This window comes from Capricornis sumatraensis, chromosome 21, assembly GCF_032405125.1.
Source record: "Capricornis sumatraensis isolate serow.1 chromosome 21, serow.2, whole genome shotgun sequence".
In the NCBI taxonomy this organism is placed as follows: domain Eukaryota; kingdom Metazoa; phylum Chordata; class Mammalia; order Artiodactyla; family Bovidae; genus Capricornis; species Capricornis sumatraensis.
Genome location: NC_091089.1, coordinates 22,025,265 through 22,097,353, shown reverse-complemented (window position 1 = coordinate 22,097,353; position 72,089 = coordinate 22,025,265). Strand labels below are relative to the sequence as shown.

The following is a 72,089-nucleotide window of genomic DNA, read 5'->3' as shown; positions in this document are numbered from 1 at the left end:
GCTGGACAGTTTGGTTAGGTGACATTAGCCATGGTTAGCCTCCGGGTTGGGAGTAAACTAAAGGTCATCTACCACTGAGTGGCAATGCTGCAGGCTGGAGGTAGGGGTGCGGGGGTGTTGAAATAAGAAGATGTATTCATTGCCTCTGATGAGTCCACAGGCTGGGGGGGGGGCGGGTATAAGAAATCACATACCACTGAAACAATACATACCATTGAAACAATATGATCATAAAAAAAATTGATCATTATCTGTTAAGCATGGGCTTCCCAGGTTGCACTAGTGGTGAAGAATCTGCCTGCCAATGCAGGAGACACAGGAGATGTGGGTCTGATCCCTGGGTCAGGAAGATTCTCTGTAGTAGGAAATGGCAACCCACTCCAGTATTCTTGCTTGGGAAATTCCATGGACAGAGGAGCCTTGTGGGCTATAGTCCATGGGGTTGCAAAGAATGGGATGAAACAGAGCTCGTGTGCGTGCACACACACACACACACACGCGCACACACACACACACACACACACACACAGATTTATCAAGCACTTAATGTGTGTCAGGCTTTGTGGCGTGAGAGATTTCATTAAGGAGGCATGATTTGACCTGCACCTTGAAGGAAAGAAATGAGCATATGTGGAGAAAGAGATAATGGAGGATGAGGACACAGTGCCAGCCCTAGATCCGGAAGTAATGTTTCCCCAACTCAAGGGACTCTGGAAGAGGCTGCCCCTGCCACGCGATTCTCCCTAACACCCTGGGTGGGATGGGCTGCCGTGGGCTTGGACCTGGAGCATGGCTCCAGAGGGGAGCTTTCCTGGGGCACAGCTGCCTGCACTAAAGGCTCTTCACAACCCTTCCTCGGCTTATTCTTGTGTTGCCCTTGAGAATGTGGCCCTTGACCTCCTGCTTTGCCTTCCTTGTTGCTTCCTGTTGGTCTGATGAGAACATGTACTCTTGGGGCCAAACTCAGGATTCACCCATCTCTCCAGCCACCCATTTCTTTACTCACTCACTTACTCACTCAGATCAAAACATCTGTCCCTGTTATTCTTATCCTATCTAACTGTATATCCACACAAAGCCAGCCTGCAAATCCTCAGCTGTGGACCCAGTCATACAAGCTGAGGGGCACAGCTGGAGAAAACTTCACCACACCCAGGCCAACATTGGAACCACAAGCTCACTAGGTTCTCAGCATTTTCCAGCAACCACTTTGTAGGTCCATAATATCCTGTTATCCCTAAAGATTATCATTTCAGACCCTCGTCACTCCCACTTCCGACTCACTCACTTCCTCCACTCCTCAGATATCCTTCCTGCCTTCTCTACCTCCTTAACAGCCTCTTCAAGGCCTTGCTGCCTCATAAGCTCAATGTGAGAATAATTCATCTCTCTTCCTTGACGTCCCCTTTCACTGTGAGGATTGTCACCTCTTTCATCACTTTTCTTTCACCTAAGTCCCCACTGTTTCCCCATATCAGTTCATGGACTCACACATGAATTCTGCAATGATGTCCCGTGGTAAATCTGGACTTTTTCTGTTCTTATACTGCTTTCTGGCTTATGGTGTCAATGTCCTTCTTCCTGCAGGACCTTGGTAGACGTTTTTGTTTTGTGACCTCCGAGATTCCACTTCCTCTGTGGTCTCTTCCTCTCTCTTTCCACGCTTTGCCTCTCTTTCATTTCTTGTTCTTCCTCTTCTCCTGTCCTAACTCAACTTCTAAACTCATTGTTTTTCTCTGTCTCCATCTAGAAGCATGAACTCTAGACCCAGTTGATGTGAGTTTGAATCTTGAATCCATCACCTCCAAATTGGGCAGTTTTCATACCTTGCTGTGGCTCCATATTGCCTGGCTCATGGTTGACACTTGGCAAAGGCAATGGCAACCCACTCCAGTGTTCTTGACTGGAAAAATCCCAGGGACAGCGGAGCCTGGTGGGCTGCCATCTATGGGGTCGCACAGAGTCGGACACGACTGAGGTGACTTAGCAGCAGCAGCAGCAGCATAGTTGACACTTAATCAACATCAATCATTATTCCTCCAATTGTCCAAGCACAAACCTGGAAGTCATTCTCGACTTCCTCTCCAACCCCTCGTCTTATCCCAGCCACAAGGATCTTGATCTTCTGATGTTTCTTGGAGCTGTCCATTTTTCATTTCCTTCAGAACTGATCCAGTTCAGGGACTCATGTAGTGTCTGATTCTTAACTGTTCTATTTGTTTCCAGCTTTAGCTGCCTGATCCAATTTTTACTTTGAATCAAAGCAATCTTTCTAATAAATAATTATAGCCTCATCTATGCTTAAAATCCTATTAGGACTGCTACTGCTTTCAGGATGGAGTCCAAATGCCTTGGCATGCAATGGGAGGCCCTCACAGAACTGCTTCCTGCTCCTTTCAAGTCAGGCTTTCCACTATCCATGCCATGACCTAGCCATCTAATTTCCTACCTAAAGATGTTCATTAAACATGGATCCAGACTTACTGGATGAGACTCACTGGCATCAAATGTCCCAAGAGTCCATGTATTTGCCAAGTATCTCCTATCTCATGTGTCTGCTGTTTAGTTGGTAAGTCGTGTCTGACTCTTTTGCAACTTCATGGACTGTATCCCACCAGACTCCTCTGCCATGGGATTTTCCAGGCAAGAATATTAGAGTGGGTTGCCATTTACTTCTCCTGGGGATCTTCATGACCCAGGGATTGAAGCCACATTCCCTGCACTGGCAGGCGGATTCTTTACTGCTGAACCACTTGGGAAGCCCACACTTGTGTCTGAGCACTTCAAAAATTGGGAACCAGTGCTTTAGAAAATATAGCAAAAGCATGCACAGTTCTCAACCTCAATGAGAGGTCAAAATGAAATTAATCAACGGCTAGATGATTTAGTCCTGGCTATGAATGCCATAGGAACGAGGGTGGAGAAAGGTACTGTGAATTTCTGCCTCTTTGACTATTTTTTGCCCACAATTTCTTCATTCTATCATTCATCATGCCTATTTCTTCTTAGCTTTTGTGGAGGAAAATGTGAAATGTAAGAAAGACTTATTCCATCCACTATCCATGGACCCTCATATCTTCCTTCCTCACCATGTCTGAGACAAGACCCGTGTCCTCACAAAACAAACAAGTTTAATTTAAATCCTGGGTTTCTTTTGCATGCATCTCAACTGGATTATATAGCCTGTAGCTCAAATGGTAAAGAACCTGCCTATGATGCAGGAGACCAGGGTTTGATCCCTGGGTTGGGAAGTTTCTCTAGAGAAGGGAATGACAATCCACTCACAGTAATTTTGCCTGGAGAATTCCATGGACAGAGAAGCCTGGCGGGTTACAGTCCATGGGGTCGCAAACAGTCGGTCACGACTGAGTGACTTAACACACACACATCCAACCAGATCAGGGTGTGAGCTATATGGAATAAGACACAGGAACCCCACCTGAGGGGAAAATGAGATGAAACCATTATTAGTTTTAGAGTCAGAATTCCTAGGATTGAACTCAAGCAAATTTGTGTATTCCCTTGGACAAATCATAGATCCTCTGGGCATTGCCTCTGGCACCCCTAAATGGGCTGGGAAAGATGATTATCAAATTAGTAGCATTAGTATATCTTTTCCATGGGATCATTATGAGAATCCCATAGAATAAGAGCTGTGAAAACACCTTTAAATCTTAACATGCCATGATGCAAAAATAGATTTAAGAAGGCTAGAAAACGACACTGGATCCTCGGATTGTTAGTATAATTGATATTTTCTTCCAAATGTGAGGTGGATGTTGAGTGTGGGTGAGGGGCCTGTTGTCTGAGGAGGGATTACCGACGGTCTATTTTTTGAAGTGAATCTTAAGAGCAGGAGGAGTCTATTCCACGAACCAGTTTCTTTATGTTCTTCCTTCAAAAAGGCCCATGTCTTTGTCTGCTTTTTGCTCTTTTCTTTTGGAGCAAATTGAGCTTCTGAGAATCTTAGAATTAATCTTCTTGGAACACCAGGTTTAACATGTTAATACTTATGGAGAGGTCTCTGGTGGAGATGTCCCCCACCTTGGTCCCCATCTACCTCTCAAACTTAAGCTCCCAGTGGATCCTAAAATCCATCTCCATCACAGTCTAACTGGTTTGATCACTCTGGCAACCCAGAGAATTACCTCTTGTGTTTAAGGCAGGCTGACTTGGGATAGGAAAGATTCAGTAGGTATACATGTTTCTTTGGAGGTAAAGTATATCACTTTGCTAGGCTCAAAGAATTCCTTCTGAGAGGATCCTCAGTACCACTTGGGAGTGCTGAGTCCAAAGTGGTCAAGTGAGATACCAACTGGGAGGCAATCAGAGCTCCGCTCCCAGTCGACAAAATCCACACAAAGTCAGCCAGTTTTTACTGCTTATCTTTGGTAATCCTCTGCTCTCTCTCTCCTCTCCTTCCTCCTCCCTTTTGCCCCCCCCGCCCCCCTCACACACACACTGAGGAAGGCCAGGTTTTATTCTAGCAAACTTGGGTAACAATAGATATGATTGTCAGCCTCCCTGGGGCTGGCCGGGTTTTTATGAAATTAGACATATTTGTCTTGATGTTTAGGAGCGAGCATGAAATTCAAATCTCTGTGTTGGCATTCCGCGGGCTGGGCCTTTAATATTCAATGACATGACTTCATTGCGGTTTTGACAACACTATATAGAAGCTGTGCTTACCATTGAAAATTAAAGCCACTGAAAGCGTTGACAACAGCAAAATTGTGAATGCTTCCCAGCTCCTGAAGTGATTGCTATTCCAGTTTGTCTAGAAGTGCTTATTGTGTTTGTAATGCCGTCAGTTCCACTTAAAGACGACTTGAAGTCGATGCCATACAGGTAAGTACCAAAGAAATCTCCATCTTCCTGTCTCTCTCCACACTTCCATCGTTTCCCACACAATTTTTCCACTGAGGGCCCGTTTGCATTTGGTTACAGAGCCCCTGATTCCCTCCACTTGGGAGCAGGTTGATTGCACTTTTTTTCAAGTTCCCAGGTTAACCAGACTTTAATTTTTCCTTTTGCTCATTTGCCTTTTCTTTGTCTTCTTTTTCTTCCATGTGAGTATCGGGAACACTGGGCTTTAGTGTGTTTCTGTTCAAATCCCCAAGCGTGTGACTCCACTCCTCTTCTGTGTAAAACGAATCTTAGGTTGGGGGGTGAGGAGGATTTGGTATCTTAAGAAGGATTATAAAAGAAACTCTCTTTTGAAATGAATGCCAACTGTAAGAAGAGACGACTCTGTTAATCATGACTTCAGTTTGGATCTTTGTAATATTGAGAACGTTCAAAAGAAAACTTAAAGAGTAACTAATAGTGCTCAGCTTTTCTGTTGTTGTGGGTAGTGGTATTAAAGCAGATGAACCAGTAGAGAATTCTAATGGCCTCTTCCCTAGACTGGATGCTTGCTTCAGTCTTTGAAGGAGATTTCTTCCTCTGCCACAAGTGGACATACAATGACTTTATCAGAAAAACATTCTTGGTACAAGCCTTTCATCCTCAAGCAAGCTGAGACTCTTGGAATGTAAAACTAAGATGCAAATAAGAGAGCTGAGAGGAGGGCCTGGGGCACTGAAGGCAGTGATTTAAGAGGGACTTTGTGGCAGATGAAGGGGGCAGCGGCTGCAGGAAGGGTCGAGGGTGAAAAGTAGGCTGTATGGACATGCACAGCCTTGGTCCTAGGGAGCCAGTAAGGGGCAACTACCAGGCTTCACCCTCCTGCCTTCCTCAACACACTCCTCATTGTTATCCACTTTCCTGCTTTTCCAGACCCTGCTGGATAAAAAGAGGTTTTGGACAATGGATGATGAGCCTTCTTTTCTGTTTCTAAGCAACCTCCTTGGATTTTGGAAAATAAGAACTCCATCGCCAGAGCAGGGCTGCTGTGGGGCAATTTGAATGAGGCACCAGGATACAGACATCTGTACCCTGCACTCTTCCTGGACACATCATGATTCCTGAGAGTTGCCATCATCTATCCTTTCCCTGACTTTTCAGAAGGACCATGTCATTAAAGGGAGCCATAAACTCAGATGTCTTCCCAAGAGGCCTTGAAGCTTAAGAGACACTGTTTGTTGCTTTTCAGTAGCCCTTTTAACCTTAACAAGTTATTGGTGTTCCCTGGTGGTCCAGTGGTTAGGACTTGGCTGTTTCACTGCCAAGGCCTTGGTGCGACCCCTGGTTGGAGAACTAAGATCCCTCAAGCCAAGTGGCATGGCTGGGGAGAAAAACGTTTAGTAGAATTAAACAACATGGCCAGATTTTATAATTTTTAAAATATATTTAAACTAGGGGACTTAAAAAAAGTTGTTTGGTGTTTATTAGCTTTCCCTGCCTACCCAGACCCTGGCTTGTTGTTTCTCTCCTGCTATGGCCCGCACAGATTCTGGTCTCCTTTGCTATGGGTGCCATCCTTCTGTGACCATATCCAGGGCAGGGAACGTGGTCTCTTGAGTGGTTTGGAGGTTTAGGATGAGCCCGGGTGATCATCTCCTGACTTTTCACTACCAGATTCTCTCCTTGGTGCCTAACTGCTCTTCCTCTGGGGGCCACGTTTTTGTTCTCTCCCCTCTTTATTTATTTTGGCTGTGTCGGGTCTTAGTTGTGGCACATGGGATCACGAGGGACCCTTCACTGTGGCACGTGGACCCTCCAGCTGTGGTGCGAGGTCTCTAAAGTGTGAAGGGTCAGCAGTTGTAGCATGTGGGGTCTTAGTTCTCTGAGCAGGGATCGAACCCATGTCCCCTGCATTGCAAGGCAGATTCTTAACCATTGGATCACCAGGGAAGTCCTGGGGACCATGTTTTTAATTTAAAAAGTTAGACTTCTGTCTAGAACTTTGAAACATGGCATTGTTGCATGGTATTTTGAATATGAGTGATTTAGACACCACCAATATGCAACTTCATTTTTGATTTTTTTGGCATTGTTTTACACTTCATTAGAATAATTTTCCCCAATGCTCGACAAGAACTGTGACAGATAGCATGGCTTTTCCCCTCAGTTTTAGATGCTATTGTTGTTGTAGGCCATAAACACAGGTTGGTCCAATAAATAATGTATGGAGTCTCATGCATACGTGCTAAGTTGGTTCAGTCATGAACGACTCTTACCGACCTCATGGACTGTAGCCTCCTAGACTCCTCTGTCCATGGGATTCTCCAGGCAAGGGTACTGGAGTGGGTTGCCACTTTCTTTTCCAATGGAGCCTCATGTGATGGTCAAAACAGAACCAAACCTGGAATTGCATATACTTCCTTGGCGTCATTTGAACTGCTTCGGGCTGGAAGCCTGGGTGGGACAGAAGACATGGCTCTTTGACTGTCTGCTGCTCCTTGGTTTCTTGCTCTATACTCCCTGCCTTGGTCATGAGGTCTCATAGTGAATCTCACAAGGCTGGAGGCATGGGAGGGAGTGGTGAGTGGAGGAGACAGTATCTGCTCGGCTGGGGACCTCACAGTCTCTGGTATGGGCTGAGGGACCGAGCTGATTCTTCCTCTTGAGGGCACTTTCTTGGGATCTTCAGAGATTCCCTTCTGGTTCCCTTTGTTCTGAAGTTTCCCTGACCTGTGAGTGATCCCCATCCAATTCAGCTGGACACTATGACATCTTCCTTCGCCATGGACATCCAGTGGTAAACCTCAAATCTCTTTCTGCTGAAGACACTCCTTCTTCTAGTCAGCTCCACTGACTTGGACACAAAAAGGCCCTAGGTCTGCCTTGTCCACATCTGTCTGTGAGAAATACTCATGCATCTCTTGTTCTCTTAGAGTGAAGGCCAATCACAGCAAAGTGGCCGTCCCCGCTGGAGTCATTGGCCCTCCCCGCTGGAGTCATCTGCCCTCACCAAGCAGATTTCCAGGTGGGAGTCAAACTCCTGCTTCCAGTCCCCTTAATATTCTCAAGCGTGAGTCAGGTGGCAGTCCTCTATGCAGAAATACATTTCAAATTCCTGCACCTGGTCCTGCTGAAGAACCCTCCGGTAAGTCTGGGAAGAGCACATAGCATTTTCTACTCTCTAAGTCCTGATTGAGCTGAGGGGTCCAAAAGTTGCAAGACCACGTTTGATTTCTCTCTTGTAAATTCTGCATAAAGGGGTAGGGCTGAAAAGCAAAGCAGGACATGTCCTATTCTATCTTGTCACACTTTCTTGCTTCTCCAAGGGCTTTACAGTCTGGATGAGGGGCCAAAACAAAATGAGAAACAGCTTAAAAAGTGAGAAAAGAAATGTTACAAGTCAAGTAGCCTGAAGCCTCAATCGCACAGGACAGACGATCAGCACTATCAGGTTGGGGTTTGGGTGGGTGGAGGAAACCAGGACACAGGGTAGAGTCACAAGTGTATGTTTGTTCAGAGCATTCAATTTTAGCCTTATCTTACTGCTTTTCTACTTGAAATTCAAGATCTAAGCACTCTGAGGTGATGAGCCAAGCTTCAAGGGTTCTCCTGGCTGGAAATGACTGGCTGAGAAAATGCTCTGGGTCCAGGCGGCTCCTGCAGAGAGGCACTGAGAATGATGAAATACACACTTATATTAAGCACCGTATGCATGGAAACCTTGTCTTTTTAACCTACATGTGTTTTTGACCAATTCTAGAAATCTCCTGAGAAGCTCAGCACATGGGAGAAGGGATAAACTTGGATCAACAACAGTCACTGTGCAGAAACATTTAGACACCCATTTCCTTCGATACATGTGGACACAATGCACTCTGTTGCTTAAGACTCTATTTCAGACACTGTGAGATACAGTCAAGTCTCTCAGGTAGCTATGCGATGAGAGTCACATACCCCCCCCTCTCCCCCCCCCCCCCCCCAGCTAGACCCACTATGGGGCACAGTGTAATGACACATTTGAGTGTGAGGACAGTGAGGACCTGGTCAGCTCAGCAGGAAAGATGAGCTGTTGCCGTAGTCCAGGAAAACATCAGACCATGGGAATTGACTGTGTCTTACTGGACTTCATCTCACCAAGTGCAGGCTGTGGTCAGTCATGGCCTCTTGGATTCCCAAATGCACAGGTATTAACTGTATTTGATGTTGACAAAGACTTTGGCAGGGTCTCTGACTCACCACTCCCTAGACCTGATGAGTCCCCCAGAATTTTTAGGCAGTGCTTCGTAAGTACCCAGTACCTTTCCTGGCACATAGTTGGTCTTCCCTGAGTATTTGTGGGTTGACTGAGTGAAAACTTGAGGGGGAATGTCTGGGGTCCTGTGATGCAAAGCATCTCTGGCTTTGACTCTGACTGGGATGGGGCCCCGGAAGCAGTGTTGGGAAAGACAGTCAAGTCTTCCCCGGGTTGGGGTGGGGTCCCCATGGCCTCAAAAGTCTTTGTCCTCTGGGCATTTCTCTCCACCTTCCTAGTTCTTGGCCTGGCATCTCTCTCTGTAGGTTTGCTACAAGGACTTTCTCCTTCTGAAGGAAAATGACTATATTTGTTATAAAACTCTCACCAAGGTTCCACTAGGGTCACTTTAAATTGAGGTGGTTTGGGGGATAGAGCGGCAGAGAGCTCCCATAACCTCAGTTCTTTATTGCCAGAAGGTTCCACTTTACGAGCATACTAACTTTCTATTCCTGGAACCGAGGGTCATTTTCTCCATTTCTAGTCCTGCTGGGAAAGCTTCCCACAGATCTGTTTTCCTGGCGTGGCTCACCTCCCCAGAGGCAAGTCGGGGCTGAATGGGGGAGTTCATCAGCTTTGCACCTCCCCTTCCTGCACCTTCCTCAGGAGGGCGCTCGCGAGCTCCCTCCCCGTGAAATCGCGTTTAAGAGAATATTTTCCAAGGGGCACTGGCTCACCAGTGTTTGTATAAAAAATCCGAATTGTCACCGTCGAAGGCTGTGAGCCCCAGGCGAGCAGCTGGAGGACGGCCAGGTCCCTGAACTCAGGCCACCAAGTGACTTCCCGGGGCACCCAAGTCGGAGAGCAGCAGAGAAGAGAACCTCCCCACGGGTGGACTTGGCTTCCCCTCCTCCCTCCGGCAGGCTGGAGGTTTCTGAGGTTACAGACTGAACCCACTGTTTAATTTCTAACCTCCCATGGCTCCCAATTTAGGGCTCGCCTATGGGGTCCAACCACTCAATTAGGGCAGGCACTCAAGGCGGTGGTTGCTTTGATAGTGTGTGGTCGGAGGTGGCATCACAGCCACCCATCCAGCACCCCTTCCTTCCTCCAACGACAGCCTCCTTCGGGCTTCTTTATCTGGTAGCATCTCGGTTGCGGGTTAATGTCGTGGCAAACATCAAGTACTATTGACCTGAGAGCCACACTGGAACACGTTTAGGCCTTGAAAAACTGGGGCAGCCCAGGGAGAAAGGCCCCAGGATGGAGAAAATGGAAGCAAATGGTAGAACTGAAAACTGTACAAAGAAAAGCCTTCCCTAGTTTGGACATTTGCCAAAAGTGACCTCTGTGGTGCCTCACTCCCCTCCCTGCAGGGTTGTAAACCACTTGCTCTAATTTTCTAATAATATGAATAGCTACTCTTTGTGGAGCACCTCCCTTTTAAGACAGGATCTTTTTCCTTCCTCCTTTACAGAGGAATGAATGGAGACTCAGAGAGGTTAATCTTCCCAAGGTGCCACAGTCAGTTGGTGGTGAAGCTGGTACCAAGTCCAAGTGTGTTCCAAAGCTGGTCTGCCCCACAGTCGCTCTGTCCCTGCTGAACTCTCACCCTTGCTCTCTCCACCTCTCTGTCCCTGTTTCTGTCTGTCTCTCATTGTGGTCTGAATTGGATACTGACCCAAATTTTAAGGTAGCTGGAGAATACCGACTTCCCTGGATCATTCATTTGCTTTCGTTAACAGTCATGGAGGAAGAGATGGACCGGGCTGGGACACGGTTTAGCTGGGACATCTTGTGAAAGGCCCACAGGTTTGTACACTCTGATTCTGTTCACTCTTTCCTCTCCCTCCTGTTCTTGGCAACTGTCCCTTAAACCCGTCTGTTCTCTGCCTCTAATATATTATGCTGATATTTTATTACCAAACAATTACATCCACTAATTTGAAAAGGAAACGAGCAGGAAATTGCAATTATAAGAGTAAAAGCAATGCTCTTTTATTTCTCCCCTTTATGCATATGAAATATGGTTTGTCATTGCGGCACAACAGACTTTCCTCCTCTTCCAGGGCTCTTCACTGCCTTGTCTTTAATAATTGAGCAGAAACAAGAGTCATAATTAGATTCCTGATAACAGAGGAGCTATCCATGGGTTTGCAGATGTGGAGGCTGAGCTTGGAGCCAGGGAGCTGCCACCATGCTGTTATAGGAGAAAACACGCTTCATGTTGTTTCACTTGAGTACCTTCCAAAGCATTCTGTACATCCACAGTCGTCTGTGTAGATTATTTGTTCGCCGCTATTGTTTCTCTCTGTCTTGGTCATGCTTTCCCACCCCATTGCCACTGGGCTTGGTCAAGACTTGCTTTGGTCAATGGAATATGAATAGATGAGATGTACACCTCATTTAACTGAGCAGAAGCTTTCCATGAGCTTGTGTGATTTGACCCTGTTTCCCTTGAGCGACACTCGGGAGGGCAGCTGCTCCGTCTAGGTCCCTGAGTGACTACGGTTTGCAGAAATGCCCTGCTGACTCCTGATGGATGTGTGGCTAAAGCAAGAAATAAACATTTGCTATTTTAAGCCACTGAGATCTGGAGCTGTTTTTTAAATCACAGAATAGCCCATCCAACCTGACTGATATATCTGTGATCTCATTTGGTTCTCATTATATCCGTGGGATTGAGAAAAGGGCTGACCACCCTGGGTAGTATGTGGGAAAGAGCCTGTGATGTGAAATCAAAGGGACCTTCAGGCTTAGACAAGCAATACAGTGTCTCTGAAATCCTGTCCCTTTTTAATATTACTTACCTTGAAGGTTCCTGAGAATCAGAGTCAGTGTATGCTAGAGGTCCTGGCATAGTGCCCATCACAGAATAAACACCCAATAAAAGATAATTTAAAATATTATCTTTAGAATCCTCTTTTGATTATGTCCATTGAATAGATACGAATGTGGAGGCTAAACTGGCTGCAAAGACCTGCTGGAACTAATTTCATAACAACTTAAGTGTGAGCTTCAGAGCTGTGTCCAGAGTTGTCTCCCTGGACTAAATGTGTTCCCTGAGTGGTATGCCCAGAACTGTGCTAAGGGGTCTAGGGTGGGGATTGGTGGCAGCGGACACGTCCAGAGATGACAACACTGATCCCTGTGAGATAAGCTAGATTACAGAGGCAGCCCCAAAGAAGCAACTTGTTTATCTGAAGCATACGCTATTCTAAAATTCCAGCTTTGGGTGCATAAGAATCCCCCAAGTGGCATCTTAATGTGTGGATTCCCTGGTTCTGCTCCTAGAATTTCTAGCTTAATGCTATCCTATCTGATCAGCACATGACAGAATCTAGCATCGGGGTCCCTGGGTTCAAGTCCCTCCTCTGCATCTCCAGATTAATGACACAACCTTGGGCAACCACTCTGTACCTCAGTTTCTTCATCTGTGAGATGGCACTACGTGAGCAGTTATGTATTACAGTGTGAGTTAACTTGGGTAACACATGCAGAGCTTATGGCCCTGAGCAAGCACTCAGTAAGTGTTACCCACTAGTATTCTGACGCAGGGGTTCTGAGAACCACTTGTCCAGAAATTTCTCTAAGGAATAGCCCAGGGCCTTCCTCTGGTCTCCTACCTGGGAACACCTCCATGGGAATTTTAGGGGCAATGGCCTCCACCATGGTGGGGTCTGTTGGAGGGGGTTTCAAGTCATGGAGGCTTTGAGTGTGGAACCTATTTAGGTCAAACAGTTCTTCTGTTGTTCAATAGCTAAGTCGTGTCCAACTCTTTGCAACTCCATGGACTACAGCAAACCAGGGTTCCCTGTCTTTCAACATCTCCTGGATTTTGCTCAAACTCATGTCCATTGAGTTGGTGATGCCATCCAACTATCTCATTCTCTGTCGCTCCCTTCTCCTGCATTCAGTCTTTCCCAGCATCAGGGTCTTTTCCAATGAGTCAGTTCTTCACCTCAGGTGACCAAATTATTGGAGCTTCAGCTACAGCATCAGTCCTTCCAATGAATATTCAGGATTGATTTCCTTTAGGATCGACTAGTTTGATCTCCTGGCTGTCCAAGGGACTCTCAAAAGTCTCCAACACCACAGTTCAAAAGCATCAATTCTTCAGCACTTGGCCTTCTTTATAGTTCAACTCTCACATCCATACATGACTACTGGAAAAACCATAGCTTTGACTATATGGACCTTTGTCAACAAAATGATGTTTCTGCTTTTTAATACACTGTCTAGGTTTGTTATAACTTTTCTTACAAGGAGCAAGCATCTTAATTTCATGGCAGTTCTTCTTGTTGGCTATTAAACTGCAAATAGGCCATCTCCTTCTGCTCACTTTTGCAGAGGTTTGCTCCTGGGAGAAGACCCTTGTTAGCAGACTTTATTTGTGAACAATCTCTGGCTGGCAGGTGGGCAGAAATCTGGAGAAGTTCCTGGCACTTGGTGGCCTGAGGCTGGAGTCAGGGCTGGATTTGCCTCAAATGAATTGTTCCACTTATTGCTCATGCCCGGTGCCAAATGCCTCATTTTGCCCCTTGCTAATCATCAGATAAGAGTCAATTTACTACAAGAGTGGTTTTCTTCTTTAATTTCTTTGAATAATTCATGTCCAGTTCAGGAAGATTGAACATGTTCTGATCTCCTCCCCATATGCCTGTCCTGGCTCCCCAGTTTCTCTTACTCTTCTAAGTCCACCCCTCAGCAAGCCAACCTCCTAGGGTGACATGCCTAGGCTGTGAGAAGGCAGAGAGGGTCTTCTCTGGAGAGAGCTTGGCCCTGAGCTGGGAAGGGCTGCAGGAGGCACTGCCATGGATGTTCCGCCCTGAGGCAAGAAGGAGCCAGAGGGTGTGCAGAGCATGGCTATTTACCATATCGGCTGTCAGTATGCAAATTCCAGCTCTTCCAGGGGTTCAGGTGGAGACTGCAGGCAACACCTCATCTCCTTATTGCTTCAGTGTTCTGACTTGCAGGAAGGATGAGAACAGTGCCTCCTCATCCTGCTGTCCTGAGGATAAAAGCAAAAACATAGAAAATACAGAAACATGCAAGAAGAGAAAACGTAAGTAGAAACCACTTTGAAGGAGGTTGGTGTGTGATAATCTCTCAGTTAACATTGGCTGTTATCATTATGTGTCTCTTAGATTAGTCTTTGAAGTTTATGATGAGATATAGGTTCTGTTGTATTTTATTTGTTCAATTAAAACTTAATTTTAATTACAGAAGGAATTCATGAATACATTCTCCTTGTAAAATTTAAAACATTTCAGTGAGAATTATTTCCATGTGCCTGTTCTCATTCTTAGCTCCTCTCCAGGGTTTATCACTTCTAAGTTTAGTAAGTAGCCTGATTAAACACTTTAGAAGGCATCTATGTACATACATGTGATTGTGGAAAGTAATAGAATATATCCAAGTTTGCCTGCAATGCAGGAGACACAGGAGATGTGGGTTTGATCCCTGGGTCCGGAAGATCCCCTGGAGGAGAAAATGGGAACCCACTCCAGCATTCTTGCCTGAAAAACCCATGGACAGAGAAGCCTGGTGGGCTACAGTCCATGGAGTCCCAAACAGTCAGACACGACTGAGCAACTGAGCACACACAAGTATTATCCATCATCTATCTAATCTAGGGTAAATGGTGTATACTTAGATGTCACTTTCACTCAGCACATGTGTTAGAGATTATTTCATTTCAGAACATACAGGTATACCTTATTTATTTTAATAACTTCATACTATTCCATACTATGGGGATATCACATTTAATTTAGCCATTGTTTAACATTTTTCTTTAATGTAGACAGTGCTGTGCTATATATTATTGTAGGTGTCTTATTGTATGTATACATCTTAAAATTTTCTCAAGGGTTGCAAAATGAGCTCTCCGCTTTCAGTTGTGAAAATGTATACTCCCCTCAATTGTGTATAAATTATATGCTTTCATACTAACTCATCGTCCTTTCATATTGCCTAATTTAATTTTGCCAACCTAAGATGTATGAAAGGATATAGAATTTTATTGGTGTTTTAAATAAAAGTTTTCTTCCTCCTAGTGAAGTGGAGCCACTCTATACGTGTATTGGCTGTTTGTATTTTCTCTTTTGTGGCTGATCAGTTGTGATTATTGCCTATCATTTTATTGAGTTAGGTTTCTTTTTCTTATTTATTTGCTTTTTCATTTATTTGACTACACTTTACTTACAATATCACATTAGTTTCAGGTATAAAACATATTGATTTAATATTTTTATAGCTTATGCACCATACAAAGTTATAAATTATTCACTATGTTCCCTGTGTGATTTATTTATTTTATAACTGCTAGTTTTAACCTCTTAATCCTCTTCATCTATTTTGCCCCCCTCTCACTTTGTGATAACTACTGGTTTGCTCTCTGAATCTGTGAATTTGTTTCTGTTTTGTTTTATAGATTCTGCATATAAGTGAAAACATTTTTCTCTGTCCAACTTATTTCACTAACTTATTTCACCAACTTATTTCACTATACCCTCTAGGTTCATCCATGTTGTTGCAAGTGGCAAGGTTTCATCCTTTTTTATAGATAAGTAATATGCAGCATACATTATGAGAAACGCTGGGCTGGAAGAACCACAAGCTGGAATCAAGATTGCCAGGAGAAATATCAATTACCTCAGATATGCAGATTGTCATTATGGCAGAAAGTAAAGAGGAACTAAAGAGCCTCTTGATGAAAGTGAAAGAGGAGAGTGAAAAAGTTGGCTGAAAGCTCAACATTCAGAAAACGAAGATCATGGCATCTAGTCCCATCACTTCATGGCAGATAGATGGGGAAACAGTGGAAACAGTGTCAGACTTTATTTTTTTGGGCTCCAAAATCACTGCAGATGTGATTGCAGCCATGAAATTAAAAGACACTTACTCCTTGGAAGGAAAGTTATGACCAACCTAGATAGCATATTGAAGAGCAGAGACATTACTTTGCCAAGAAAGGTCCATCTAGTCAAGGCTATGGTTTTTCCTGTGGTCATGTATGAATGTGAGAGTTGGACTGTGAAGAAAGCTGAACGCCGAAGAATTGATGCTTTTGAACTGTGGTGCTGGAGAAGACTCTTGAGAGTCCTATGGACTGCAAGGAGATCCAACCAGTCCATTCTGAAGGAGATCAGCCCTGGGATTTCTTTGGAAGGAATGATGCTAAAGCTGAAACTCCAGTACTTTGGTCACCTCATGCGAAGAGTTGACTCATTGGAAAAGACTCTGATGCTGGGAGGGATTGGGGGCAGGAGGAAAAGGGGGCAACAGAGGATGAGATGGCTGGATGCCATCGCTGACTTGATGGATGTTGAGTTTGAGTGAACTCCAGGAGATGGTGACAGACAGGGAGGCCTGGCGTGCTGCAATTCATGGGGTCGCAAGGAGTCAGACACGACTGAGAGACTGAACTGAACTGAACTGAATACTCTATTGTGTATATATCCGTAAATATGTAACATTTTCTTTATCCATTTGGATAAAGTCAAAATGGATTAAAAACTTAAGTGTCAGACCTGTAATCATGAAAACGCCTAGAAGAAAATAGGTACTATACTCTTTGACATCGTTCTTAGCTATATTTTTATGAATTTGTCTCTTCAGGCAATGGTAACAGAAGCAAAAATAAACAACTGAAGTCTAATCAAACTAAATGGCTTTGCACAGCAGAGGAAACCATCAAGAAAATGAAAAAGCAACCTGCAGAATGGGAGACAATATTTGCAAACAATAGGTCTAATAAGGGATTAAATCCAAAATATATGAAGAACTCCTATGATACAATTCAATATCAAAGAAAAAATCCAATTGAAAAATGGGCAGAGGACCCAAATAGGCATTTTTCTAAAGAAGACGTTCAGGTGGTCAATAGGCATAAGAAAAGATCTTAAGACTGCTAACCATCAGGGAAAAACAAATGAAAACTACCATAAGATGTCACCTCACACTTGTCAGATTGGCTATGATCAAAAAGACAGCAAATAAGAAACGCTGAGGATGTGGAGCGAAGGGAACAGTAATGTGGGTAGGAATGTGAATTGGTGTAGCCACTGTGGAACACAGTATGGAGGTATCTTAAACATATAAAAATAAAAATAGAACTACCTGCGATCCAGCAAATCACTCCTGAGTATTATCTGAAGAAAATGGAAACACTAATTTGAAAAGAAGTGTGTGCCCTAATGTTCGTAGCAATATTATTCACAATAGTCAAGATACGGAATCAACCTAAGTGCCCACGGACAGAGGAACAGGTGCATACAGTTTTAATTACTTTTGCAGATCTTTTAAAAACATACTTTGGAGAGTCACCCTTTCTGTGTTACAGTGTTGCTAGTCTCTCGTGTCTGACTCTTTGTGACCCCATGGACTGTAGCTGCCAGGCTCCTCTGTCCATGGGTTTTCCCAGGCAAGGATACTGGAGTGGGTTGCCTTTTCCTTCTCCAGGGGATCTTCCTGACCCAGGGATAGAACCCAGGTCTCCTGGATTCAGGGAAATTCTTCAGCCCCCGAGCCACCAGGGTTATACTTGTAACACCACTGTGTTAGATTTGGTGACGATATCTTCTCCCGTCCATTATTCGTTTTTTGTTTTCTATGTATGCTTAATTTAGATTCAGTCCATTTGTATTACCATGTTCTTTAATGACTTGCTTTTGTGTCCTATTTTTAAGTATACTTTCTCTATCCTCAACATCATAAACACATTTTCCAAAATTTTCTTCTATTTATAAAATGTATTAAGTTTTTCATCCATCTGGGCTTTCTTTTGTAAATGATGTAAGATCTAATTTTTTGTACTAGGTGTTGAGCTAAGAGCTTTATCTGTGTGATCCCAGTCATTCAAACTATCTGAAACATTAGGCATTCTGACAGTCGTCTTACAGATGAGGAAAGAAACTGAGAAAGATGCTATAATTTGCCCAAAGGTCCCAAAGGCCAGTGCAGAGCAGCCGTCTGAAATGATGTCTATCTGTGGGATGACACAGGTCGTCTTTGCATGTCCAAATGCCTCTCTGAGAGCTCCCTGCAGGCTGAGCACTGGCTGATGACACTAAAAGGAGGAATTTGGATCAGGCTGGGAAGACCCTCTTCCTTTTAGGACCTGAAATCACCGAGCATCACTGAAGGCCAAGAAGACAGGCACTAAAGGGGCAATGGACTTAAAAAGGGTGAAGAATGCCACAGTCTCGGCAACGCTGCTGATGTGAAGCATCTTTGGAGTGCTGTCCTCTAGGATACGGGAGGGTCTCGATGGGCATCCTGCCTGGGCAGGTCCTGTCCCCTGTTACCAGGATGCTGGTCCAGGCTTTATTCCTTTCTCCTTACAGCAGAGGGTCTAGGAGGCTTGGGGCACAACCTCTTCTTTGTTACCCATTTCTGTTGTGCCCCTCAAGAGGAAGGGTGAGTATGGGGTGGGGGGCCTCGAGAGGGGCAACGGAAGGAGGAGGGGAAATGCTCTTTCTGGTTTTAGCCTGCGAATCTCACTGTCACCATTCACTCACCTGTGTGGGCTGGAAGCCGGGCTCAACCGCTCCATCTCTCCCCAAAGAGCTGTGAACCACACACTTAGCAATGCAGAGAGATGGCTCCAGGCACCCTCAGCATTTATTATAAATCACTGAGACAGGAAAGATATGAGTCCCCACCTGCAGAATCACTGAAGCAGCGTCTGTGGGCATATCTTACCTGAAAACGATTTCCCTGCTTTCTTCACAGCACAGGGGGCTTCAGGGGCCAGACCCAGAGGAGCTGTTCCCTGGAGCAGCATTCTCAAGTCTTGGGACAGTTTTCTCGATCTTATCCTTACAGCAAGACCCTCTTAAATGCTGATATTTCCTGACTTGCTTCAAACTGTCTTCCCTTAAAATACAGCCTCAGAGACCCTCCTCCGGTCCCGTGCTGTCACCTTCAGGCCTGAATTAGGATACATTGTTGTTATCTTCTACCTACTGATAGCTTTTAAACCCCTTAAGGGAAGGAGTGGTCTTTGTGGAAGATCAATGAAGGGTATTTAATTTCTTTGTTAAAAAGTACAGGGGGAAAACCCCCCAATCTTCTTTTTTCTAATGAAAAAGCAGCTGATATTCAAATCAGCTGATTTCTTCTTGGTCCCTAGAACACAATGCAATCATTCGCCCCTCAAAATCTTTGTCAAAATAGTTGACAAAGCAATGCCTTTTCTATGCATGCATGCCAGAATTTTCTGTCCCTGGGATTCTCCAGGTAAAAATACTAGAGTGGATTGCATGCCTATCCTCCAGGGGATCTTCCTGACCCAGTGATTGAACTCCCATCTCCTGTGTCTCCTGCATTGGCAAATGGATTCTTTGCCACCAGAGGCACCTGGGAAGCAGGCTCGCTTCTATGTCTGAGCTCAGTTGTGTTGACCCAGCTGCCCTTGATTTATTCCAACCCTAAAGCACATCCTGTAACACGGGCGGTGGGGAGAACTGACCCTCTCTGTGTGGTGTGCCCTGGCACCTCTTCCTTGGCCCTGGAGCTGACCCCGTGCATCCCAGCTGCAGGCGAGGCTGTGCAGAGCCCTTCACTGGGCAGGTTTGGCCTGTGGTTTGGACCAGCCGGTGCTGCCCTCTGCTCTTCAGATCAAGTCCCATCATCATCAGGCGAGGACGCCCTCCAGATGGCCCCACGCGTGCACAGATGCTGCCGCGAAGGAGTGCATCAGCCCGTTAGCGCATCAGCCCAGATCAGTTCACCAGACTAACCAGTGCATCCTGTTGGCTCTGTCACCTCTTGATGGGCACTTTCCTACCCTGTTCCCTTAGCCTCTCTTTCTCAATCCCAGACTCCTGCAACAGAGCGGGTCCCCCAGTACTTTGGATTTAGCAAAACTTCTTTTAAAAAAATATTTATTTATTTTGATTGGAGGATAATTACTTTACAATATTATGATTTTTGTTTTTGCCATACATCAATATGTATCAGCCATAGGTATACAAGTATCTCCTCTGTCCTGGACCCCCTTCCCATCTCCCTCCCCACCCTAGCCTTCCAGGTTGTCTCAGAGCACCAGCTTTGGGTGCCCTGCTGTATGCATCAAATTCACACTGGCCATTTATTTTACATACGGAAATGTCTATGTTTCCGTGCTATTCTCTCAAACCATCCCACCCTCTCCTTCTCCCACCGAGACCAAAAGTCTGTTCTTTATGTCTGTCTCCTTTGCTGCCTTGTGTGGAGGATCCTCAGTACTGTTCTGGATTGCATATACATGTGTTAATATATGGTATTCGTCTTTCTCTTGTACAGAGTGAAGTAAGTCAGAAAGAGAGCCTTCCCTCTTGATGGAGGAGTGGGAGAGAGAGCAATTTTCCCTGTACTGAAAATGATGGAATGAAGGAAAAATTATCATATGATATCCCCCACCTGCCTCAGAGAAGGCAGCTTCCTCTCAGAAAAATGGATGGCTTGTGGACTATTGTATTGTTTATGGTGGTCCCTTGAGGTCACAGGTCAAGGTCATACCCTGGATCCCCTTTGCATTCATGGCACAATAATTTCCCTAGTTGACTACAGAGAAGTGGAGCCTCAGCAAGAAATGGGAACCTTGGTGGGAGTCCAGTGGGCAGAGTCTTTGTCTTGGCCACAGAGCATGTGAGGGTCTCACTGAACTTGACTTTGCCGCTGTGAGTGGGGAGTTGTGGGCAGCCTCCCAGTCGTGGTCTCAGCTGCGGCTCCCATCAACATCCAGACAGTCCAGGTGCACCACAGCTTATTTCCTTCAAGTGATCTCTGACTCACGGAGTGTTCCCACCTGGGCAGGATGCAGACAAGCCTTGTGCTTGCCCCCCAGGCTGTGGAGATGGTGGGGACGTGAGTGCCTGGAGGACCAGCTGTCTCAGTGGTGGGTGATGGTGCACAAGAGCCTCTTCTCCCTGTGCCCTGGGGGAGAGTTACCGACTTTGCCAACCCTGGTGGGTGTGTTTCTTGTCAGAGAGGAAGGTGGTCTCCCTATCAGTTCCATAGAGGGTGCTTCCGGTGTGGTCTCCCTCGCTACAATTAGACTCCAATTATTCCTCAAACCTGAACGAATGATCCTATGGGAAAGCACGGCGGAGACCTTGTTTTGGGAACAGAGTTGGCCAAGGTAATCAAAGGAGCCTTTAGGAGACTTCAGGTTTGATTGTGAGTTAGAATTTGCTAATGAGAGAACAGAAAGAGCACTTGGCCTTGACTTTGGAGAGTGGAGAGCCCACAGGCTGTGCATAGAAAAGAGCCCAACAAGGCCAAGGGTGGGCAGTGGGAGAGGGCTGGGCTGTCTAGGGAACAGGTGGGAGTTGAGGGAAGTGAGGGGCCAGCAGGCTCCAGTGGCATGCGAAGCCTTGAGTATGACTGGTCAGTGTGCTGAGTCATGTCCGACTCTTTTGTGACCTCATGGACTGTAGTCCGCCAGGCTCCTCTCTGCATGGGATTCTCCAGGCAAGAATACTGGAGTGTGTTGCCATTTCCTCTTCCAAGGGATCTTCCTGACCCAGGGATCGAACCCGCATCCCCTGTATTGTTGGCAGATTATTTACAGCTGAGCCACTGGAGAAGTCTTGAGTGTGACTAGGAATCCAGATATTGTCTGTCTGTAAAGGAAGAACACTTCTGAAGATACTGCAGGCTGGCTTGATTTAGAAAAGGCATGTTGCGTGCGGCTTTGGGGAACAAAGTTACGCCATACAAACAAACCCAACTGCACAACCAGAGGGTTGCTGCATGTACCTTTAGTTCAGACTGAGCTCGTCCCTGAGGGAGGGTCTATGGGCGCTGAGGGCCAAGGGCCACTGCTGTCAGATTTCAGAATTGACCCTCATAAAAAGGTCCCTGGGAAGTGAATTACAGCTATGCTTCAAGTCAGGCCAAGCAGAACTTCCAGAGTTCACGGTGAGCCCAGCATGCCTTCCTTCCAAGGGTTCAGAAGAGGCAGCAGAGACTGTGAGCCTGCCTGGAATCTCTCCTCTGTGCAGGGGAAATAGCCCCAAATCTCTGGCTCTTTAACAATCAGGATGGCAGTGTGTGGTTGCCTCAGACTAGCAGGCAGTGCTGGGGGTGGGCAAAATCAAGGGTCAGAAGGAGGTTTGACTTCCTAGAGTGTGGAAAATGGGCTGGAACAGGGAAGGGTGAGGTACTGAATGATGGGGAGGACAAAATGCAGTCATCCCTCAAGAGGAAAACATCCAAATCACTTTTGTGAGTGCATCAGCATGAGTGAACATCTTTATGTGCAAAACCATGCTGGGGGCAGGTCAACAACCAAAGTGAAATAAAACAGCCCTACTCTTTTGAGACCTACCTGCCATGAAAGACACCAATCATTCATTAATTCATCCATAAACACTGAACTTCCGGCGTGTACCAGCCCTGTGCTGGTGCTGAGAACATGGCCCCAGTGGGAAGGACACACAGTGAGTCCACTCGAGAAAGGGCCAAACAATCTCAAGAATGCCTACAAGATTCTAGAGGGCAGGGATGATGAGGCTGAATTGCGTTGGGCTGAGAAGAAGGCCTCCTCAAGAAGAAGACTGATTGAAAGAAACAAGCAATCAACGTTTATTGGCTCATAGGGTTGGAGGTGGTCTGCATGGGGTGCCGAGCCAGTAAACATATACTTGTGCCATGATGTGGGTGACAGTCAAGTATGCAAGAGTGCTGAGAACAAGGGATGAGGGAGGGAGATGAAGGCAGGAAGGATCCCACGGGGTCATGGGGAGGGGTCAGTGGTGTGTGTACTGGGGGAGCCTCAGGCACCCCGAAGCAGTCCTGTGGCCCCTGTGCTGGGCTCTGTGTTGCTGGTGCTGTGCAGACACACAGACCACAGAGACGAGAAAGAAGAGCTTTGGCTCTCATTCCTGTGACTTCCTCTGTGTCTCCGAAAAGGCAGTTTTCTGAGGCTGATGCTGCAGAAATGGGCTTCCTGGGGACAGACGTGCTTTCACGCCCTGTTCACAGAGGAAGGGGTGTGAGCTGAAGCTCTGAAGAGTTCTCCAGCCCTCTGCTGAGACCCAAACCCCATCCTGCAGGAGTGGACCCAGGTGGGGAACCCTCCCGTGCATCCCCCGACGGCAGAGGGCCAGGTGGGTGGGGACGGAGACGAGGAGGGGAGATTCTGAGGCCTGGGAATCCGCCTCCCTGGGGGGCCCTGGCTCCCAGGTCCTGCTTTTTCATGTGGTTTACACAGCCCGCTCACAGGGCCATCTTAAATATCCTCAGAGCACATTGTCGCCTGGCAGCAGGGCTCCCCATCTTTCTTTGCGGCTGTCTGCAAGTCTGCCTCAGGTGCTTTTCTCGTTTGGCTTAAACATTATATCATTTGGGTTAAACATTGCCCTCTTTGGGACCCTCTTTGGGTCTAATATGCCCATTTATTTTCCCTGGAAAGTTTCTGGCGCTTCCCTGCACTGTGCCTGGGGGCTTCTGGCCGCCTTCTGGGGAGCATGAATATTGCACTGAATAGACTGTTCAGGGTCTGCAGACTGGGATGCAGCAACCCTGTGCCTCCCACCTCCATATGTGGTTCCCCTCCCAAGGCACCCAGTGTGCGAGCACTCTGAAGGCTGGCTGCTTCTCATACCAGTACTGCCGGCAGGCCTCGGCTGGAGCTGGCTGAAGGCCCCAGGACAGGGAACACATTCAGGTCCAGCTCCATGGACGGGCTAAGCTTTTTGCCACACTTATTTCCTGATAGGAAGATAAGCATGAACACCTGCGAACACGCTGGATTCTTAAGGACTGGACTGAGTGGGACAGTGATTATATAGTGTTAGTCGCTCAGTCGTGTCTGACTGTATGCAATCCCGTGGACGACAGGCCTCCAAGCTCCTCTGTCCCTGCAGTTTTTCAGGCAAGAGTACTGAGTGGGTGGCCCATTTCCTTCTCCAGTGGATCTTCCCTACCTGGGGACTGAACCCAGGTCTCCCACACTGCAGGCAGATTCTTTACCAACTGAGCCCCCAGGCCCTGGCCCATTTGGGCTGCTCTGGTGAAATACCACAGACTGGGTGGCTTATGAGCAGCAGAAGCTTATAGTTCACAGTTCCAGAGGCTGGAAGTTGAAGATCAAGGCACTGACAGATTGAGTGGCTGGTGAAGGCCTGCTTCCTCGTTCGTAGATGGCTGTCTTTGCTGTGTCCTCGTAGGGTGGAAGGGACTGGGGAATCTCTGGTTCTCTCTATCATTGCACTCATCCCATCTATGAGGGCCCACCCTTGTGACCTAGTCACCTGCAAAGGCCTCACCTCTAAATACCAACACAGCAAGAATCAGGGAGAGGGGACGCAAACATAAGAGTGGTGCTGGAATGAATCAGAGAAGAAGCAAGGACCACCAGTTTCACTAGTTCTTTAATTTTGTAACAAGATTCTGTCTCCCAGTAGAGCCGCCATAGTCTCTTGCTGGCAATAAGGGGTTTATATGTAGGAAATGGAGAAATGCCAAAAGGATTTCTCTCCAGGGTCCTTCCCTGTAGATCCATTTGCCCTCTGACACAGAGGAGGTCAGCCTTCAAATGGGGTGCTGGCATAGGTGACCCAATTCTCCCCATCCTGATCAATCAGAGATCAACCTTGGAAACTGCAGACATCCAACCTTGGGGAGAATAGAATATAAATACATACAGTGGTCTTCTTTCAGGGGGAAGCAAGACTCCTTTGTGCTATAAACTTCCGCTATGATTTTTGACACATTCGATGAGTGTATTAACTCCAAGCTCTTTGAGAAGAAAAGACAATATAAGTTCTTCTTTATGAATCCTCACATCCACTGTAGTGCTTAGCACATGATCCATTCTCAGTCAGCAATTTTTGGATGACATGTTTTGTATTCAGTTTTGTTTAATCTACAGTGACTTAGGTGAGGCCGTGGCTAGGCCCTGAAAGGGAGAAGCCCTGGCATTAGATTGGCCCAGTTGCAAGAGGCAGACCTGGAGGGATGGGGAGGGGATCTAGTGCAGTAGACAGAAAGCTCGGTGCTCAGCGGACGTGGCTGATGAGCAACAGGAATGTCCCGGAGGGCAAGCAGCCCAAGGTGAGGAGCCGGGTACAGGAAGCAGATAGCAGCCAAACCTCCGTGTGTCAGGCACCCTTCTTTACACGCCAGCCTGTGAGGCAGGTAACACGGCTCTTCCTCTTATAGATGAGGCAGTAGAGGCAGATACACCTGTAACCTTCTAGAGGAGCTCAACTGATAAACCATCCAGGCTAGCTCACTGCAGCCTTCATGCTCTTTTCCACCTTCCTCTGTGATTCTCTGCAGAGTGGGGGATTCAGAGTGGGCAGTGCCAAACTGAGGAACCCAGCAGTCAGCTGACTTAGGGAAACTCGGGGATCAAGCATGGCGCTAGTGATCAGCAGGCTCTCCTGTGGGGTCTAGCGTGAGTTGAACCACAGCCTAGAGTGGCCGGATGTTGGGCTGATGCTGGAGATGGGGATTCATACACAAGAACCAGGCAAGAAGACAGTGGCCAGAATCAGGTAAGGAAGTTCCCTGGCTCAAGAGCTAGTCTGCCTTCACCAAAGCCAACAGCACTGAGTCCCAGGATCTTGTGAAAGACCTCTGAAACACTCCTTTTCCAGGCTTGTTGTTGGCCAAATGCTAGGGCTGATCCATCGTAGAGCGTTTTCTTAAAGTGGGAATTACCTGTATAGGGGAGGAGGAGAAAGCAGAAGCCACCCAACCTCATCTGATGCACCGACTCGCTCGATTACTTTTCAGTGAATACATTACTTTAGGCCCATCCTGTTTTTTTCAGGCCATACAACTGGAGCTGGTGTTTATTTCCAAGGTTGTGTTATATGATGGGGAAAAGTTCTCTGGAGTAAAATTCTGGGGCTCATTAAACAGTGGGTAGAAGAGGAGGAGAGAATGAAGGAAGGAAGTAAAGAGAAAATTATGGCAGGGTTATGTTTTCTTTTCCTGTAGGAAAGGACCTAAAATAATTGCATCTCCTGTTTGGAACATTTTTATTTTTCCACACTTCATTCCTGTTTATGCAAAGCAGTGGGTAAGGAGAGTACATTCTTCAGGGAAATTCTCCCCGGGAAATGTAGTACTGTGTTCACAGGACTTTCAGGTCATTGTGGGAATTGTTTAGAAACCAGAATTTACTTACAGAGGAAAATTGACCAGAAGTTCCTTCTACCCCCATGCCCCTCCTTGTGATTTAAACACTTTGTTCTAATGCTTTTTATTTGGACAAATCAATTGGCCTCCTTTGGAGTGTAACTGGAGAAACTTGGGAATGCTTGTCCAAGTTGGTTTAGTACAAGCCCACGCTGGGAAGGTTCCCTGTTTATTTGTTGGGGTGCTTTCTGAGAAATAAGAATGGAAATGGTGCTTTCTTTAGAGCAGCAGCCTTTATGGGCAGTAGGCCTTCTGCAAGTTCATCTTTCTTTTCTGTGGCCAATGCCTTAATTTTTTCCCCGAACAACGATTAATCAAACCAGCTCATAGGATACAACTTTATAGCAAATTGACCCTAAAATATAAACAGCATATACTTTGTCTTTCCATCCCTTTGGCACTGACATTAAAGCAAAGGCCTTGACTAATACTCAAGGAAGTTGTGGATGGTTGAATTTCAGACACTGGCCACAGGCTGGCTTTCCTCAAGCTCTTTGAAGAGCACCATCACTCCACATAAAAAATAGCTTTCTCTATAAATGCCCTCTTACTCATCTCCCTCCATGAGTTTACTAAGAATGAGCCCAAGGGGATGGCTGTTTTAGAAGGACTTTGACCAACTCTGTCTTCATTCATGGACTGGAAAGAAAGGGTAGGAAGATGTCAGGGAACACATCTGCAGAGATGTCAACAATTTTTCACAGGGATGGAAGTTTCCTAAGTTCTGTCCTGTGATAAAAGCATTTAAGCCTGGAGGGAAAGACAACCTTTGAGAGTGTTTACGAACTCTGATCTTGGAGGAAATGGAGAAATAAATTGGAGAAAGAAATTGAGAGAAGGCAGGAGGATTTGGGGTTGAAGTGTGGCTTAAACAACAGAGATTTATCTCCTCCTGGTTCTGGAGGTGGAAAGTCTGAGATCAGGTTGCCCATCGGGTTGTTTTCTTTCAAGGCCTCTTTCCTTGGCTTGTAAATGGCTATCGTCTCCTGTGTCATCACATGTCTATGTCCTAATTTTCTCTAATAAGGGCACCAGTGGTTGAGATGGTTGGATGGCATCACCGACTCAATGGACAGTTAGAGCACACTTTGGGAGATAGTGAAGGACAGGGAAGCCTGGTGTGCGGCAGTCCACGGAGTCACAAAGAGTCAGACTTTACTTAGTGACTGAACAACAACATATTGGATTAAGGGTCCATTTTAATGATCTCATTGTAACTTAGGCTTCCTCATAGCTCAGTTGGTAAAGAATCTGCCTGCAATGCAGGAGACCCAGGTTCGATTCCTGGGTTGGGAAGATCCCCTGGAGAAGGAAATGGCAACCCACTCCAGTATTCTTGCCTGGAGAATCCCATAGACAGAGGAGCCTGGCAGGCTACAGTTCATGGGGTTGCAAGAGTCAGACACGACTTAGCGACTAAACCACCAACCACCACCATTGTAGCTTAATTGCCTCTTTAAAAGCCTTATCTGCAAATACATTCTGGTACTTGTTAGACTTTAACAAATAATTTTGAGGGAACGCAATGCAGCACATAAAAGGGATAAATTTGGAGGAGTTTGTGCAGCTAAAAGTCAATTTGGTTCTTCTGCACATAGGGGCCAGATCTTGGCTACAGAGCATAGGCAGTGGAAATTAGTACATGGATATTAGAAGTCAATCCAGAAGGGGCCCCAAGGACCATGCATTAGCCTTTGGTTCTCCAACTCAACTGCCTATTAAAATCACAAGGAAGTGTTTAAAAAAAAACAAAACTCTGATGCCCGGGCTCTTACTTTGGTATGTTTGTTCAGTTGATATGAAGTAGGGACTAGAATCGGGTAATTTTGAGAAACATCTCAGGAGATTTTAGTGTGTAGGCAGTAGTCATGACCACTGATGTAATCCACATCCATGATTTTTACAAATAAAGGGAGTAATAGCTAGAAAGATTTGATGACTTATCCAAGATCAGAAAACATGTGTGAACAAGCACATGGGGATCCTAACGTGGGTCCCATGAAACTTCTGCTAGTACATTTCTTTCTGTTCCCTAAATGCCAAACCCCCTTGAGGTTTCTGAGGCTGTAGATCCCCTGTCCAATGCTGAAGGACTCCTCCCCCAGCCGCTGGCAGTGTTCGTAGCCTGGGCTAGCCCTCCTGCAGAGACTGGGGTATAAAGATCTGATATGAGCTCCAGAACTCCCTGCAGTGATTGTCTTGCAGTTCAAATGCTCCTTCTGCCCAGTCCTACTGCTCCCACTGACTCACCGGTGTGGGTCCCAAGGACATCCCAATAAACCTGCTGTTGGCCAGTCTTCATCTCAGCATCTGCTTTCTGGGGAATCCAGCCTATAGCAAGTCCTCCCTGTGTTCACAGATTTTTTGTTAGGACTCATTGAGAACTCACCACATTGTGCTCTGTGTTAGGCACTTGGAAATAAAGAGACATAAGACCTAGTTCCTCTTCAAGCTGCTTGGCCATCTACCAGAGGTACCAGTGGCCAACGGCCAGCCCCAGTGCCCTGTCTGAGCTGCCCTAGTAGCACTGTAGTGAATGTGCTGTCAGAGCACCCAAGGAGGGGATGTGGATGCTCTGAATGGAAGAAGGGCTTCTCTTGCCACCCTTACAATCTTGCCACTTCTGGATACTCTTTATTATACTTCAGGTGGGTGATAGAGGGGAAGGTGGTGAGTGGAAGAAAGATAAAAGAGTACAAGAACAAGGATAGATAGAATATAGCATGAAGATCTGGTTTGGGTCTCCCATTGGTTCCTGGAGGTTGTGTCCCCTGTGACCATCGTCAACATTAGGCCCCCAGAGCTCTTGTACTTATCCCCTCACTCAAAGAGGAGCTAGAATCAGATACTGACAGGTTAGAGGGAATAATGTCAGAGTCAGTGTGTCATCTTCTGAGGGAGATTTGCCCTCTTGTTTTATCCCCAGTGATGGAAAAGGAAATGGTCATTAACCAGCAGATAGGCCAGGCTTTGGAGCATCCACAGGGTCTTTCTGAAACTGGACCCATGTGGACAGATGGCCGTGTAGGCCTGTGTTAGCAGACCTGGTCGGCACAGACGAGACTGGGCGCTGTGTGCGCTGGCTGAGACAAGGACTGGAAAGCACACCAGTACTTAGGAGGAGGGGATCCGTAACTCCCCTGAGCTCGGGCAGTCTCATGCCTCCTACGGGGCCCCTTCCGTGTCTAGCCCTCACCTGAGCTGGACAGAATACCTGGTGAACTGGAAGTGAAGAGCTCAGTCTTGGAGCAGCCTCCAGCATAACTGGGTCAACAGGCATGGCGTCACCAGGTGTCTCCAGTCTGGTGGAAGACAAACAGTCTGTACCCTTGGGGAGCCCGAGGCCTCCTGGCCTCATTTGAGAGATGTGGTTTCTGCCACAGGCCAGTATTTAGGACACACATACATATTTAAAAGGCCTAAGAACAGACACAAAGAAGACATTAACATGTGCAAACGGTTACAGATGACTGGCTAGAGCCAGGGAACAGTTCAGGGAGTCAGGCTTGAAGCAGAGGTCCAGAACACACGGGGTCAGCCCATCAGCCCCCAGTCAAATCAGGAGATGCCGGGGACAGGAAGAGCTCTCTGCAGCACCAGGCGCATCATAGACACCAGTTGGTAGGAAACTTGGTCCTCCCTTTTTGAACAAAGGCCAGGTTGAAAATGAACACTGCACAATTGTGTGCATGTGTCTGTAGAAACCTGGACATTATCAAGGGGGCGTGTCTGGGGGCCTCTCATAGCACTGCTGGAGGGGTTTGTTCACTCAAGGTTGTGATTCGGGAACATGACTGTGTGTGTGTGTAAAGTGTGCATATTTATGTGTGTGTGTGTACACACTGGTGGGGCTTCCCTCACTCTGGGATGAGATTGAAGATGGCAATGCACAAATTATCCAATCCACTCGCTCTCTTCTGGGAAGCTTTCCCTCTTATGCAGGGTGGCTACCTCCCCCTGTCCTGTGGGAACTGGGTCCTCTCTCTTGTTCGTCTCCCTCTCCCTACACTGGCCTTTCTGTTTCTCGAAAGCTCCAGGGTTGTCCTTCCTCTGGTCTTGGGCACTGGCTGCCTCCTCCAGCGGGATGCTCTTCCCCTGCTTCCTCACGGGGCTGCCTCCTTCCGGTCAGGCAAGTCACAGGTCAGATGTCACCTCCTCCAGGTGGCCCTTCCCACCACGCCATGTAAAGTAGCTCCTCTGTCCCCTGTGTCACACAACCCTGTTTTAGTTTCTTCATCTCGCACACCACAACTTGACACCATATTGCTTGTTTACTTGGTTTATTTTGTATTGTGTATCGCCCACCCCCTGAGCGTAGCCTCCATGAGGCCAGAAAGCCTCTGTGACTCATTCCTTGCAGTATCGCAGCTCCTAAGCCATGCCTGGTACAGAATAGGTGCTTGGTGAGTCTAGTTAATGACTCAATAATGAATGCACCCCAAAGAAAGAATTTGCAATATTTTCATCTGCAATACTTTGTTTTCCTTGAGAAAGCATCCGACCCTTGAGAATGGGCTCTAGCTGACAATAATTTTTATTTGAAAGGATTCTGTCTGGATATTTTTTTCCAGACAACATACACTGAAGTTCCTCCCCTTTCCCTAATATTTTTGAAATGGCTCTTATTATTAATTATCACTTTCCTGCTGAAGAGATGGACCATCCGTATTTTGGTGATGGCTCTCAGGCATTTGGAGATCTGCATCCAGCATGCCCCTTAGGCCAGAGAAGCGGCACCCAGGGAGGACCACAGGGTGGGAGACCCCGGGCTGCCTTTACCACGGATGAGTTACAGCCCAATGGGGAAAGTTAGAGATCCAAATCTTGTTTTCTAGCTTATAAAATGAGCTTAATAACTGCAGTCCTACACAGACACAGAGAACAGACTTGTGGTTGAGGAGGGGTGAAGAGGTGGGGTGGAGAGGGATGGATTGGGAGTTTGGGGTTAGCAGATGCAAATGATTATATATAGAAGGGATAAACAACAAGGACCTAGTGTATAGCACAGGGAACTATATTCAATATCCTATGATAAGCCATAATGGAAAAGAATATGAAAAAGAATATATATATATATATATATACATACATATACATATAACTGTAACTGAATCACTGCTCTAAAGCAGAATTTAACACAGTATTGTAAATCAACTATATTTCAAATAAAATAAATTAAAAAAAGAAAAAGCAAGCAAACAAAAAATGGTTGCAGTCTTTCTGGGCTTATGAGGCTATTGACAGATGGAGATAGCAAACATATATACTTAAAGGGGAGGTGGCTGTCACTCCTAATTTGTATTTTTCACTCTTTCATCCATCGACTATTTCAGACAAGGAGCCGCATGGCTGAAAGCACAGTGGGATGTGCACTTACATTGCCTCATGCATCTGGTAGGGCTGATGCCCACAGATGGTGGTGGCCGGAAGGGACTGGGTTACATCAGAGAGGTGCACCAGACTGCTGTGGGCTTTCAGCACCGGGGCTGTGATCTCAGCGCGGGTGCTCCTCAGATCAGGGAAGATGACCTTTTGAAGAAGCTGGACCTTACCCAAAGCCCTCCAGCGTCTGCAAGAGAGCCAACCAGGGGTCAGCACAGCCCAGGCAGGCTGCTCAGAGTGAGGCAACCGCTCCCGGCCCAGGCCACCCACCATGACCCTTTCAGAGTCTCTTCAGTGATGAAGCTTGAATTTCCCTGACCAGCAGGTCCTGAGGGTCTGGAGCAAAGATTTCTCTTCTTATAAAGATTTTTAAATTCACGGAGAGACAGATAGAAGAAAGATACAAGCCCTGATTGCCTTATATTTACTGATAATTGATTCATTTCGTGCTCTTTTGGCTTTGCTTCAGTGGAGGTTCAGCTGTGTCTTCTCTGGGGGAGCCAAACTGGAGTCAGACCCTGAGAGTTTCCCAGGGCTCCTTGGGGCTGAGCTTGCCTAGAGCTACTGTTTCCAGTTGGCGAAATCTTTTGCTCCAGTTAGCACCGTCTCTGCCGCAGCCCTGTTCCCTCTGTGCTTGTTTCTCTGAGTAAAGCTCCCCACGCTTGGGGCAGTCAAGAGCCTGAGTCCAGGGCCCTTCCGGAGTTGCTGGGGGAGAAGCAGCAGGCGGGTTGGGGCTGAGGGGGTTTCTGCCAGTCCCCCCTCAGTTCTGTCTTCATGCAGTACCCCCCAAAAGGGAAGGCATCGCCTCATTCCCTCCCTTCCAGGTCTAAAGGACCCGTGACAAGGAGGAAAAAGGCCAGCATGATGTAAGGACCATGTCCCCTGGAACAAAAAGGAAATGTGAATAAGCTTGATTTTTTTTTTTTTATTGTTATTTTTCTTTAAAGGGCAAGTTCTATTTATTGGGCAAATGGAATGAATGTCATCTGAAATAACATGACTGCTTTTCTTCTCTTTCGCATAAACAAATTTTCATGACACAGTGGGAGGCAGTCAGGGTGAATACCCATCCCCCAGCCCCACACAGCCAGATTCAGCAAATAAAAGTACAGGATGTCCAGTTAAATTTGAATTACAGATAAATAAGAAACAGTTTTCAGTACAATCTTTGGGACATACTTATATGACAAAATTTTTCATTATTTATCTGAAATTCACACTGAGCTGGATGCCCTGTGTTTTATGCAGTGATCTGCCTTCCATAACCCTCAGGTTGGCTGCAAGCCACCCAGAACTTGGCTGTAGGGTGGTCTCTTGCCCGCCCCCAGGGACGTGGTGCTGCTTTGGCTTCCATTCCAGGTAACCTGCACTTTCTTTCTTCTCTTTTCTTTCTTCTTTCTTTTCTTCTCTGGGAGAAGGCTCCTCTTTTCAGGACCTAGGCCAGAGTCCCTGGCTCCTGAGGCCATCTAGGGGAAGATCACTGCTGTGTGTGGTCTTTGACCCAGAAATCCAGTAAATAGTGTTCTCTGTGTCGGCTGCACATTGGAAATGTCTGTGGAGCTTAAAAAAATAGTGTTGGAATTCCCAGGGATTCCAGATTACTTGGTCTGGGGCTTTCTGGGTGTCTCAGTGGTAAAAAATCCACCTGTCAATGCAAGAGATGCTGGAGACGCAGGTTTGATCCCTGGGTTAGGAAGATCCCCTGGAGAAAGAAATGGCAACCCACTCCAGTTCTTGACTGAAACATCCCATGGACAGAAGAGGCTGGTGGGCCTCCTGGGGTTGGTACGAGTTGGCCACAACTGAATGACTGAGAATGCATGCATGTGGTCTATCTACTGGGAATTTCAAAATCTCCCCAGGTGATTCTAATGAGCTCCCAAGGTTGATATCCAGGCCTAAGAACCGTCAATGAGGAAAAGTGCAAGTCTTGCCTGGGGTATCAGGTGACAGAGACTTGGAGAAAGCCACCTATTCACTGAGCATGCTCAGGGTTCCAAGAGGAAGAGAAGCCAAGTATATTTCTTATTAATAGTAGCATCAGGATCTACTAGTCATTGTTTATTTATTTTTTTGCCTTTTTTTGGTTGTTTTTCCTCTATGTTTGCAATTTCCCTTTTTAAAGAAAATTATTTTTATTTATTTATTTTATTGAAGAGTAGTTGGTTTACAATGCTTTGCTAGTTTTGTGAATAGCAAAGTGATTCAGTCATATATATATAGGGTTATATATAACCCATGGAGAAGGCAATGGCACCCCACTCCAGTACTCTTGCTCGGAAAATCCCATGGATGGAGGAGCCTGGTGGGCTGCAGTCCATGGGATCGCTGAGGGTCGGACACGACTGAGCGACTTCACTTTCACTTTTTACTTCCATGCATTGGAGAAGGCAATGGCAACCCACTCCAGTGTTCTTGCCTGGAGAATCCCAGGGATAGGGGAGCCTGGTGGGCTGCCATCTGTGGGGTCACACAGAGTCAGACACGACCGAAGTGACTTAGCAGCAGCATATGTAACCCAACATATATACATAAAAACCCAAATGAAGTTTTTGACCAACCCAATATATACATATATGCACACATACTTATATTATTTTTCAGATTATTTTCCAGTATAGGTCATTACAAGGCATTGATGGGATCTACCAGTCATTTTTGATGGCTCTTGGCCTCAGACAGCTGTGGCAATTCCAGGAAGTGAGAAAGTGGGATCTGAAATGTCTCTTCTCTGTTGTCCAGGTGCTCGCTGGGCACCTGGAGAGAGAAGTTCCCTCCTCCCTTCCCAGCACCTCTGAAACATGGCCGTACATGGAGCCCTGAGCATCATTCATGTGCATGTGTGTGTGTGTGTGTGTGTGTGTGTGTGTGTGTGTGTGTAGGACAGATCAGCACAAGAAGATCTGTATGGGAGTAAGACCAGTGGATACTGTGGCACTCATCTGGGCGGCTGTGGTTTGCTTCGATCCCTCCTGCGGGGTGGGGACAGTGCAGGGAGGAAGTGGGTCCCTGAGAGGGGGGAGTAAGGGGGCCATGTGAATTCACCACTGTGCTCACACCTGTGCATGCTAACAGGCAGGGAGCAGAGTGTAAGCAGAGCAACAGGAGCTATCACATTATGACCTCATCAAACTGTGATTGTCCTTATGACATACCATATACTCTTATTTTTGTGATAGAAACTGCAGATGCTAGTAGTTACACTGGCATACAGCTCCTTATCCAAACCCTTGGGACCACATTTGTTTCAAACCACGACTTCACAGATTTCTGAAAGGGAAAGTGATAAGTATTGTTTAGAAGTAGAATTCTGGTACAATGGGCACACTGAGTTCTGCAGCAAAACTTACTAATATTGAGGCCAAACAAGGTAAATAGCATCACAAAAGTCTTAAGTCTAGGTGAAATTGTGAAAATTCTTTTGGTTTTCGAATCTTTTTGGATTCGGTCATTAGGAGAGTGTGGGCTTGTACCCACCCACCTCATTTATGGAACGTTAGGTGTTCTGTAGGCTTCCCAGGTGGCTCAGTGGTAAAGAATCTGCCTGCCAGTGCAGGAGATGCGAGTTCGATCCCTGGGTGGGGAAGAACCCTTGGAGAAATAAATGGCAACCCATCCAATATTCATGCCCAGGAAATTCCATGGACAGAGGAGCCTGGGGGTGGCTACAGTTCATGGGGTCACGAAGAGTTGGACACAACTTAGTGACTAAACAACAACAACAACTGGCAGGGTGCCAAGTATTGAATACTTTAAATGCTTTACCCCGTTGAAACCTCACAGCAGCCCTACCCATATTATTGACCCCATTTTGCAGATGAAGAGGTTAATGAGGTTAGACGTGGCTCTGGAGAGGAAATGAGAACCGCAATTCAAGTTCTATTCTGTCTGACTCTGGGCTTGAATGGTGCTGGGCTGCAGGGGGAGAGGCGGGGAGAGGTTCACCCAGCACTGGGCAGACGGGGGTGGGTGATGTCTGTCTGGGTGGGCAGATGTGTGTCTGTGCATATACAGAATGTGCACTGATGTTATTGTGAGAAGCTGCATGTGCATATGTGTGTCCCATCGTTTGTGTGTCTTTGTGAGTGCAGAGGGTCTGTTTGGTGTGGAAAGTCTCTGGGTGTGTCGTCGTATGCCTTTGTGTGAGTGCTGCCTTTTGTCATCTCTGTATCAGCGATTCTGGAGCCAGGAGAGTGGCCCTCATCACATCTCTGATCTCACACAGTGTGCAGCCCAGGGGCAGAGGCCCAATTCAGGGAATTTCTGTCATTCTCTGGATAGACAGAGCCTTCAGATGGAGGCCTGGTGAGGGAGACTCTTTCTGCAGGGCCCCAGTGGACCAGTGATGCAGGGCAGCCCACAGTCACCCAGTAGCCCAGGGAGCCCCCAGGGGCACCTCGGCAGAGTCAGTGAACACCATCTGGGTTCATTTATTTTTGAGGAGCTGGTTCTCTGGATAAATGAAAGAAATTCAGAATTTCCAAAGGTTCCTCAGGGAAGTTGCCTGTTTCTTAGAAGAGGAGGTAAAGATGGAAACCTCGATCGAGTCCTTGATTTGTATGGTTGGTTGTCCGCGTACTGGCAGCCAGTTGCCTGCAGTTTGTGGGGAAGGCTGGTGGACAACTGTTTACTCTTCTCCTAGACTAAGCTTTGGGGGTGACTGTGACACCCCGTGCTCAGGACACAGGGCCAAGCAAGCAATGACCTTGAAGGCTGGGAATGCCGTCCAGGTCTTGGGCCAGTCAGATATGATTGAGTGCCTATAGGATGAAAGAGAAATGATTTTATGGGTGTCCCTACTGAACTGAACTGGGAGAAAGGGGAATAGGGAATTCTAAATGAGAGATTGTTAATAATTGTTAACACCCACTGCACCTCCCCATCACTCTGCCCAAGCGTCACATAAGTCTCCTATATCTACAGTTAATGTTGTCTCCACTTCTGTGCCTTAAATTTCTCTCCAACACACACACACACACACACACACACACACACACACACACACAACTGCTTTCACCTGTGGTTTCCATTTCATTCCTGTTTGGGATTGCAAAAGCCTGTCAACCTGCTATAACTCAGGACGTATCTCTGAGACTCAATTTTTCATCAAGTATGTGTAAGGGGTTTGGATGTGACTGTGAATAGCTGAGGTCAAGGTCAAGATGATAAATTGGGGAAGGGCCTAACCCTGAGATTTAATCTACTTTCTGCTGGGTGAGATGGGCTCCAGAGGGCAGGTCTGGCTCCATGGAGACTGAGTAGAGAGGAAGTCCACCTTGCCCATGCACCTAGGATGGGAATTCCTAGCCTTCAAGATGGACCATCTCCTGCCCCTTCCTCAGCCTTCTTCTTCTCATTTTGCTCTTTTTTTCCCCTGGCAATCCCATCCCCTCATAGACTCTAGTTATTAATGTTGTACTGACAATTGAATGTATATATGCTCTATTTCAGTTGTCCTGAGTTTAGACTGAGAGTCCTGAGTTGCAGGCACCACAACCTCAATTTCTCTAAACCAACCCCTTCTCTCCTCAAAAGGGTCCCTACATCCTTTTTCACACTCATCCGGCAATGCCTGAGAGAAACTTGGGATCATCATACAGTCTCCTTGTCTCTTACTTTAACATCTAATTGGTGAAGGGCTAAAAAAGAAAAAAAAAATTAAATTAGTCCATTTTTATTAAAACAACAAAAATGCAAAAGATTTCTACAAGCGTGTAGCAGGATGGGATTTTAAAAAATGTGAATAGACACCATGCAGATCAAAGACCAGAACTTCACTAGCACAGTAGTCTCCCTGTCACTTCCCAGTCACTGCTTCCAGTGGTAACCAGTCCTCTGACTTCTAAGATTGGTGACTAGTCTTGTCTGATTTTGGACTGTATGTAATTTGATGCATACAGTGTGCATCTTGTAAGTCTGGTTTTCACTCAACATTATGCTTGTGGGATGCACCTAGGCTGTGATAGGTTATCAGTTTTTATTTCTCGTACCATGGACTATTCTCACTTCATGGTAAGGGAATTTTGTTATTAAGTTTGTATTTTCATAAGGACATTTGAAGACGACGTGACTGAAGTCACATCATGGGAAGTGTCCTTTCATAATGTATGTCTTTAAAAGCAGAACATATCTATTTGTGATATTCGAAGTAGATCAGTAAGGAAGGTAAGTGACTCTGGAGAGGACCAGATAGTCAAGGAGGTAGGAAAAGTAAAACTGAAATTTCTTCCGTCTTCCAGAGTTTGTGCACTTTGTTGTAGTTTTGAAAGAAAAGTCATCCTTCAATTAATAACAGACAATGAAGTCAATATGATGGGAGCAGAGACAATGATGTGATCAAATGCCAAGAAATGACTGACGGCTGAAAAAATATCATGTGAGCCAAAGCAATTTCTCTTGACTTCTAACTTTATTCATCCAACGAATAACATTTCATCACAGTTTTATCAATGGAATGCAATTCCACCCAGATCATTCTGTCAATGACAAGAAACAGCATCAAATCATTTTGTCCACACAAATAAATCAATTGTTGATTATTATTTTCTCCCATTTGGGATCCAAGTAAGAGAACCAAATGTCTTGAGAAAAAACAAAGGAAAGAAGAAAAAAAAATGATTTCTATGTTGACAAATCAAGTTGGGTAAATGCAATTTAAGCCTTTTTTTTTGACACATGCTGATGTGAGGAGAGATAAGCAGTTTTTAAATTTAGAGTGGAGACAAACTGTAATAATAAACACATGGAAAGAGAAGGCAAACATTCTTTGTTCCCTTTGGATACAATAGCATTTTGAGTTCTTCCTTTTTGCTTGTGTAGTTCTCTTTACTGTGATTTCTCTCTTATTTTTTGAATGGATAATCAAGTTTTGAGAAAAATTAAGTTACAAGGTTTTACAAAATCTAAAAGGGGAAGTGTCATCCTTAAATGACCAGCTTGTGTGGGGAGCTCCCTGGCTATCCATTAGGCTACAATTCCTAGTCCTGCTATTTATTCTTGCTGCCGCATCTCCATGCTCCTTCAGAGTCCTTGTTGGTGGTCCACTACTGGGTGGGGTGAAATACATTTTGTTTTACAAACTGAAGTTCATATTCATGCTATACAAGTTAGGCATCACGATTTTTCAGTCAATAAAATAGATTGACTGTTTCTTTCCCACCAGTTCTCATGCTAAAATCCAAACTTCCAGTGTGAAGGTACTAAGAGGTGGGGTCTTTGGGAGGTATTAGGTTATGAGGGTGGAGCCCTCATGTATGGGATTAGCACCATCATAAAAGACCCCAGGGGCTTCTTGGGTAGCTCAGCTGGTAAAGAATCTGCCTGCCAAGCAGGAGATCCCAGTTCAATTCCTGGGTCGGGAAGATCCACTGGAGAAAGAATAGGAGACCCAATCCTGTATTCTTGGGCTTCCCTGGTGGCTCAGATGGTAAAGAATCCACCTGCAATGGAGGACACATGGGTTCTATCCCTTTGTTGGGAATAGTCCCTGGAGGAGGGCATGGCAACCCACTCCAGTATTCTTGCTTGGAGAATCCCCATGGACAGAGGAGTCTGGTGGGTTACAGTCCACAGGGTCACAAAGAGTCGGATATGACTGAGCGAGTAAGCACAGCACAGCAAAAGACCCCAGAGAGCTCTCTCACTCTTTCTACCATGTGAGGATACAAACATAACTCAGTGGGCAGCAGCTGGAAAGATGGCCCTCACCAGAACCTGACATGCTAGTTCCCTGATCTTGGACTTCTAGCCTCCAGAACTGTGGGCAATACATTTGTGTTGTTTACAAGCCATGCAGTCTAAGGTATTTTGCTCTAGCACCCTGAGCTGATTAACATATGCATTACATCATGCACATGGCTGTTAAATTTGCCCAGGGAGGAATGAAGATCCTCACCAGGATCTTGTGTGGACAAGTGCTTGCTCCTTGGGCCAATCGAATGAAGCTTGACCCTTGTCATAGTTCCCTGAGCCACAGTTCTCTAATTTTACTGGCTCACTCTCATTTCTGACCATCTCCTAATGCCTTAGCTGTGGTGTCAGAAGGGGTTCTAGCATCTGAAATACTGTTTCTTCCCCTGCCCCCACCCCAGAACCACCAGGAGGGGAGGCACTTTTTCTTTGTCAGAAGCACAGAAACAGATGGTCTACACACTGCCCTTCCCTGATGATGAACCCTTTTTTGCCACTGAAAGCGAGTCTTTGTTCCTCTATTGTGATTTATTCTCCTAAGGAACACTAATATTATTTCTAGTTCAGAGAATGAAAAATGAAGAGAATAAATAAAAGACAGGTTCAATGGGGCATCAAGTTCCACATGCAAGGCCAACTGGACTTCAAATCTTCAAAGTTGGTGAATTTATTATATATCTGGGTCTCTAATACTTGGGGTTTCCCCAGTGACTCAGAGTTAAAGAATCTACCTGCAAAGGAGGAGATGCAGGAGACAGGGTTTGATCCCTGGGTCAGAAAGATCCCCTGGAGGAGGAAATGGCAACCCATTCCCATATTCTTGCTGGGAGAATCCCATGGACAGAGAAGCCTGGCAGGCTACAGTCCATGGGGTCTCAAAGAGTCAAACACAACTGAGCAACTGAGTGTGCTCCAGTACCTACTAGCTTCTCTGAATGAAAGAAGGGCTTAACAACGTGTTTTTGAGCATGAAGATGGTGATGCTTATTTGTGGGCACAACATTTAAAGCATAAACAGAGTTCAAGGAGATTTGACATAGTCCAAATACGTGTTGGAGAAGACTCTTGAGAGTCCCTTGGACTGCAAGGAGATCCAACCAATCTACTCTGAAGGAGATCAGCCCTGGGATATCTTTGGAAGGAATGATGCTAAAGCTGAAACTCCAGTACTTTGGCCACCTCATGCAAAGAGTTGACTCATTGGAAAAGACTCTGATGCTGGGAGGGATTGGGGGCAGGAGGAGAAGGGGAAGACAGAGGATGAGATGGCTGGATGGCATCACTGACTCAATGGACGTGAGTCTGAGTGAATTCCAGGAGATGGTGATGGACAGGGAGGCCTGGCGTGCTGCGATTCATGGGGTCGCAAAGAGTCGGACACGACTGAGCGACTGAACTGAACTGAACTGAAATAAGGGCTCTGTTACAAACAATGACTATTTTTAAAACAACCTCCTTTTTATGAAATTCAAAGCAATGCTTCTTCATTACATTAAAAAGAAAGCAAATGGGAAGATGTAAGAAGAAAACATGATGTAATAACACATCTATATTCCTACCTCTTTGTTAAGTTTAGTTTCTCTCTCTCTGCCTCTCTCTGTCTCTCTCATCTACCCTTGTTTTACAAATTTATGTCCATGTTTATTCAATACCTGATAAAGTTACTCAGACTTTTTTTTTACTCAATCTATTACATAAGTACAATTGGCAATTGTGGAATGTAAACATAACAAAGCCCTATTTTGAAGGCATGAAGGTTGTTGTTTGTTAATTAATTAAGTTAAAAATAAAGCATTTGTAGGCACATTTAGACGCATATCATGCAGTAGGTCTCAACTTATTTCCTTAGGAAATATCGTTAAAAGTAAATTTAAAAAATTTAAATCAATTCTTGATACTTACTGGTATATTATCCTCCAGAAAGTCTGAACCAATTTAGACCCCCATTAATAATATTTGGAGAGATATGTTTTCTAGTGTAAGCTTGTCAGAATGGAATTTTAAAAAATGAAAAGTAGTATTTTAGTCTACATAAACTAATGAATATTTTTTCTTGTTGCTTGTTTTTTGTTTCCCTTTTGAAATCACCTGCTGATATTCTTTGCTCATTTTCTATTGATCTTATTTCTTTAAAGAACTCTGATACACAGTAAAATACCTTCCCCAGATATATGCTTTTGCTTAAAAATTAGTGATTCCTTCTTTCTCTCTCTCTCAAAAAAAAGAGGTTTGTGATTCTTATATATTAAAACTTTTTTGTATTTCTTTTAACATTGTCTTTCTTTGTTTTTAGGTTTAGGCCATATTTTAAAATGATACACATAGTGTACATGCTTCCCTGCTACTCCATTCACCTCACCCTCTCCTTCCTCCCCCCGCCCTTGTCCAAAAGTCTGTTCTCCATGTCTGTGTCTCCATCGCTGCCCTGCTAATAGGTTTATAATTACCATCCTTCTGGATTTCAAATATATGTATTAATATATGATATTTGTTTTTCTCTTTCTGACTTAACTTTGCTCTGAATAATAGGCTCTGGGTTGATCCATCTCGTTAGAACTGACGCAAATGCATTCCTTTTTATGGCTGAGTAGTATTCCATTGTATATGTGTACCACAGCTTCTTTATCCACTCATCTGTTGATGGACATCTAGGTCATTTCCATGTCCTAGCTATTGTAAATGGTGTTGCAGTGAACATTGGGGTATCTATGTCTTTTTCCGTTTTAGTTTCCTCAGGGTATATGCCCAGGAGTGGGATTGCTGGGTCATATGGTGGTTTTATTCCTAGTTTTTTTTAAAGGAATCTCCATGCTGTTTTCCATAGTGACTGTATCAATTTACAAGGCTTTCCCTGGTGGCTCAGAGGTTAAAGCATCTGCCTCCAATGCAGGAGACCTGGGTTCGATCCCTGGGTTGGGAAGATCCCCTGGAGAAGGAAATGGCAATCCACTCCAGTATTCTTGCCTGGAGAATCCCATGAATGGAGAAGCCTAGTAGGTTACAGTCCACAGGGGCGCAAAGAGTCGGACACGACTGAGCGACTTCACCTTACCTTACCTTCACCTTACCTTACCAGCAATGGAAGAAGGGGTCCCTCTTCTCCAGAACTTCTTGTTTGTGGAGGTTTTGATGATGGCCATTCTGACTGGTGTGAGGTGATATTTTGTTGTAGTTTTGATTTTCATTTCTCTAATAATGAGCAATGTTGAGCATCTTTTCATGTGTTTATTAGCCATGTGTATGTCTTCTTTCAACAAACATTTGTTTAGGTTCTCTTGCTCACTTTTTGATTAGGTTTGTTTTTCTGGTACTGAGTTCTATGAGCTACTTGTATATTCTAGAAATTAGACCTTTGTCAGTTGTTTCATTTGCTGTTATTTTCTTCCATTCTGAGGGTTGTCTTTTCACCTTGTTTATAGTTTCCTTTGCTGTACAAAAACTTTTAAGTTTAATTAGGTTTCACTTACTTATTTTTGTTTTTATTTCCATTATTCGAGGAGGTGGGTCATAGAGGATGTTGCTATGATTCATGTGATACAGTGTTCTGCCTATATTTTTCTTCTGAGAGTTTTATAGTTTGTCGTATGATGCAGGGAACTCAAACTGGGGTTCTGTAACAACCTAGAGGGGTGGGAAAAGGTGGGAGGTGGGAGTATGTGTATGTATACCTTTGGCTAATTCATGTTGATGTATGGCAGAAATCAAACCAATATTGTAAAGCAATTATCCTTCAATTAAAATGAGTAAATTAAAAAAAATATACATTTTCTTCTGTTTTATCCCTCTTCCTTTTTACTTCCTTCTCTTCATTTTATAATTAAAGTGTCAGTGCCTCTAGGGTATGGTATAGGACAGAAATCTAACATTTTCTTTTCATATATGTAATTAGTTGCCTAAGAGCCATTTATTGAAAATTGTCTTCTTTCTCCCTGATACTGAGTGTGATCTTGGTTGAATACTGAACTTTAATTTGTATTAGAGTCTATTTCTGAGCTTCCTAGGTGGCTCAGTGGTAAAGAATCTGCCTGCCAATGCAGAAGCCACAGGAGATGTGGGTTCTATCCTTCAATAGTGAAGATCCCCTGGAGGAGGAAATGGCAACCCACGCCAGTATTCTTGCTGGGATAATCCCATGGACAGAGGAGTCTTGTGGGCTACAGGAATCCATGGGGTCACAAAGAGTTGGACACAACTGAGTGACTAAACATGTGTACACGCTATTTCTGGAATTTCTTCTTTGTGCCTTTGATTCATTTGGCAATGAATCCAGCACCACATTGCTTTAATTACTGAGTTTTATCATACAAAGTATTAATATATAAATGTTATTATCTGGTGGTGTTAGTTTCCATTCATTACTTTCTTTTCATGGGGTTTTTTTTTGTTGATTCTTTGAGATGGATTTTTATACTACCTTTTTCAAGGAATTTTGGCATTTGGTTAAAAAGAACTGAAACCAATGGGTTATTTTTGGAGGAAATAATATGCTGAAAATACTATTTCAAACAAAATATTTCTTTCTTTTCAGAAATGCTATTTGTTCTTATTTATTCAAGACTCTTGTATGGCTCTCAGTAAAGTATAATAGTTTTCTTCATTAAAATGCTACTTCCTGCATTTATTGCTAGATATTATATATATATATATATATATATATTTTTTTTTTTTTGGTGAAAAGCCACTGTGGGGTGTGTGTGTGTGCATGTGAGAGTGTGTGTTTTGTATCTGTTCATAAATATTTTGGTTGCTTCTCTTACGTTTTCCTTTTGCCCTCTTTATTTAATTATAAGAATTCATCAGATTGTCTTGTTTTGTTGCATTGGCTCCATCTTCCAAAGTATTGTGCAAAAACTGTCATACCTGGTATCCTTCATAAAACTGATGCTTACTCTAATGTGGACTCCCCCTGTGTTTCATCATTGTCCACTACTATTTTAAGACAGAATTCATTTTTAAGGGAAAAATCTTTATTCTTAGTAACCTTATATATATATAAGGAGTATTATTTTTTTTCTTTAAAAATTGAAATATCAGCAGATTTTAAAAAGCTCATAGCAATTCTTAAATTTCAGAAGTCACATTTACCTGATCATGTGTATTTTCAGTATATTTACATTTTTGATTTGTGTTGATATTCTATTTGGTATTTTTGGATTAGTATTGTCAGTAAGTAACATTTGCAGGTATGTGTGTATATGGCGAATATGTGGGTATATAAGTGTGTTTTCTTTATCAAGTTTAGGCATCAGGGTTATGGAGAATAAACTAGAAATATTCCATTAAAATAAACTCAAATAGTTTATATAGCATGGAAATTGTCTGTTCCTTGAGGGCTATAAAGAACTCACATATTTTCCCGTGCCATTTGAGATATAATAAATGTTACATTTTGAGATTGTTTTCTTATCATTTTTGATCCATTCAGGTCGTCTTTCTCTTTGATTCACTTACATTTTCCTAGAAAATTGTCCCCATTTCATCATTGCTGTTTATATTTTTAAAAAACTTCTGGATGTATTTACTTTCTCATTTCTCATTTTGTGTGTGTGTGTGTGTGTGTGTGTGTGTGTTCTTTATTATTTACGTGAATGTACTTCCAAAATATTAGCTATCTGGGTTTTTCTTTCAAAGCCTTATTTCTAGAATTTATCAGTTTTTTCATTTCTAATTCATCCTTTTTCATTAATTTTTAAATTTCTGCTTCCTTTGGGTTTATTTTTCACCTGATAACTAAATTGGATGTTTTGTTCATTTTCATATTTCATTTTAAAACTTACTCAATAAAATTAATTTTATAGTCCTCATAATTTTCACTAAAATTTGTTGGTTGTGACACAAATGGTTTTATTTATAATTTTCCATTTGTTACAATCTTCTAAACAGTCATTTAAAAAATTTTAGATCTAGTGTAATTTAGGAATGCTTTTTCATTTTCCAAGTAGTTGTATTTGTATGTTTCTGCTCTTTGTAATTCAATTGCAAAATGTCACCTCTTAGCATCTGATTCAGATTTTATCATGGTTAATATAGCATGCATTTTCATAGTACTTCATGCATATTTGAAAAGATACAGTATTCTCTGTTGACAGTGTATAGATTTAGCTACATGTCTGTATAGGATACCCAAGATGAAATTTAGTCCTGCAAATTTTGAAAACCTAACATAAAAGTAAAATGATTGCTTGGTACCACTTATGGGACCAGAGCACATCCAGCTGTTGAGAAAGGAGTGATTCCAATTGAAGCTGACTGACCTTCCCCTGGTCGCTAGTGCCCAGAACAAGGGTCAAGCCAGGGGAGTCCAAACTTTCTAAAGAGATATACTAGAACACAGCTGGACAGGAAGGTGAGTCTCTGGGATAGGGCAAGGGTGGAGGGGGGAGGGCAGCTGGGGGGACCCTGTGTGTTACTCTCTATAGTTAGCACGTCTTTTGGCAAGGATAACCTGTCCTCTCTTTCTCTTTTTTAGAGCACTAGATAAAGCCTCGGTAAAGGCCTTAATCTGCTCTTGGCCATAAGACAAAAGACATGCATGGAGAACTCTACTCAGTACTCTATAATAGCCTATATGAGAAAAGAATCTTAAAAAGAGTAGCTTTATGTATATGTATAACTGAATAGGAGAAGGAAATGGCAACCCACTCCAGTATTCTTGCCTAGAGAACCCCGTGGAGCCTGGTGGGCTACTGTCCATAGGGTCGCACAGAGTCGGACACGACTGAAGAGACTTAGCATGCATGCATGCGTTGGAGAAGGAAATGTCAACCCACTCCAGTATTGCCTGGAACATCCCAGGGACGGGGGAGCCTGGTGGGCTGCCATCTATGGGGTCGCACAGAGTCGGACACGACCGAAGATACTTAGCAGCATCAGCAGCATAACTGAATCACTTTGCTATCTACCTGAAACCAAGACGTTATAAATCAACCATACTCACAATAATTTTTTTTTAAAAGAAAGGCCTCCTGTAGAGAAGGAAAGGGAAATGAGGCCTCTGCAAGGGGGGATGGGCAGCGTAACTGAGCCAGGTGCAACAAAGATGGCGGCCGGACAGCTGGAAGAGGCCGCCTGAGCGGACGTGCGTGAGGACTTGGTCTTATGTGTTGATGTGGCAGCCCTGGGGTAAGGAGCCCTGAGGGACTGTGAGGAACTGCAGAGAGGCACATCAAGGTGTTACTGGCTGCCTGGGTAGATGGGTGCCTACAGTGATCCTAACTGGCGCTATCAACTGAATTTTCTTTGCCCAGACTAGAGCAGTTAGGAGACATTTAAATTAGAAATGTATTAAATAAACATTATTAATTATATTATTTGGAACCTTCCACTCTTTGCTGGCAACATGATCAGCCAAAACCTGGTAGAAATGTGTCCAACTTTTCTGTGGTTACTGTGTGGCTCTCACTGTTCTCATTTTCAGAGATTCTGCTTTACATTTAAAAAAACTTTATGTTTTTGTTCATTTTTGGCTGAGTCGGGTCTTGGTTGCATGCAGCATGTGGGATCTTTTCTTGTGGCACATGGACTTCTCTCTAGTTTTGGGTACAACGGCTCCTCGGTAGTTGCAACGTGTGAGCTCAGTACCTGGGGGCTCTCTGGTGGAGGCAGCTGGGATCGGTATTTGCAGCCTGTCGGCTTAGTTGCCCTGAAGCATGTGAGATTTTAGTTCCCTGGCCATGGATGGAATCTGCATCCCCTGCATTGGAAAGCAGATTCTTAATCACTGGACCACCGGGGAGGCCCTTGATTTATGTTTTATGATATGCAATGAAGATACACATTTTTTGTATCCTAATCGTAAACACCTACAATCAATTTAAAATGCCCCTCTTGGCCTATTTAATGCTTTGTTTGCAATTTCTATCCCTGTTTCCTTTTTGTGTACATATATCTTGGCTAAGCATTTAACCTTTATTTCTGACCTTGTCTGAGTTGTATCTTGTGTACTTTGAGAAAACATAAAAAGCCTTTGTCTATTAATGAGGGAGTTAATTAGATTGATAGCTTTTTTCCCAAACTGATACATATAGTGGACATTGCTGTCCTCTGCTCAGCATCTCTTCTCTCTTGCTTTGTCCTAATAGACACCAGATCTTTCCAGGAAATCACCCCCGGTTTGGGGAGAACCTGACTCCACCCCCAACTCTGAGATGGGCTTGACTGGTGTAAATGTAACCCCACCACGTGCCAGTGATTGGCTCAGGAATCGGTGGGTAACTCAGTTCTGGCCAAGACTCGGAAATGGAAATGAGTTTGAAGGCTTTTCTGGAGAAAATGTCTTTGTCTCTAAGGAAGCCACAGCAAAGGAAAATCTCTTGTCTTCTGTGAGTCTTCATCACATCTGGACGCTGCACGTGGAGCTGCCATAGGGCATGGGCTGTCATCTTGCCGTCTGCTTGACAATGGAGCCCTCACAGGAACTGCAGAATAAAGAGATGAGAAGAACCTGGGTTCCTAAAGACAATCCCAAACTTCTGATGACTCAGTGGCCCTGTGGCTGTCCTATGTCTTGCATTCCTGTCACATAAAATTAGGCAGATCTTTTTTGTTTTTGTGCTTCAAGCCAGTTTACATCAGAATTTCAATATGTGTAGCTGAGAGCACTTTATTGACACATGTGTTCGTTTTTCATCTTTTTACCTTTTATTTTATGTTTCTTACTATTTCTTTTTTTTTGTTTTCTGTCATTCATCTTTATGTTGTATTTTCTTTGGGTTTGTTTTCTCTTGAGAATTGGTAAGTTTGCATCTGGTTTTTAATTTTTCTGAAAACTGAGTAGCTGGACATACTCCTGTATTTTTGCAAGTATCAAAGTCAACATAATAATGATAATTATGGTATTATGATTATAGCTAATGTCTGTTGATCTCTTAATAGATGCCATCCATTGTGCTAAACAATGTATGTGTATTTAGTCATTTAGTTTTCACTGTAAGAAACACAGACACAGAAAGTTGAAGTAACTTGCCCAGATGAAGCATAAACGGTGGATTGCCTGCTCTGCAGATGAGAAATTAGTGCCATTTACTGCATGCCATGCTTTTAGCTTTCTATTCACTTCCTGTTTTTTGTGGTTACTGGGGAATTTCAGAACCAGAATATTAATAATTAATTCTTTTTATATTATATATACTTTCAATTAAAAATGTTTTCATTTTGCTTGGCATCCACATTTCCTACAACCATTTAGACCTGATTCTACATGCAAATGATTCTGATACTCACTTCTGTCCCTTTCAACTCGAATTTTTTTTATTCTGAATTATTTAACATGGTTTATTACTGGATTAACTGAGATGCTTTTGAACCATTTCATCCAGAAGATATGTCATTTTCATATAGTTTGTACAGAGTGATTGCAGAATTTCTCCAGAAATTTTATGTGTTTCTTTGATGTGTTCTCATACTTAGTGCTGAGTGGAAATGTGAACCTGTCTTTTTCCCCCTTATAGTCTATCTGGTTCACTTCTTACCAGATGCTAGAAGTGTGTGTATGTGTAGTGCTGTGTGTGTGCGCTCTTTTTTATGCGATTAATTTTCATTGCACAAGTAATTCTTGAAAACATTCTCCTTAGAAATATAAAGATCTTACATTTAGAAAGATCCTATTTGACTAACATTTCCTGAAGACCTTTCTGTTGAGGGAACATCTCTGTTGTTTGAATCCTTCCAGAAAGTTTTCTATGAATTTGCAGACATAGATCCATAACTACAGCCAACACATGGCTTTACTTCAGGGAAATGCTACTCTGAGAAATATGTTGATGGCATCAGTGAGGGGTTTGTGGTGGGATGAGGTGGAGTGCAGAGTACCCTCATTACCTAAGAAAGAAGACCCCTCTTTGCAACAGTGAGTGTGTGGCCCACCATCTGGTGAAACTGAGCTTGGATTTCTGATTTAAGATTTATTCCACAAGAAAAAGCAAGACCATCACCTAAAGCCTGTGGCTTTGTTTTCCTTGTCAAACTAATCTGCCAATTAACCTGTACCTTAGCTCCCGACCTATGTAACCAGTGGAGATTCCCCCCAGATTCTGACCAAGGTGTATTTATTAGTTAGCACTGTTAAGTTTCTCATTTTCTCATATGATTTGAATAGAGTTTGACAACAGTAAAGTCCCTGACTTGTCTAGCAAGAGGCCACCTTGGGAAGAGAGCAGGACAAATGGCTATGAATGGGCAGGTTGTCTGGAACTCTGGGGAAAATAATGTAGATATCAAGTCCTTTGCTAACACCTGTAATCCTTTGATTAGAAAGAGCTAGGTCTCTTTCTACGAGAACTTTGTCCAGTGAGGGTGGTGCTCTGTACCCTGAACTAGGGGAGATCTGGGGAATGAGTGGGGACCCTCCTTGATCTGAGCTCTAGAAAAACAAGTTCCAGATTCTGCCCACCAACGAAACCTACTGTACCAGTTCCTTATGGATTGCATGAGATTTGTTTCTCAAGTGAATCAATTTAGTAAAAATTTCCTATTTTAATTACTCTCATAACTTCCAAAGAGCAAATAATTCTCCAGATTACCACCCCAGTGCAAAGGAGACTGATGAGCCCACCACCTATGTGGTGGGTAGACAATCTGGTCAGGCTTTTAGAATTCTTGAAGATGGAGCAATTGACTACCTTTATATGACATATAATTTGGTGTCTTTCATGTCTATAAAAAAGGAACAACCAAAGAGACTGAAAAGGAAGTGCTGACTCGTGCATCTGTTGGGTTGGCAGCTCTCAGCCTCACTTTAGTTAGTGAGTGCCTCCTGGAACCACTCAAACTAGTGGTCCTCTCCCCACCCACATCCCACTTCATCTTGCCATCTGCTTTATTTCCTTGTAACATTTCTGGTCTGAACTTATCTGGGGCACGTATTTCTTGCTTGTTTATTTTCCCCTCTGGAATGTATCCTTGTTGGGAGTAGGAGTTGGAGTCTTGCCTGTCTCATCCACCGCATAGCCCCAAGTTTTGGAGAAGTGCTTGCTGTAGAGAAGGCATTCAACAAGCATGCATTTAACTTATTGAACAAACCTATAGGTTAAATTCCTAATGGTGGAAATTTAGATGCTGGAGTCCCAAGTGGGGAAAGAAAACATGAGGGAGGAAGATCTCAACTATATGGGGATCCTGCTTATGTTAGAAAAGCTCCTAGATTTGCTGTATGGTTGAGTCTTGCAGCTCATGGCCAAGGAAAGGTATTTTCTTTTACCACCATAAAACATGATGCTTATAGCTTGGGCTAATGAGCCAGAAGATAAACACAAATACAGACAAATTCTGAATTTGGATTCAAATTATAAGTTGTACAAATAGAAGACAGGGGAGATGTTTGCTAGATGACAACTGAAACAAAAATTTGCATTTTGGCTGACATCTTTTGTGAATCAACAGAATGAATAGCTGTTAAAAATTTTACAGTTAATGGGATATCATGTCTAATAATGCAAATAATACCAACATTCATTTCAGTTCAGTCACTCATTTGTGTGCAGCTCTTTGCAGCCCCATGGACTGCAGCATGCCAGGCTTCCCTATCTATCACCAACTCGTGGAGCTTACTTAAACTCATGTCGATTGAGTTGGTGATGCTATCCAACCATCCCATCCTCTGTGGTCCCCTTCTCCTCCTGCCTTCAACCTTTCCCAGCATCCGGGTCTTTTCCAATGAGTCAGTTCTTCACATCAGGTGGCCAAAGTTTTGGAGTACATTCATTTCAGCCACTGTTTATTTTCTACCAACCATGTGTGCCAGGCATTGTGCTTAAAGCTTTTTATACACGACTGCACCTTCTGACCTTACTATTATGCCCATTTTATGGATGAGCATAATCATAATTTAGGTTCTGAAAGTTTAACTTGTGCCAGGACACAGAGTTAGGACATACTGGAACCAAGGCTCTTTCATTGAAAAAGCCTCCTGTTCTTAACCACTGGTTACCTTGCTGTTCTACATTGTCTGAACATATCTGGGGCATTGGATTCAGCTCCAGGAGATGCATTTTAAGATACACAATAACCAAAGTGGCTTCACAGGGAGGACACTGGCTTGGTAAAGGGTACAGAAACTATAGCATGTGGGAGAATGTTCAAAGGAAAGGAGGGTTTTCAGTGCAGAGGAGGGGCGATGGGAAGTGGGGGTCAGAAATGAAAGGGTATCTAATGGAAGTGAACACATCCGCTCTGCCCGGCTCTAAATGGCAGAACTGGAACAGCAGATGGAAGTTACAGTGAAGCAAATTTCAGCTCGACACGAGAACTAACTTTCTAAAGATTAAAGATGTGGGCTGCAGCTCTTGAACCCACCCTCCTCCGCCCTCCAAGCCTATATAGCCATCTGTCCATGGTGCTGAATTTCAGGAAGGCTTCCCTTCCACCTCTGAGAGTCTGGGATTTTCTAGATAGGTTTAAATTTTATTTAAAAGAGAAGTAAAGACCATCTGAGCTGATTTGAGGTGAATCTTGTCTAGGGGCAGGGGATTATATGACTCTCTGAGTTCCTTTCAGCCTTTGGAGCATGTAACTCTTCCACTGAGTGGTGACTGGGCACAGCTGAAGTCAGAAAAGGGGACTTGTATTTGTTCTGAATCACAATCCACTTTTAAAATAATAATTCTTTTATTGCATACTTGTATTCAATTCATTTCAAAGGGTCTTTCTTATGTATTTGTATTCAGTCCTGGGTAGGTGCTAATTTTTAAACCACACCCCCTCCTTACCTCACTCCTTCCTAATCCCATCCAAGGTCAAGACTATGCCCCTTCCTGCTTCTTGTAGCCCTTTCAACTCTTCTCATCCCTAGATACGCACAGAAACTGCAGATAAAAAGTACCTGTGTTTATAATTCATGAAATCCAAAAAGCAGTGTGAAAAAAGGGAATGAATTCTACATGATTACAAGGCAGGAGAGGGACAAAGACAGCTCCAGGTGCATTTCTACAAGTCACTGTGGGTTGAATTTTCTCCCAAGAAGGTATGCTTATTTGCGGTTCCCCACCAGCCCCTTGGTGCAGAGAGCATCTACAAAGTACTAGATGAAACGGGATTGTGTGCAATCTCACAAGATGTTCAAAGGGGAGATAGAGGCTTGGGGTAAGATTGGAAAAGTCCCAGTCTGTGAAACTGTCCTTTTATGGGCCTGAAATCTTACAGTCTGAGTTTTGCTTTTCAGAGTTAGTGTTTCCTGTGGCATGCTTCATCTGGAGATGAAAAGTCTTGACTCCTGGTGTCATCACCAGGACGGGGGTCCAGAGGGAGCGGTAGTTTATTGATTACTTGTTGAATACCAGGCATTGTCCTAAGCCCTTGGCATATTTATCTAATTTAGTCTTCATAGCAGCACTGTGATTATATAAAATGCACTATTACCATCTGCATTTTACATATGAAGAAACTGAGCCTTAGAAAGGTTAATATTTTGACAAACTCATACAATCAGTAGATGGTGGCTATAAACTGAAAGTTGATGTCCTCTCAAAATTCACATGTTGAAAGCAATGTGACAGTATTTGGAAGTGGGGCCTTTGGAAGGTGATTAAGTTATGAGTCCTCATCTATCCATGGAGTCCTCATGAATGGGATTTCCCCTCATTTTTTCCATGTGGGGACACTGAGAAGAACATCATCTATGAACCAGGAAGCAGCCCTCACCAGATGCTGAATTTGCCCAGTGCACTTGGACTTCTCAGCCTTCAGAACTGTAAGAAATCAATACCTGCTGTTTATAAGCCACTTGTATGTAACTACCGTGCATGTTTAGTCGCTCAGTCATGTCTAACTCTTTGCAATCCCATGCACTGTAGTCCACTAGGCTCCTCTGTCCAGGGGATTTTGCAGGAAAGAATACCGGAGTGGGTTGCCATTTCCTTTTCTAGGGGATCTTCCTGACTCAGGGACCAAACCTGTGTCTCCTGTGTCTCTTACATTGCAGGCAGATTCTTTACCTGCTGAGCCACCAGGGAAGCCCTTTTAAGCCACTTGCATGCGTGCTGAGTCACTTCAGTCGTGTCCGACTCTTTGTGACCCCATGGACTGTAGCCCACCAAGCTCTTCTGTCCATAGGGTTCTCCAGGCAAGAATACTGGAGTGGGTTGCCATGCCCTTCTCCATGGTTTGAGCCACTTAGTCGATCGTATTTTTGTTAGAGAAGGCTAGATTCAGACAATGGTGGAGATTGGATTTGACTTCAAAGCCTATACTCTTAACCAGCATATGATACTGTTGCTAACACTGTAAATATAGTAATTACCAGACTCTAAGAAATAGGAGACAGCCCATCATAAGGACATTATGCCTGCATGCATGTGTATGGGAGGGTGGCAGGAGGTGTCTAGTGTGAATGAACTCTAATCCTAACCAAGTTAAATTACTAATCTAGAATTTATCTGAGATGGTTAATGTAATTTTGACTTCTGATTTGGTAAGGTCATTATTAGCATTTTATTATTTGCCTCAAAGTCAATTGAAGGTACATAGCAGGTAGTGATTACTTACTAACCAGCTACATTCTCCCTCTCTTCTCTCTCCCTTTATCCCTCCATCGCCTCCTCCCTTCCTCTTATCCTCTTCTTTTCTTCCTTCTCAATTACTCAGTTATTTCTGAGTGTTTTCTGTGTGCCTGGCACTGTGCTATACACTGGGGTTACAAAGATGAGTAAATCTCAGTCTGTATCCTTTGGGACTTCACAGCCTGGAAAGAGAATTAAAAAAAAAATAATTACTATTCAACATGGCAATGTTTATAAAGGAGTAGATTTTCTAAACTAGTGTTTTAAAGAACACTCTTTGGCAGAATGTTAAGTAAGGGTATCACAGAAAGGAAGTATCTTGAGTTAAAATAAGTTTAGGAAATGCTGGGTTAAAGAAAATCAAACAAGTTTTTTTCTTACTGAGGAATTTTCAGAACTTAAATTTGCTAATGTGTGCTGTGAATCTCCAAGAAGGAAAGAGAACGTATTTTCCAAACCCTCTGACCTCAGATAACTTTTTCCATTGTATACTTAATGAGTCCAATCGTTATTAACCTCCCTCTCATCTTTCCCTCTCTCCAGTTATCCATTCACCACCCATTCCATCCATCATCTACCCATCTATTCATCTACCCATCCTTCCCTCCTTCCATTCATCATTAATCCACACCTCCAACACCCATCCTTCCATTAGATATCCATCCATCCATCCATCCTCCCTTTCATCCATCACCTATCCATCCATCCATCCATCCACCCATCCATTCATGTATCCTTCCTTCCATCCATCTTGAGTGCCCACTATGTGCCAGACACTGTGCTACATCCTGGGAATCCATCAGTAAACATATCTGTGGAGTTAGTATTTTAGTTGGAGAGATAAATATAAAACAAACAAACAAGCAAATTATAAGATTACGAGAGTGTGGTAAGATTCGTGTAAGAAATAACCAGGATTCTAAGGTGAAAGAAAACCAGTAATGTACTTATGTAGGCAGTTAAGAAAGCCCTCTGTGAGCAAGAGCCATTTAAAGCAAGTACCTGAAGAAAGAGAATGAGCCAGCTCTGCAAAGAGTGAGAGGAAGAGCCATCCAGGAAGAGGAAACAGCAAGTGCCAAGATCCTGGAATGCAGAAAGGCTTGGCAAGCTTCAAGACTTGAGCTTCCTCCAGGACTGTAGGTCTGCTTAAAGCAGAAGCTGAACCTGACACATTTTTAAGACTTAGAATCTCATCATCGTGATATCACACAGTTGGAGGAGACCCTGACACCATCTCTTCCAAGTTTCTATCCCATCTTTTAAGATACAGGGCTGCCTTCTCTGCTTGGCTCTCTTTATAGGGTTTTCTCCTTAGAAAGGGGATTAACTTCAGCCCTAGAATGTAGCTGGGAACAGTGTTGCTCATGATATTTCTCTTTCATATGAAATGAGGACCAGTGAAGATTCAACAAATTTCTGTGTTTTTAGGGAGAAAACCTCTCAGAGGTAAAAATTCTGATCAGTTCAGTTCAGTTCAGTCACTCAGTTATGTCTGACTCTTTGCGACCTCATGGACTGCAGCATGCCAGGCTTCCCTATCCACCATCAACTCCCAGAGCTTGCTCAAACTCATGTCCATTGAGTCAGTGATGCCATCGAACTATCTCATCCTTTGTCGTCCCCTTCTCCTCCTGCCCTCAATCTTTCCCAGCATCAGGGTCTTTTCCAATGAATCAGTTCTTCATATCAGGTGGCCAAAGTATTGGAGCTTCAGCTTCAGCATCAGTCCTTCCAATGAATATCCAGGACTGATCTCCTTTAGGATGGACTGGTTGGATCTCCTTGCAGTCCAAGGGACTCTCAAGAGTCTTTTCCAACACCACAGTTCAAAAGCATCGATTCTTTGGTGCTCAGCTTTCTTTATAGTCCAACTCTCCCATCCATACATGACTACTGGAAAAACCACAGCTTTTACTAGACGGACCTTTGTTGGCAAAATAATGTCTGCTTTTTAATATGCTGTCTAGTTTGGTCATAGATTTTCTTCCAAGGAGCAAGCGTCTTTTAATTTTATGGCTGCAGTCAACATCTGCAGTGATTTTGGAGCCCCCCAAAATCCTGATACAAGTAATCATAGTCAGTAACCTTCATTCCATTCCAAAAAGAATATAGCAAGACTGAAGGGGGAATATGACAAACTGTTTATTCTTGACTCAGTGGCAGAGTGGGGAACCAGGATAACTTTGATTCTTGAAGCCGAGTGCCCTTCTCCCAAAGCTTTCATCATTCAATTCTCTCTGCAAGATTAAGCATTCCCAAACAGTGCTTTTATGGTCTCTGCCCTGGTTCAAGGAGTTACAATGGATCTTCTTTACTGTCAAATGAACTGAACACCTCTCTGCTAGACATTCAGGACTATCTATTATTAGCATAATTTTCTTTGGAGCTTCTTCTTGTCCCCTTACCTCCACTTTCCAATACCACACACACACACACACACACACACACACACACACACACACTTGCATAGGCATAGCATGCAACTAGGGACTCAAAGAAATAAAGAAGATAATTCAGGCTTGTTTTAGTGTCACAGCCTTAGTTTGACCTTCTGCCATGTGCGGGCTGCCTGACTATCTTTCATCTTCCTCATCTGCATTAACAAATAGCACTGATAATAATAATGATATTTTCCAAGTAATAATAGTACTTGTCCTATTGGGTTGTTATTATCTGAACTCAACTGTCACCATATCTTCCTTACTATAGGCTAGAAAGTGATCCCTCCTCTGCAAATAAATTCTTCCATCTTGCTTATTCTCTGCCAGGGTTCCTGTCCTTTGATTCTTCCAACCTCATCTAGACTGTATGGGCTTTCCTTAACGACTCACAATTTACCTTTAAAAAACACATTTTTGGTTCCCATTTGCTGTACCTCTCACAACCAGCTTTCTTCCATTCACAGTTCTTGTTTGCAAGTAACCCAGCATGGTCACAAGCCTTGTTTGTTTGGGAGGGAAAGTTGGAAGGTTATTCTTTGAGGTTCAACCTTGGGAAGCTGTGACAATTAAGGTCAGTTTCCATCCTCTTTGCTGGTTTTTGCTCAGCCAAAAACTCCCCTGGTTGGCTGCAGAAGGTACTCCCAGGGTTTCTAATCTCTTTCATGGTTTTGTGACTCTCATCAGTCACTGATGCATGCTCTGTGCCTTGAGATGCCTTATAGTCCCCTGACTAATTGTGGCATAAACAAATTCAAACTGAAGATGAAAGAGTTTCTTCCAAACCTAGAACCCAGCATATCTTACTTTTCACCATAGCATTCATCACAGCCATTGCCATGCCTACAGAGACTCTTGAAGATCATCTGTGTGCCCTCCCTCCTCTCTATTGTAGATGTCACAAGTCCATAGGTGAGTGAGGATGGAGTGTGGACACCTCAGATCCCTTTCCTGGTGTCGCTAGTGGTTGGGGAAGCAGTGGAGTAAGAGTTGCTTCTTCTCCTGTTGCCCAGGCTCCTGGATGCCCTGGCCAGGTAGGTGGCAGTAAGCAATGAACTGATCTAGCAAGGGATGATCATAGCACCATCTCAGGCTCCAGCAGAGACATAGATCAGCGGCTCCAGCATTGAATAAGTCTCTTTCCTTGTCAGTAGCTGGAGAAGAATCACCAGGAAGAACTCATTCTATATTAGGACATGTCTGAGGATGGTTCTTTTCCATGAAATAGTGATTTCAGGCCTTTTGCCTTTACTGCAAAAAAAAAAAAAAAATGTCTGGAACTTGGAAGTAATGAGTAATGCAAGAAGGTGTGCTTTATGTGTATCTCCAGAAGAATTTCACTAATATCACATTGTTTATAACTGTATCACATAGTCACTAATAGCAAGAGAGCCCAGGGAATGATCTTTGAAACTGAGTGCATTGTATCCACAAATTACATTCTGATTCTGTTTGTAGAAAGGACAAGTGGTAACATTTGAGAGGCAACTCCAGTATCCATCACTCAACAATCCTGGTCACCGTATCCTACCTGTCACTTCTCTGGGCTCCTCCTTCTGCCGCCTTTTATCCCATAACTGCCTCTTCTGTGCTCATTCATACCACCGGTGCCCAGATCAGTACTCTAACTGTGGGACACTGTCTCATCACATGATCGCCAGTCTCATGTAAGAAGCATTCTGACCAGTTCTGGATACCAGAGATTATCTGATAGGGAAACAATGACTAGCTTTTCTTTGGGACAGATGACCATTTGGAGTCCTTTAAACTGACACGGATCAAGACAATCCCCATGGAAAGGAAATGCAAAAAAGCAAAATGGCTGTCTGGGGAGGCCTTACAAATAGCTGTGAAAAGAAGAGAAGTGAAAGGCAAAGGAGAAAAGGAAAGATATAAATATCTGAATGCAGAGTTCCAAAGAATAGCAAGGAGAGATAAGAAAGCCTTCCTTAGCAATCAATGCAAAGAAATAGAGAAAAACAACAGAATGGGAAGGACTAGAGATCTCTTCAAGAAAATTAGCGATACCAATGGAACATTTCATGCAAAGATGGGCTCAATAAAGGACAGAAATGGTCTGGACCTAACAGAAGCAGAAAATACTAAGAAGAGGTGGCAAGAATACACAGAAGAACTGTACAAGAAAGATCTTCATGACTAATCACGATGGTATGATCAACTCACCTAGAGCCAGACATCTTGGAATGTGAAGTCACGTGGGCCTTAGAAAGCATCACTGTGAACAAAGCTAGTGGAGGTGATGGAATTCCAGTTGAGCTATTTCAAATCCTGAAAGATGATGCTGTGAAAGTGCTGCACTCAATATGCCAGCAAATTTGGGAAAACTCAGCAGTGGCCACACGACTGGAAAAGGTCAGTTTTCATTCCAATCCCAAAGAAAGGCTATGCCAAAGAATGCTCAAACTACCACACAATTGCACTTATCTCACACGCTAGTAAAGTAATGCTCAAAATTCTCCAAGCCAGGCTTCAGCAATACGTGAACCATGAACTCCCTGATGTTCAAGCTGGTTTTAGAAAAGGCAGAGGAACCAGAGATCAAATTGCCAACATCCGCTGGATCATGGAAAAAGCAAGAGAGTTCCAGAAAAACATCTATTTCTGCTTTATTGACTATGCCAAAGCCTTTGACTGTGTGGATCACAATAAACTGTGGAAAATTCTGAAAGAGATGGGAATATCAGACCACCTGACCAGCCTCTTGAGAAATCTGTATGCAGGTCAGGAAGCAACAGTTAGAACTGGACATGGAACAACAGACTGGTTCCAAATAGGAAAAGCAGTATGTCAAGGCTGTATATTGTCACCCTGCTTATTTAACTTCTATGCAGAGTACATCATGAGAAACGGTGGGCTGGAAGAAGCACAAGCTGGAATTAAGATTGCTGGGAGAAATATCAATAACCTAAGATATGCAGATGATACCACCCTTATGGCAGAAAGTGAAGAGGAACTAAAAAGCCTCTTGATGAATGTGAAAGAGGAGAGTGAAGAAGTTGGCTTAAAGCTCAGCATTCAGAAAACGAAGATCATGGCATCTGGTTGCATCACTTCATGGGAAATAGATGGGGAAACAGTGGAAACAGTGGCAGACTTTATTTTTGGGGGCTCCAAAATCACTGCAGATAGTGATTGCAGCCATGAAATTAAAAGATGCTTACTCCTTGGAAGAAAAGTTCTGACCAACCTAGACAGCATATTGAAAAGCAGAGACATTACTTTGCCAACAAAGGTCCATCTAGTCAAGGCTATTGGTTTTTCCATTGGTCATGTATGGATGTGAGAGTTGGACTGTGAAGAAAGCTGAGCACCAAAGAATTGATGCTTTTGAGCTGTGGTGTTGGAGAAGAGTCTTGAGAGTCCCTTGGACTGCAAGGAGATCCAACCAATCCATTCTAAAGGATATCAGTCCTGGGTGTTCTTTGGAAGGAATGATGCTATAGCTGAAACTCCAGTACTTTGGCCACCTCATGCGAAGAGCTGACTCATTGGAAAAGACTCTCATGCTGGGAAGGATCAGGGGCAGGAGAAGGGGACGACAGAGGATGATTTGGCTGGATGGCATCACCAAATTGATGGACATGAGTTTGAGAAAACTCTGGGAGATGGTGACAGACAGGGAGGCCTGGCGTTCTGCAATTCATGGGGTCACAAAGAGTCGGACATGACTGAGCGACTAAACTGAACTGAAACTGATAGGAGACACCCCAGTGGTGTGACCCCAACATCTTCTTGCCTGATTACCAAGACATCTCCAGTGTCTTCTTTGTTCAATTGACCCTGAGCCCCACATCCTAGGTCACAAGCTGCTTCTGATCAGAACCATGACTTAGACACCCTCACAGGTACAAAGAATATGTGTGCATTAACCATTTTGTGGATCAACTGATTGGAATCCAGGGGCTTTCCAGGTGGCACAGTGATAAAGAATCCAAGTGCCAAGCTGGAGACTTGGGGATTCGATCCCTGGGCCAGGAAGATTCCCTAGAGAAGGAAATGGCAACCCACTCCCATATTTTTGCCTGGCAAATCACATGGACAGAGGAGCCTGTAGGGCTACAGTCCTGGGGGTTGCAAAGAGTTGGACATGACTTTGTGACTAACAATAACAACAACAGAATAGAGTAGAATTTTACCTCTTTATGGAAGCATTTACTGGTTAAGAAAAGCTAAGAGATGCATGCTCCTTCTCTGCCTTCTTCCACACTCACCTTCCTCTCCACTCAACCCCCATTATTCCTTTTACTATAGCACTCTGGGTAAGGTTCTGCTAGGTGGGTTAGTTAAGTGGACTGGCATGTGGTTCAACTGAGGCCAACATCAGGGGCTCAATTTTCTAATGGATCATTTTCTATAAAGTTTTTTTTTTATAATCTTAAATCATTTAAAAAGGCTTATAGGATTTGTTACAATATTGCTTCTTTGTTTTATGTTTTGGTGTTTTGACCATGTGGGATATAATGGATCATTTTTTTTTAATAGAAGTATAATATAGAAGATGAGATGGTTGGATGGCATTACTAAATCAATGGGCATGAGTTTGAGCAAACTCAGGAAGATAGTGAAGGACAGTGAAGCCAGGCATGTCACAGTTCATGGGGTTGCAACGAGTTGGACACGACTGAGCAACTGAACAACAATAATAGTTGACTTACAGTATGGTGTTAGTTTTTACTCATGGGGGGTGTCCCTCAGTACAACCACTGACTGCATCACCAGTAAAGCTTCTGCCCTCCAACGAGTGAAAAATCTGTCACTGTCTTGTCAAATGATGGACATGTCTTGCCTGTGTTATGGTCAATCTGTATTCTTACTGTTGTTTTCTGATGCAGGGTCATGGCAATGAAAGATGCAATGAAACAAACTGTGTCTACACATTAAAAACCTAAAATTACACGCATAGAATAAACCAGCACTGTCCTACCTGCCGTTTGTCTGGTTCTGACAATATGATTCACACAAGACAGGATTCATAATTCAGAGAGGTGACCACTAAGAGGGACTGTGAAGGGGGCCAGGATCATCACTTGGAGAAGTTTTGAGAAGGAAAGGGGTTTGAAGTGAGGAACCATGGAGAAACATCCAAACACTAACCCACTGTGGAAGAGAAGGGCCCTAATGTCACCCCTGCCAGGCTTTGGAGGTGAGGACTTGACTGTTTCTCAGGGCAGTGAGTTGTCCTCTGAGTGTTAGGGTTTTTGAAGCACTTGGTATGATCAGTGTTGAGCAAAGTAGCAGAAACAGCATCTTCAGCAGCTCTGTACTGCCTTCAGAGGAATGGTGCTCCAGCTTCTTGGCCAGTATTCAAGTCTCTGCCCATCATTTCCCAGCGTATTTCCACAGCCACAGCTTCCTCTTTTCTCCTACTGGAATCTTCTCCAGTCAGACAGAGCTTGTTTCCTCCCAAACAGCCCACGTGCTTCCTCATTCCTCGCATCCGCATGTGTTGTTCCCACTCTTGGAATGCCCTTCCTTCAGCCTCCCTGAGCACATGCTGTCCCAAATTCAGGATGACATCTCTCAGGCCTAAAAGCAATAGTTAGGAAGCAGCAGAAGGTGGAGTCAGCTTGAATATAAAGTAAAAGAAATACTAATTCAAATGACCCAGAGCTTGGTACCAAAAGGTTCCTGGATGCCTGAAGAACCAGTAGAAGAGTGCGAGCCAGGAGAGATGTCACTCCAACCTGGTACCCACACTAAGGCTCAACTCATCCAAAAGGAAAGCGTGATGAAAACATGTTCAGCAAAATTATACATGCTCATTTCTTAACACAGTTCTCAGATTTAATCGTAGGGAATGTTTGTTTTGGTTTGAATTTCTCTCGTTTTTAGATACCATTTTCTCTCACAAACTAGGTCATTTGAATTATCTGCTGATAGTTCAAATCTGTAGATAATTTGCTTTTACTCACATTCCTAAGAACTAATTACCTGTACATATAAAATGATGAAATCTCATTATATTTTCTTTTAAAACTCTGACATGCATTTAATTGCATTAGTCAATTATTACTGTACATGCTGAGGATTTGCTATTGACCAGCTCGTGCTGGAATATTTACTGCACAGATGTGTTACTTTAATTAAACAAATGTGATTACACACATATCAATTTTTATTTGGTTTCAAAGCCCAGAATCTAAAAGTGATGCAGTTGGCAGAGTTGTACGGTATGGGGCTGGTTCCCAGGAATGTGGCGAGAGGCTCTTTACTGAGGGGATACCAAGTACCCGCAACTCTGCATGGAAAACTTCAGCCACAAGTGGGTTTTTGTCGGTGTGTAAGTGCCACTGAGTGAACCCAATATGGGAACAACAAACCAGCTCTGGATCTTCCTAGAACATCTTCAGCTTTGTTCTCTTATATATACAGTAGTGAGAGACTATGCCTGGAGAACCACAGGAAAATGAACCTAAAGGTCAATCTACCTGGGAGCGGGCATGGTTTGGGATTGGTGTTTTGTTAATAGGTGAGTTGGCATTTGTTTATAAAATCAGAGGAGACATGGAACAAACATTTGAGCACTGTACCTTGTCTCTTGGGGTTCTTCCTGTCATAAACTACAGTATATCCCCAAACCATGTGGCTAGCATCAAGAAGGATGGCCATCTTCTAATGCTTAATGCCAGCCACAGAGTTCCAAGTAACAACAGGAAGACTTAGAGAACCAGAATGTGCTTTAGGAACTGAAGTGATGTAAAATTCTCTATCCCTCCTGGTACAGTGACTGCACATATCAGGTACTTAATTGTAAGTAGATGTGGAATCTATTAGTCAGTTCAGCAGTCAACAACCAGCAAGCACTGTATGAAGTGGTTGCTGGTAGGCACACACAGAAAGGAGGGGGCTCTGTCCACAGCAGTGCAGACTGCTTGTTTTCCTCTGTCTTCCTTCATCTCACACTGAGTTTTATTTTAATTGAAGCCTAGCTAATTTCCAATGTTGTGTTAGTTTTAGGTATACAGCAAAGTGATTCAGTTACACACACACACACACACACACACACACACACATATTCTTTTTCAGATCCTTTTCCAATGCAGGTTTTTATTAATATACGATACTGAATATAATTCCTAGTGCTATACAGTAGGTCCTTCTGCTGACTTATTTTATATGTAGTAGTGTGTATCTCCTAACCCCAAACTTCTCATTTATCTCTCCACCTCTTGTCCTCTGGTAACGATAGGTTTGTTTTCTACGTCTGGGAAGCTGTTTCTATTTTGGAAATAAATTCATCTGCATATTTTTTTAGATTCTACATGTAAGTGATATCATATGGTTTTTCTCTTTCTCTGTCTGACTTACTTTACTTAATATGATAATCTCTGGGCCCATCCGTGTTGCAGCAAATGGTATTATTTCATTCTTTTTTACAGCTGAGTAGTAGTCCATTACACACACACACACACACACACACACAATTTCCCACATCTTCTTTATCTATTCATCTATTAATGGACACTTAATTTGCTTCCATTTATTGGCTATTGTAAATAGTGCTGCTGTGAATGTGGGAGTACATGTATCTTTTCAAATTATATTTTTTGTTTTTTTTTTTTTCTGTATATATGCTTAGGAGTGGGACTGCTGGATCATATGGTAACTCTATCTTAAGTTTTTAAAGGAACCTCCATATTGTATTGTTTTGCAGGGATGTCTCTGTCTGGGCCCTATGGACATGGTCCCTGAAGAACCAATCCAATTAGTCAGGTCAAGCCAGAAGTTCCATCCAGGTCTCCTGGATACAGACAGCATATCCAAAGATGAGGTTGGGGAACAGATGAAATTGGGATATGCTTGGGTTCCCCAACCTTCTTGAGCATGTAGAATGCACTGAAATGCCACTGAGTGTGCCAACAACTCTAGGTGTATAGAGTTTTGCTAAAGGAGAAGCAGCAAGTTATTGCAAAAAATAGAGGGCCCAGGCTTCAGGGTGAGACAGAGCTGGGCACCCACATGAGACAGACCACTCGGCTGTGTGGCTTTAACCCCTTGTGATGGTTTCCTCATCTGACAGTGATGATGAAACCCATCTTATAGTGTTGTTAAATGGATCAGAAACCATGTGTAGTGGCCGAGACTTAGGATGTTCCCAGGAAATTGTTGGAAATTTGGGGAATGAAAGAAGCAGTCTGGACCAGCTGGGAGATTGGTTGTTGGAAAAACTTGGTTTTGGTCTTTTTGCCTGTGTTGGTCTTCCTTTTAGCAGGTTGCATCGTATCAGTGGTTCTCTCCCACCTCAGGAACAAAACCCACGATGCAAGCATTTGCAGAGTTTTAAGAGTATGACAGTTCTCTGGTCCAGTTCCCTGGAAGTGAGCACATAAGCTCTTTCAGCTGTTAAGTGGCAGAGTTAGGAAACAAATGCAGATCAACTTAAAGATACATGCTCCTCGTGTTACATTTCTTTATGGGGTGAATGTTATACACCATCCATAGAAATATGCATCTAAGAAGAGGGACTGGGGAGGACAACAATGAATCCCAAGTAATAGAAGCATTTCAGGCACTTCTGTCTCACCCAGTGCGACACTGTTGGGATACACCCATCTTCCTGGTGGGTCTCAGGTTATCTCTATAGGAGGCCACCATTTTTTCCCTATGGACTAGACTTTCTGACCTACGTGGCTTGGAATGTTAATCCTCTCACCCAGTTGGGATGAGCTGGGGGTTATGCAAACTTCTCTAGGTTTCAAGCCCCTATTTTTCACCTGGGGTTCCAGTTAACCCTTGAAGAACACAGACTGGAACTGTGCAGGTCCTTTTATATAATTTTTTTTTAGTGATATAGATGACAGTACTGCAGGATTCCCAGTTGATTGAAGCTTCTGATGTGAAACTGTGTATACGGAGGGCTGACTATAAACTATATGTAGGTTTTTAGTTTGCAGAAGGTCAGTGCCTTTGACCACTGGGTTGTTCAAGGATCAGCTATATTATCATTTTCCATGTGTGCCATGGAGTACGGAAGTTTGGGAAATACTGGCCTAACTAGAATGCTTGGTCAGAAGATAGCTCGGTCTTGGCTTTGTCTCTGAATAGCTAAATAGCCTAGCATAGCAAATTACTTGAGCCTCAGTTTCCTCCTCAGCGAAATGGACACAATTTTATCTCGCAGTTGTGCTAGGGTTAGGATTCAGTGGGACTGTCTAATAGAGTGTCTGAAATATCATAAATGGTCAATAACAGTGAGTTGAATGTGCCACTTTTTTTCCAATTTATAATCTAGTTCGCTGAAGTAACTTCTGACTTTCCACTACTCACAGCTTGGTAGTCGGAATCAGGAGATAACTTAGCTGTTGGAGCTTGGAGTTTTGGCTGTGAGCCACCCCTGCCTCATTCCTTCTGCTAGCCAAGGTTCTGGTCTGACGTGGTCACCTTACAGCAGAGGCTGGGAGGAGACCCTGCTGGCTTCATCTTCCGAGGGAGCCCAGGGTAGACCCAGCCCTGCACTCCCAACCCATCCAGCTCCCTGGCTGCTGATCTCATCCTTTTGCCAGGGCGAATTACACTTAAAACCAGATTTGTAGGAAGCAACGTGCATGCACACACAGCCGAAGCCTGGAATTGCTTACCCCCAAACAAGTTCCCTCCTCCTTCTGCTCCAGTTCTTCCTCGTACCAGCAGCTCTTCGGGTGGGGGCGGGAGAAGAAACGGAGTTTGCACCGCCTGTGCAAGGCGGTTTCCGGAGTCCTCTTCCACCTGACCCCATCCTGGGCCAGCTCTAAATCGGAAACTGCAAGTTCACCGCGTGGCGCGCAGCCCGACCCACACTGCTTCCCGTGGGTCAGGGTGGGTGAACCCAGCTCTGCGGGGTGAGGGCTGGGCTGCTCGCCCACTGTACCTCATTATGTATTCCTTCATTGTTTCCTATGCAAATTAAGTTAATGAGAATTAGGAACATAATGGAGCCCATTCACCGTTCTAGTCGCTAGAAAATGGGTTTGACTACCAATTTTCCATTACAGCTGTTTTGTAATTACCGTGGAATACTCTGAATTCTAATGGAGACGCGGAGCTGCCTGACAGCCTCTCAACTTTTTTTTAAAGGAAGTTTTTTTTTTTTTTTTTTTTTTAAAAAGGGAACCCAAGCCCTGTAACAGAAAAACCTTTCAATCAGAGTGGCCCTGTGTAAACCTCCTCTGCTATTGCAGGAAGGATCTGCTTCTACTGGTGGGGTTAGAATCATGACCTTGCAGTCCCCAAATTAATCTGTTTCCTCGGAAGCAAGGAAAGCCGAGTTTGGGGTCACATTCAGCCAGGAGCTGCATTCTGAAGTGGTCAGAGCAGCCCCGGGCTAACTGCAGGCACTGCCCTGGGGTTTGATCTGACCTCCCCGCGACCACTCCCCAGGCAAGCCCCAGGACCACAGACCTTAGTCACCTGTTGCTAAGTTCTCAACATTTATCAACATATGGGTGTGAGTATAGGGGTATTCCTTGACACCGAAAGTCCTTCTTTTTTGGGCACTGAAGACTCTAGGGAAAGAATATGTTAAAAGTTCAAACAGTTCAAAATTTGCCAATAGTTCAAAATGACTGGAGCACAAGAGGCAAGGGGGTGAGGGTGGGGCTGAGGACTGTGAGCATTGAGGGAAGAGAGCAGGGAGGCCGTGACCTAAAGACTTGTGCTTAAGGTCTCTTAAGCGTTGGGGGACATGATGAAAGCCTCAGTTTAGAATATTCTGGTTACAGTATGGAGAAGGGATTTGAACGTAGGCATCTTGGGTAGGGTTGTCATGGTTACAGAACACATGGAAACCAGGTGATGGCAGACGTGTGCTGCTGCTAATCACTGGGGGAATCGTGAAGGACTGAACTAAAGACGTGACAGTTGGGTTGGAGAGAAATGGATGGATTCTGAGGCATTTAGGAGGTAGAATCAAGTGTGATGGTTAATTGAAGAGTTGGGTTTTGCAGGGTAATCGCGGGGTTCAAGGGCTCCTTGGCTTCTTGGGGGATACAATTCATGAAGACATAACAATATTGAGAGCTAAGCTTCATGGAGAACATAATCTGTGTCAGGCACTCTTTTCTTTTACATGTGGAACTCACATTAGCTTCACAAGAACCTAATGATGTAAGAACTATTATTAACCTAAGAGAAGTTGAGACACGGGGAGGTAAAAAAATAAAAAATTCTCGTCCAAGCTAGCACAGTCAGCTACAGCCAGGACTCAAATGAGCTGAACTAGTTCCAGTCAGATGATCCAGTTTCACAGACTAGGTGGTAACTCTTAGAAAAGGAGATTTGCTCTGGTGTGTGTGTATGTGTGTGTGCGTGTGTGTGTGTGTGTGTGTGTGTGAGAGAGAGAGAGAGAGAGATCAGAGCTGGATGTATGAGATAGGGGTGCCATTAGAACATAGATTTCCAGTAGGGAGGTTGTGTAGGTAGACTATATTTTAGGAGGGAGGACGGGGCTGAATACACATTTCAGGTGAGATGTCAATGTGCAAACTGACATCTGAAGCATGGGATGATACAAAATCAGGAGAGGTGAGTGAGGACCTCTGGTAAATACCAGTTTATGTGCTGGACTTGAGAAAAGGGTCCCACAGAAGGCATTGGGAGACAGTAGGGTGATAGCTGGGAGGAAGTGATGGCCCAGGATCTGAGGGAGAGTGTGGTTAAGCTTCAAATCCTTGGAATTTAGGAAAAAAAAGATGCATATAGATTGGTTCTTGAAAAATTCTTGAGCATGAAAAAAGCTTATCAGGGATGATTCAGGAAGCTCTAGGAAGGGAGTGGCTTCATCGTTAGATAGGACTTCTACTCTATGCCCTGTTTTCCTGACGTGCTCGGAAGTCGTTTCTTAGTTTCAGCATCTTTTGCCACCTGGAGAGGCTGAGAATTTTCAAAACCATCAAGTCCTGATTCCTTTTTATTTAACAGTATTTCCCTCAAGCTCTGTCTCCTCTCACGTTACTGTAAGCAGCAGGAAGAAACCTGGCAGTGCCTTTGCTTGGAACTCAGCTAGATAACTAAATTCGTCCTTTGTAAGTCCTACTTTCCCCTTACACAGATGACAATTTTGCCAAGCTTTCTGTCCACCACATACCAGGGATCCCCTTTCTTCCAGTTTCTATTAACAAGTTCTTCACTTCCTTCTGAGCTCTCACTAGCACCATCCTTTTGAGTGTGTCTACTAACAGTCTGGACTTCCTTGGTGGCTCAGATGGTAAAGAATCTGTCTGCAATGTGAGACCTGGGTTCAATCCCTGGGTTGGGAAGATCCCCTGGAGAAGGGAATGGCTACCCACTCCTGTATTCTTGTCTGGAGAATTCCATGGACAGAGGAGCCTTGTGGGCTACAGTCCATGGGGTGGGCACCACCGAGCAACTAACACTTTGGGGGCTTCCTAGGTGATGCTAGTGGTAAAGAACAAGCCTGCCAATGCAGGAGGCATAAAAGGAATGAGTTTGATCCCTGGGTTGGGAAGATCCCCTGGAGGAGGGCATGGCAACCCACTCCAGTATTTTTGCCTGGGCAATCCCATGGACAGAGGAGCCTGGTGGGCTACAGTCCATAGGGTCACAAAGAGTCGGACATGACTGAAGCAACTTTGCACACACGCATTCACTAACACTCTCCTCAAGGCAATTTTCAGGCTTTCTCCATCATGCTCCTCAAAATTCTTCCAGTCTCTACTCTGGTCCTAAAGCCATGCTCACATTTTAGGTGTTTGTTACAGTAGTACATGAGGATCCTGTATTTGTCAGGATTCAAGCAGAGGAGCAGAACCAATGAGAGATATATACGTATATATATTAAAGGTTTTGTTGCAGACTTACACAATTGGAGCTGGTTAAGCAGTTCTATGAGGCTACAGTATCTTCATCTGATGCTGGAGATTGAGTTTGAAGGCAAGTGGTCAGGACAAGAAGATCTTGAGAAGGCTGTAACCCATAAGCACAAGCTGAGCCCCATGATCACAGCCTGAGACCTGTGCTTCAGAGGCTGGTTGCCTCTGATTTTGATGATGACAGTATCACGCAGGAGCAGGGTGGGGGAAGGGTGGTGGGTGTATCACAAAGCTGGGCAGGAGCCAGAGGTGTTGAAGGAAGATCCGAGGGAAGGTGATGAAATTGCCCTCCTGGCTGTTGCTTCACTTCTGCCTTTCTACCTGCTAAATCTCCCAGGAATGTCCCCAGTGGTCCCTCTTGACCATAAATATACAAGAAAGGGAATTACGGAAAACATAGTTCAGCCTGTCAGTGGACACATTACAAAGCTATCATGTCTATGCTCCAGTTATCCAAACATCTCTGTGTAACTGAACTCTTTTCCTGAAATACTTTTTTGTTCCTCCTATCTCTACCCTCACCTATGCTTGGCCCCAACAGGACCTCCACTCTGATTATCCCCATATATCCCCATGCTATTTAATACTTTCATTATAGCACCAGCCAAATGCATGGTTTTATTTATTTGTCTGTCTCTCCTAGTGGACTCTGAACTCCTTAAAGTAATATGCCAAATTTTCTCTTATATTCTCAAAAGTTATTGCCTAGCACATAGTAGGTGCTTAGTAAACGTGAAATAATGAAAGAAATCACAATGTCTCTGGTCTTCAGTGTGTTTTGGATAAAATAGTATTCCAACTCAGAAGGCCATTGTGAACATGAGCACCGCTAGTACCCAGTTCCTGGTAGGTTATTATGGAAGTTCCAGAATTCTCTACTGATTTAGCCCTAGGGTGAGGCAGATGGCTCCTGAGGGACACCCCCACCCCTCACACACACATACCTTCACATGGGACTCTGTCAAACTTGTCATCCTGGAACCACCCAGGTCAGGGAGATGGTAAGATCTTGAAGAATACTATATGTTTGCAAAGCTCAGAGAGGAGATGAACTGATAATTCCCCTTTTTGAGGAAAGCCACATATAATACTTACATATGAGGATTCTCCAGTTAGCTAGAGAGGAAAGGATCCCAGTCCTGGGGAACCATGGTCAAGGGGACATGCTGTCTATGGAAGTGAAGAGACACCACGGTCAAGGGGACATACTGTCTATGGAAGTGAAGAGACAGTGTGACGTTTGATGCAGAGCTTGCTCAGGTAGTGAGCACATCAGTTTCAGATCCAGGTAAGCAGGGTGTCATCTACCTGTCAGCATATTTGTTTATTGAACACCCACTTATTGAAGACCTACAATTCATTAGTGCTGCATGAATGCTAGGGATAAAGAAGAGTTAATACACGTAATATGCTTAGCATAATAGTGTCTATAAACTCAAATATGCTAATATTATTCAGTGATATATATATAGTTCTCAATGTAAGCTCTATCTTTGTAAACATGGAGCTGTTGTCTGTTTTCTATCTTCCTCTGTACTGGTTGGTTCCCATGATGTTTCATCTTGACTAATTATCCAATTCTTGACTAATTGCTATAATTTATTGAGTACATATGTGCCAGGAACTGTGCTAACTACTTTAATTTTACAAGAATTATGATTAGATTCAGCTGCATAAAATGTAAAAAACTCATCTGATTTCTTTCTCTCATCTAAAAGGTACCTGGAGGTAACAGCCAGGGCTAGTAAGGTGGTTCTACCATGTCATTAGGAAACCAGGACTTTTTCTACCTTTTTGTTTCATTAGTCACAAGAGAAGCTGGGAATGGTAGGCTTTTAACTAGGGGGCATGATTGCCATGAATAAAAATTGAACTCTCTTACCAAGAAGGAAAGGGAGGATGGCTATTGAATGAAGTCATAGCATTGCAGACCCAAGCATCTGAATCTATCAAAAGTTAAAGCATGACCTCTCCTCTGCATCGGAGGTTCTTAGGAAGTCTGAGAAAAAGGAGATGTCCACAAGTACCGTAACGGTAAAATTCTTGCTCAAGCGTGACTTAGAGGGGAGGTTGGGCCACTCTCAGACCCCTGATAGGGAGTTTGGCAAGATGGCGCACTGATCCAGGAATGAATTTCTGAGACTGACTTGTAGAAATTTCAAGGGTCTAAAGATGAGGCATTGCTCATACCTGGTATTTCTGTTTACTTCTGCTTCAGCCACTGAGGGAGTACATTTCTGCTCTGTGTCTAAAGGGAGACAGATGTCAGTTTGAATAGAAAAGAAGCAGAGGGCCAGTCCCCACCTCTCGCGGGGACCTAATTCACACTCAAGGAACATTTGATCCTCTGGGCTCTGAGGGAAGTTTAATTGAAATGCAAAAACCAAAGGTCAAAACCATGTAAAATTTAAAGGCCATTTTTACTATTTGACAAGGAACAAATTGTAACTTTATATTGCTTTTAGATGCAATTTTGCTCAGTGAAATTAGATTATGCTCAACGAAAGCACCTTCTTTAGAGCTTTTAGATTAAATATTAGAACTTATTAGAAGGACCTCGATTTCATCAGTAAATACCAAGGAAAATATTTGGTGGGAAATGCAGCTGCCTAATTTGCATTAATACAAACGAGAGAACTATTAAGCTTAGTTGATTAGCATATTCATATGTACTGTAGTCCCCGTGTATTTAAAATAGATTCTGCTAGATTCTGATTACAAACTCGGTGTATGTATAACGCTGTGAACCAGGAGTACATTGCACACGGACTGAGGGCGAGGGCGCCGGAGGGAAGTAATTTTTGGATAGCATACTGGTCTCAAGATTGTTTCCATAACCGGGTACCATGCAGAGCCAGCCACATCCTGAAGGCTCTGAGAAACAAATGAACTTAGGGATAGTAACCCAGGATAGAGCCTCAGGGAGCACGGTTATGTCCGAATAGATACTCCTGAGTACATATGTGTTTCACTTATTTCCTTGTTCCTTCCTTCACTAGTTCAACACCCATTTATTAAGCATCCATCCCATTCCGGGCCC

General features: G+C 44.0%; 1 non-coding gene across 1 annotated transcript; it reads left to right on the top strand.

Annotated features, from left to right (window-relative positions):
- Positions 1–42,140: 42,140 nt before the first annotated feature.
- On the top strand, positions 42,141–42,212 carry TRNAW-CCA (transfer RNA tryptophan (anticodon CCA)). Its single transcript has one exon. It is a non-coding gene; the product is annotated as a tRNA-Trp (tRNA).
- Positions 42,213–72,089: the final 29,877 nt, after the last annotated feature.